Genomic DNA, 71,097 nt, shown 5'->3' with positions numbered 1-71,097 from the left:
TGCAACAAGCTCCCCTCCCCCTTGTCTCCTAAAACCAGAAGGGGCATGAAAAGTGCAGATTGGAGAAGAGAGATTGGTGATGCGCAGACGTAGCCTCCGTTTGCTTGGGGGGGGGGGAATCCTGGAGAGGAGAGAACTTAGGTAGCTGTGGGTAGGTGGGGATCTTCAGTCTCAGCAACTGCTTTATGAGAGCAAACCTGCCAGACATGAGTTGCTGCACTCATTAGACCTGGCACTCCTGTACAGATTGTGTTTTTTCTAATAAAGAGTTAACTCCAGCTTGCACAGTGTGACTTACTGCTGACTGACTCCTGAGACAACACCTGCGTAACCTATGGTTCCCCACCCTTGCTGTGGTTGCACACATATTATTAGACTGTACTGCTTCCCATTTGCAACTATGGCAGATGTTCGTGAAGAGTCAATATATTTGGGGGAGAAATCTAGAATTCAGCTTCCTCTTATGGTTTGCATATCACACCTTAGATCAGATAGTAAATTGCTAACTGATCCCCTTGAAGGAACAGGTGCCTAGTCTGGGATTTTTCCTGATTTTCAGTCTGCCACTGGAGACCTAATTGGAGTATTTACATTCAGCATAGACTAAGAGGAGGAGGAGGAGGTGGTGGTGGTGGGTTGTGGGGTTTTTTAGGGTCTTTGGGTGGGCACAAAAAACCCTTTTGCGGGGCTGGAGACATCATTCCCATTAGTTGTCCCTGCTTTAGTCTCATAAGGAGGGGCCCCTGTTGCAGTATCATTTTAGCTGCCCCTTTGTGCAACATAGGTTTTTAAAAGCATCACAACTCACACTAAAAAAACCACACAAAAAAACTCTACTAAAGAAATATTTTGTTTGTTTGTTTCAAGACCTTTGTGGGTGGAAGCATCCAATGGAGACACCCTCTTGACACCAACATTGCTTACACTTAGAGAATTGGGGAGGGCAGGCCAGCACACTGATGGCAGTGCTGGCTGGGTTCCACTGGTGTATTTGCAGAGCCCTGACCCCACTCCCACCCTGCACCATCCCAGAAAATGGCAGCAACACCAGTGTCCGGGGGGGGGCAGCTCCATGGCACCAACCCACCATGCCAGCTGCTCCAATGTCTGGACCATTTTTATTTTAAAATCTCCTCCTCCTCCCCATCTCTCCCACCAAACAACTGCACCATAGCTGTCAAGTTTTCCCTTTTCTCACGAGGAAGCCTATTCAGCATAAGGGAATTTCCCTTTTAAAAAGGGAGAACTTGACAGCTATGAACTGCACACATGTGCCAGCATGGTGCTCTGGCTTCGAGAGGGAAGGAGCAAAGCCAGCAAAACCTTTTCATGCTTCTGAGCCAGTGCACTGGCCTCTTTGGGGGGGGGGGGAATGATGCTACGTCTCTGTTCCCGAGAGATGGGGAAAGCGGTTGACCGCCTTTTCTCCTTGGTTCAGCATGCCGTGTGCTCTGTGCTAAGCCTTATAGCAAGCATCCCCAAACTTCGGCCCTCCAGATGTTTTGGACTACAATTCCCATCATCCACTGGTCCTGTTAGCTAGGGATGATGGGAGTTATAGGCCAAAACATCTGGAGGGCCACAGTTTGCGGATGCCTGCCTTATAGATTTAATAAATTACAGGTGAATCATACATTTTGTAACCAGGTAGGATGGTTTGAACGAGCTTCCCGTTTTGCTAATAATTTATTATGCTGCTTTTTATATTTTCACCTTAATTTGGTATTTATTTTTATTTTTGCATTAAGTGCTATTGCACGCCACCTCAATCTCCAAGCAGTGTGAAATTCCAGGGGTTCCAGTCACTTACTCAGGGTTCATGTTTCTTTTGGAATGAGGGGCAGCGGAGACTGTGGTGTCTTTAGGATATATGGTTTATTTACAACATGAGCCTATGATGGAGGGGTTTACAGATTCAACACTCCAAAAGGGTCTTGCTTCTTCCATAGCCACAGCCTTGGATTCAAACAGAAATCAAGCATTGCTCTGTCTCTCGTGCTTCCCAGATAGCTGCATTCAGCTTCTAGCTCACATAACTCAACTCTTCAGTTCTGGCTTTCGTCTTGCTAACTACCAGTGAGTTGAGGGAGGCCCACCCATTTGTTTTCTGGCACAGAGCCACTTCCTTTGTTACCTTAATGCCCCTATTCAGAAGGCCATGACCTCACCAGATAGCTAGCCTGGCTAGTCCAGGAATTGAATCTGTGCTGGATCCAGAAATTAGGAGGAGGTTTGGGCATACATCCTATGTCCCATGCCCCCACCTCATAACCGTTTGTATTTGCCTTATTTCGGTTCACCACTTTGTAACCTTAAGGCAGTGATGGCCAAACTTGGCCCTCCAGTTGTTTGGGACTACAATTCCCATCACCCCTGGCCACCGGTCCTGTTAGCTAGGGATGATGGGAGTTGTAGTCCAAGAACAGCTGGAGGGCCAAGTTTGGCCATCACTGCCTTAAAGTAAAGGGCAGTATGTAATGAAATAATAAAATAATGAAATAATAAAAAACCCTGTTGGTTGCATTACTGCAGAGAATTTGTTTGGTGGATATTGGCTACTACTTAAAACAGGGCATTTTGATGTGGAATATACCAAATCTGCTCTGTTGGTTCCTTTAAGGCAGTTTTTGAACACTTTCATTTTCTCCCAGGCATTTGCGCTTGTAAACTTCAGAGACCTATAATAACTTTCATTGACTTCCTTAATGGATTTGTTTCTGGGGAGAGTTCAGTCAAACAGCACATCAGAAATCTGAGACTGGTTGGCATCCGTCTTGTCTTGGGAGACAATGGAGGCATGCACCTTTTTAGGTGAAGTCAAACTTTCAAAAAGGTTACAGCTGCTGCTGCTGTAGAGACCAATATGGGAGACACAGGTTTCATTGCAACTGGGGCAGATGCAGGCACCCCGTTGTGCTGCTGCAGATAGATGCACCAATAAACAATGACTGGAGGTCTTACATTAAAACCACCTATATTTAGTCATGAAACACGTGCCTTGTGGTTAAACACTTGCATGCAGCTGTTAACAGAGAACACAACTAGTTTCCCCCATCTGCATTGCTTTCGTATTGGTTTCAGTATTATACTGATTATTTCACCAAACACCATGGAAAAATGCTCATAAGCCCCCTTTAATTCAGGATATATCTAGTGACCAGATTACTCTCTTGCTACAATTAACAATTAATTATTTTTACTTAATATATTTCTAGCCTCCCTTTCAGGGCAAGCCCTGATAATTAGACTGCAATTGACGTGGGCCTGTTTCTCAAAAGTGCCTGCTTATTTCTATGTGGGCTTCCAACTGGCTTCCATTTTACTTGAACCACCATTTCAAAGCAACCCTGGAGAGTTCCGCTTCCGCCTGCAGGAATGGCTGACCCTTGTTCCATCCCTCCGACCTTCATGAGGAATTCGGCGGTTGCCAGGGGAGTTAAAGGCAACCCCCTTACCTCTCCGGGGGTTACGGAGAGGGCCCGCGGGCCCGCGATGCCCCCAAACCCACTCCGACTGTTCAAGGAGGGGGGGGCCTGGGCTGAGAGCACTCATGAAATGTCGGATCTTCCGGACGCCAACTTGCAGAGCGGGATCTCCATGATTAAAGAAGATAATTAGGCGTATTCATGGACATGCTTCGGAAGGAGGGGAAGAAGCTCTGTTTACTGCCAAGGAATTTGTGCTGCTGAGGGTGAGAAGTCAAAGCTGTATTTTATCTGGAAGAAAGATTGATGGGGACGTAACGAGAAGGGAAGCGAACTTTTTTATTTTTTTCATATACTCTACGAGTTACTCCATACCTTCCCGGACGGGACGTCCTTGTTTGTTTGGAACAAATGAGAGATAAAGAATACCTGAGTGAGTAATGAATTATAAACTATTCTATTGAGCATATCCTTTGAAGTTGTAAAACTACTGAAGAGAGAGGCCCCCCTTTAACTGGACGGTCGGAGTCCCTGGAATGCGTTCGGTGGATTTATGGTTGTGACGCACTTTGAATTTGAACAGCGATCTGAAGCTAAGTTCAGCTACAGGGCAAGGAGAGCCACAAACTTATCAAGAGTCTATGCATAATGTGACTGCTGTTTCTTTGCCTGGAAAAGCTGTAAATTTTACAAAGATCGTTGGTTTAAAAAATAAAAAGCTTAAGAAAGCGAAAGGGATCTAAGCTTTTTAAGATGGCGCTGCTCTGTGTTGAAAGGCTGACGCAACAGGACATTCCAGACAGAAGATATATGGGGGGGGGGGCCAGGACGATTAAAACTCACACAGGAGAAAGAATATATGTGAACTCTCGTTTGATACTTATTTCAGCAGCTGTGAAAAAATCGGATGAAAGAAGAAAATATTTTAGTGACTGGTGGGGAAAGATCGGGATTATTTTGGATTTTGAGTGAAGATTTGGACTTTAGAAAAAGACGGCAGTAGACGGGTGCGAGGAATCCCCAAATTTTTGAAAATATTATATGATTTGGCATAATATTCGGTTTAATTGATATGTATTTGTATAATTTGAAATAATGAATGTGATATAATCGTGTTTTAATTGGAAAATTAATAAAAATAGATTATAAAAAAAAAATCAAAGCAACCCTGGGAGATCTGGTACACACTGCAGTATGAGGTTGAGTATTCCTGCAGCTAAACTGGACCTTGGTCCATGTTATCTTATTGAAGCAAAGTCACGTCTAGCCAAGCAAGCATGAAGGCTATATATAATGTGCAATGTCATAGAGTGTGGTGTTCACTCGTGCTGATTGCACTGTATTATTATAACTATTGCTTACCATTTTGTCAAACATGATTGGGAAAACTTGGAAGTATAATAAATAACTCTAAAATGCAGCATAAGATGAGAACTAAAAGAACGATTTTTCGATTGGCAAAGCACTGCTTTTTGGAACCTCTCCCCCCCCCCCCCCGCCCAGACATCAATTCCACCTCTGAAATTCTGGTAATGTCCGGGAAAATCTGGACATATGGCAGCCTTACGGTCTGTCGCATGGGACTGTGCCCTACAGAGTGGGGTGGGGAAGGCACTGGCAGAAATTAGCTTTTCTCCTGGAAAAGAGACTGAGAGGAGATGTGATAGCCCTTTAGATATTTGAAGGTGGCTATCAGGGGGAAGATGAAACAAGCTGGTTTTCTCCTGCTCCAGACGGCAGGACCCAAACCAATGAATTCAAGTTGTAAAAATAGAAATACTGACTAAACATTAGGAATAACTTTCTGACAGTAAGAGCTGTTCAATAATGGAGTGGACTCCCTCCAAAAATGGTGGACTTCATTGGAGGTTTTTTAAGTAATGGTTGGATGCATAGCTGCCAAGTTATCCCTTTTTTTAAGGGATTTTCCCTTATGCTGAATAGGCTTCCTCGTGAGAAAAGGGAAAACTTGGCAGCTATGGTTGGATGACCATCTGTCAGGGATGCTTTGGCTGAGATTCCTGCATTACAGGGAGCTGGACTAGATGGTCCTTGGATTCCCTACAATGCTACAATTCTATTGTTCTATAGACATAAATGCCTTCCACTCACACAAGTGGATTTTTTACACCCAGGCCAATGAATCAAGCAGCTTTGTCTTCCATCTATGGAATGCCACGTCCAAGTGAAATGTGGCTTCTCTACTATTACTAAAGGGCACATTTACATCTGTAGGAGATACAAACAGATACACAGCTCCTGAGATCAAGCCTTATTGAACTCATGAGTGGGATTGTACTGCGCAACCAAAACCTATTACCTGAATATCAGTCACAGGGCAATATCAAACTGTTTTACTCAGAGTTGGTCTACTGAAATTAATGAACATGGCAAAGTTGGGTCCATTCGTTTCAGCAGGTCTCCTCTATGTAAAATTAGTTGTGCAACTCAATTTTCCCAATAGATTAGCCCATGCCTTCCTCACAAAGAGTTATGTACCACAAGGAAAATGAAGCAAACAAAATAATTTCAGATTACTTTAGTAAAACTTATGTGCAAAGTGAGTAGTTATGATACTTCAAGACATACAACATTATTAAACATTTAAAATAGGTACAGAGAAAAAACATATAATACCGAGGTGACTGCAAGAACTTCTGCTGGGTAAGAAAATATTCTGGAATTATTTTTCCTTAGTCCAGTTATGGCAAGAACTTCAACCTGCTCTTTCAAGTACTGGCCAGCAGGTCTGCTCCCATGAAGGAGGCAATTGTTCTCAGGATGCTCAGAAATCACAAAGAACATTGCAAGGAAGGGTGTTCCTCTTTCCCACTGTGAAGGAATGAAACTGTTTAAACCATTTTGTGTCCTGTTTGGGGTTGTCAAAGAGTTTTAGTTTGTTCTGACAAGGAGGCTCAGAAAATCACAGAAGGGTCCATTGTTCAGTCCAAGAATCTGACGTTTAAGAGGAAAATAAAACCTAAACACTATTGTAGGAGGAGTCCCAAGAAGTTACATAAAAGAGAAACCGAAACAGAAGTCTCCTGCCTTTCTGACTGCCCAAAATGTTGGGAGGATACATTTAAAATAATGTGTGGAAATAAAGCTTGCAAAGAATGCTAAAATGAAGAAAAATGCTAACAGGCTGCTATCCATCCAGATTCCAGGAACAGAAGATGCCAAACACTGGCGTAGTTTAGGCTAGGTTTAGCTGGATGCTTTCCCCCATGTTGTTTTCATTTCCTGTAATGGCTACTGTTCAAGCTGTTTTAAAATAAGCCCTTCCTCTGCCTCTGCATGGAACATCTTTACAATAATTGTTTAGAGAGCTGCTATACAAATCCCTTGAGCAAAAGTTACATTTGTTTTGCTCTGTGTATGGCATGGCTCCATGCCTTCTTCCCTTATTTATAAAAATGATTTACCGTATATACCATTGTATCATTAAAAAAAATCACAGGAGTCTACAACAATATAAAAAAACCATACAGTAAAACAATAAAAAGTTAAAACCAAGGCAAAAAAACCCGGTAATTAAAAACAACCGTCGGTACAGCATTGTGGGGGATAGACTCTTCAATTAATTACCTGCATAGGCCTGGTGGAATAGAAAAGTTTTCAACAGGCATTTAAAAGTTGGCACTGAAGGAGCTCACTGAATCTCTCTTGGCAGAGTAGGACTGGGTTGATCACATTAAAGGCTCGCATTTCTGAGCCTACCACTAAGCTATACAGAAGTTGCCTGACCAGAAACAAGGCCAGTGGCTCCTGCCCACTTCAGGGACAATTTGGAGCGGACAAATGGTGATTAAACACATCTCTGCTCAAAATCCCTCTCACCCTGCACAGAGTAGCTGCAACATCCATTCCAGACCATTGCTACAATCAGATTCTCTAGAATGAGAAACTGATAAAAAATTATCCCACGACAGGCAGGAAGAGTTCAGGGACAATAGTATACCTTTTTGCCTCGTTTCTAACCACATCACTGGAGCCCTTGTCAAGCAAAGGATCACACAACCGGTTTAAAGCTTGCCAATAATATAAGGAAGGGTGAGAGTTACTTCATCCCCATAAAGAAAAACAGACATGGGTAACAAATAGGACCAGTGAAAAAAGACCACTGAAGTTCATGTCCAAGTGTAAGGTGACAGATATTAAATGTGATGGCAGTAAACATTCTGGTTCACAAAATAAACTGAGGTATAGATAAAGGGCTATGAACCTTGGGGGTCTGAAAGGTCACTGGCAGGAAAACAGGAGAAGAATTCTGGACCAATTACCAGCAAAGTGTTATATCATGCCTAAGAACACTTGATGATCAAGTGCAATGGTTGATCATTGTAACAAGACAGGCAAGGTTTCTGTTATTTTGGAAGATGACTAATCCATGCCTTGCCAAAAACCATTGAAGAGAAAGCCATATTAATGCTACGGGAATTCACAACAGCACTGCATTTTCATATGTTCCTGTACAATACTGATAGCATTAGACAGCAGATCCCACCCAGTCCCATGACATGAGAATACATTATTTTACTGGAAGCTGAAAAATGCTAACTTGAGCATTCATTGATTCATCTTTGATTCATCTCCTCATGTATTCACCAACATAGTCCGTTTCTGAATCCGATGACTCACTTTCTTCAGACCCATTAGAATTTTGCCAGGAACCTGAGAGGTTATGAATGTCAGAGTTCTGCATTTCTAGAGCATCAATGAAATGTTTTGGTTCAAATGCATCAGAAACACACAACTCTTTCGAGTCCGCTGCATCCTCTTCGAAAGGGCTTAATGTTGCAGAAATGTCCCTATTTTTCCCAGATATTCCTAGCACCACAGTATCTAAGTTTATGTTGGAACAGCTGCTGCACTCCAGGTCTGGCTCATTAGTGGAGTCCACTTCAGGAGAAGGGTGAAATAGTTGAAATGTTGGGCATTCTTCTTTGCTAATATCATTCTGAAGGTTGTCTGCTTCAGCATCTACAGGTTCAGGCATTTCACTTGTAGCAGATGAGCAGCCTATGAGCAGAAGGTTTTCTGTTTCATCATCCTGGGGGTCAGCTATTTTACTTGTAGCGGATGAGCAGTCTAAGGAGGGTGGCTCTGCATTGTCCTTTGAAGTCTGGCCCAAAAATACACGTGCAGCATATAAATCATCATTTCCAGCAGCAATGCTTTCACTGTCCTCTTCATCGGAATTGTATCCACATACTTTTTTTTTACTTTCTTGGGTGACCTGGACAGTGTGCACTTCTTCCGGTTCTGATTTAAAAAGGGAATAGTCTAATTTTGGTTTGATGCTCTGAAATGAAAAACAATTTTGAAATTTACAGGTGGAAAAAATAAAATAGATGCCTGCAAAAAAGATGGGGGTGTGATACATAGTTGAATATTAATATTAATAAATAAGAATTGGATGTCAAAAGTTTGGCCCTAATCCCGAAATCCTCCACAGATGTGAGAATCTTTTGGCTTTCATTGGGATTTGTTTCCATTTTCAATAAAGGGGGTTTTGTTGAAAAAGCCCTGAACAGTCTAGTTCCTTCATCATTTATTTATTACAGCTTTTTATGGTCTTGAGGCCAGATACCTGGGACACAAAGCTAAATGTATATAATGATGATGATGATGTGGTACTATCAATAATATTAATTAATTAGTTAGTTAGTTAGTTAGTTTGTTTATACATACATACCCCACCCATCTGACTGGGTTTCCCCAGCCACTCTGGGTGGCTCCCAACAGATTATTAAAACACAATAAAGCATCAAATATTAAAAGCTTCCCTAAGCAGGGCTGCCTTCAGATGTCTTCTAAAAGTCAGAGTGTTGTTTATTTCCTTGACATCTGAAGGGAGGCCATTCCACAGGGCAGGCGCAGCCACCGAGAAGGCCCTGTGCCCGGCTCCCTGTAACCTCACTTCTTGCAGTGAGGATCAAGTGTTAATAGGATAGAGAAATTGGTCAGATTATTTGTCCATCACTGACAGCAGCTCTCCAGGCAGAGAGGGCAAACTTTCATATCACCTGACCCTATATAACTGGCCTTGACCCTTAGGTCTTTTGTACAATGAAAATAAATAAAATTCTACATACATACATACATACATACATACATACATACATACATACATACATAAATACATACAGTATAGCTTATTAAGCTACTGTATTTATCTTAAAAGAAGAATCTGTCCAAGGCTACATACCAAGACGCTTGGCCATTTCCTCCATCTTAAGCAAATAAAACCCGTTTTATACAGGACAAATAGAGCGAGTACTACTACCAATGACATTAATATGCCAAACAATGCTGGAAATATAATATGACCTGTAAGATAAAAAGAACATGATTAAAGAACAGTGAATATGGGGGCCATTGTGAAACACTCTGATTTTATTGGGCATGCAGATTACCAGAATTCATAATATATTTTTAGACTACCAAAATTCATAATATTTTTTTTAAAACCCATTACTTGAAATAATAAAACCAATAATCTATTATTAGTTTTTTATTAAGAAAATGATAATTTTAAATTAATTCTCTGCAACCCTTCCCCACTGCTTAATTCATTATACCTGATATATTACTGGAGCTGAGCATAATGCATTTGGGGACAGACGGAGTGCACTGATGATTTAGACTTGTTTTCACATCAACAGCAATACAATAATTTTTATTGAAACTCAAATCTCCAATAACAGTGTGGAAACTCTCTTGTCTGGCTGTATTGACAACACGCTAGAAAAGAAGAAGAAAAAGATTGACAATTGAGTATATCATATAACGGGCAAATGCAAATATGAGGGCTGATGAAACACACTTGACTCTTACGTGGAAAGTCTCACCTTTCCATGAGGTCAATGCACAATCTTGCACACTCTTTTGCAGTCAAAGCCTAGGTCATGGGCTAATGTAAGGATACCTATGAAAATGTTTCCTAAAACTCTTGGAAAATACAAAAAGCTATATATAAGTAACATTATCATTTCTGTTCATCTGCTAAATATTTGCCTTGCCGGTTCTTCTTGCAGCAACAGTGTGAAGGCACAGCAATACCAACATAGCCTCCAGCCTTTGGACTCTGCAGGTTTAGCTGCTGCTATGCCCAGTCCTAACTACTGGCATGGGAAGTGGTCTACCTTATTAATCAAAAACATCTCAATCCAGCAATTCCTGCTGCCACTCCAACATATATACAGCCCATCTTGTCTATCTGAATGTCAACAGCCACTGAAAGGGCAAAACATGGGGAGCCGCCCTCTCCATTGAAGTGAATGGGTGAAACCCACCCAGATAGGAACTCTAGGCATGACTTGGATGATAGACAGGGCTATGGATCAGGGGGCAGTACCATTATGTTTGGATATACCTGGACTAGAAACAGAAATAGCAGCTTTCTTACAGATGAAGTGAATTAATTTTGATACTGTCTACCATTTCCCTTTTAATCATAAGCAACCGACCTTTTCCTTGACATTGTCTCTTATCACTGTGACCGTATAATCAAGCTCTTGGTATACTTGAAGTAACGAGGAGGAAAGTTTCACTGTCACATTTGCGCAGCGTGGACAAGCAGAAATCTCAAACTGGGGTAATGTTAGGCATGCTGTTGAAGAAAGAAAGGGAGAAAAGAAGGAATAAATGTGAATGGGAAGCTCTGCCCTAGAGAAATTAATGAAATTACAATCCAATGCACTCCTAACTTGGGCATAAGATCTTAAATGAAATGATACAACATTCTCCTGGGTATGCTTCTTTCAGATTTAAGGCTAAATATCTACGGTGGGGGTTCTACTGATTAGAAATTTTCCAAAACAGACCTTTAAGCCTTTTAACCTGTTGGCCTTCAACCTTCTTTGATCCTCACTTCTGCTCCCGAAAGCCTGCTCTGAATATGGCACCTAGTCCTGATCTTAGTGTGTGGTGTAATTCCATTGAAAAGCAAGAGGATGCCCACTGAGAGCTGAAGATAAAGCTTGTCAGGACCACGAGACCTCTTGGCACTTAAAGAACAGTGAACTAAATAACTGAAAATAATATACTGAAGAAGGAGCATGTCTTGGGGGTTTGGGGGGCTAGAACTGCATGAGGTTGCTGGTTACAGGGCTTGGCAGTATCAATTATAACAAGTAGGAGCAGGGTACGGCAGGGCTGTGGGGAGCACCGGGGGTGGCAAGCAGGCGGAGGCAGCGCTGGCGCATGTCCCGGGGGCGTGGCGCACTGGCTGCAGGGGCATGGTGCAGCCACAATGTTATCCCCCTCCCCCATGGTGCTGGGTGTGGTGTGCTCCCCCCGCTCCCTTCCTCCGCCCGTGGGGCAGGGCACTGACAGCTTTGGAGCCTGCTGGGAGCTGACCTAGTGAGGGTTGACAACTGGCATGTGCTTCAAACATAAAGAAGGAGCAAATTACTTACTGTCAAGATATGGAGTGAAATGAATAGCTGAGGAATCAACTCCACTTTCTGTGACCTTATCCACTACAATTATGTATAACTTGCAGGGATCTGTAAACTCTTTTGTCAAGTTACAGAATGAACGTGTGATATTGGAACACTCCGTGACAATCTTCATATTCAGTCTTGGATAACTGTAAATGGAAACAAGAAGGGGCCAATCAGTACTTCCCAACTGAATATAAAACAGAAATTCAAAAGCATCACATGAAAATTGTTCAGAATGCCGGAGTGCCAATCAAGCTGATATTCATTCACCCTCATCCCCTAATTTGATAAGTGTCCAATTCTGTGAGAAGGATGTCAGTGCAAAAGTATATTTGGTGGCTTTTCAAATATATGCTTATTTTTCTTGTGTAGTCTGTTTCTGAGATTCCCCCCTTTTTATTGTTGAGAATAACTAGTTTTTGTTAGCAAGTACACTACCATAATCTACCATGTTTCATTACTTTTTTAGTTCATGAGACAGAGTGAGGAGCCAAAGGAAGCAGGACGTAGGAGGAAATGCTTCCTTTGGACTCCTCTACTGCGGGTGGTGCTGTGGGTTAAACCACTGAGCCTAGGGCTTGCCGATCAGAAGGTCGGCGGTTCGAATCCCCCCGGTGGGGCTTAGTCATGCTGGCCACATGACCCCGAAGCTGTACGCCGGCTCCCTCGGCCAGTAAAGCGAGATGAGCACTGCAACCCCAGTCGTCCACGACTGGACCTAATGATCAGGGATCCCTTTACCTTTTACTGCCACCTCCAGTGATGAGAAAAGGGCAGAGGGCTGTATTTGTAGATGGGGAGAGTGAGAGAAATGGCTTTCAGGTCTGAGGGTATGCAGCACAGAAAAGGGCAACTCCTCTCTTAGCGAGCAGATGACTCAATATTTATCCAGGTTATGGGTGTGTCTTTTTCTCGTGCTGCACCACTGGGACTTTGGCTCCAGCCAAGACTGAACACTGTAGTTCTAGTTTGTCCTCTAGGCTGCAGTACTTCCTGAGTATTGTCAGCTGAACCCAAAGCGAACCCTTGTGTACCAGGCCACATCAAGGTATAGCCAAGGACAGAAGAATCTGGGGCCCTCCACATGCCATGGAATGTCAACTCCCATCAGCCCAAGCCCACACGGCTGATGATACAGAATGATGGGTGTTTGAGTTGAGCAAGATGTGGAGGCCTCAGGTTTCCTGCCCTTGCCCTAGCCTCAGAGTCTGTGTCTCAGTCCCTGCACATCTCCTCTTGTGTGAGGACTGTGCCTAGTTCCTACATGTTGCCTTGGATCTCAACATCTGCTTGCCTTTGAGTGCTTACCGGTTGTTGCCTGTTCTGGACCATGCACCAGCTGGACAAATAGCCAGCTCCCCAGATACTGGAGCCTCATTTTGCTGGGACCTGGCAAGAAGGAGAAGAGAGGGTGTCTGTCAGAAGCAAGTTCCCAGGGGGAGCAACCCCCAATCATAATTTCTTTTCCAGGACCAGCTATCAATTGCTCCCACAATTCAATTACTTGTACATCCATTCAGAAACATGTAAAGATTTTCCCTGGGAATTTGCCCCAAAGTTTGCCCTGATTGGGAAACGCCACAAGGACAAACATATACATATGAGTACTGACTACTAAAAGATGCCTTACTTACTTGGACTTACTGAAAGAAGAATCATGCACCTCCGCCGATTTTGATAGCCAAGGACAAATGGACCTTTCAAAGGGGAGAGAAGCGTATTGGAGGATTAATTTATTGTTATTTGTCTCCTATGAAGAACTCTGTAGGAAGATCAATCTGTGACTCTTCCCTTATGTAAGTTTATGTGCAAATCAGTTACTTCCTTAATTGACCAAACAGAGGGGTGTTTGCTTCCTACTAGTTAAATGCTGTCACCTCACCCAAGTCCAGGTCTCATCTCTCTTACCTTCCTGAGAACTATGAAGCAGACTTGAGTAACAGCTGCTTATTACAGCTGCATCAATAGGAAACACAAACCTGAAATGGCTGCTCTCCTAGGAGGCCTCAGCACAGCTTGATACCTAAATGTTAATGCAGCCTCATGAAAATGTCTGGTTCTGGATCTTTTCTATTTTTTTCCAAGCTGACCATTTCATGACTGCTGTCTTAAGACTGCAGTCAGATACATAGGTGCCAACTCCCATATTGAAAAATCCGGGATCGGCGCGGTGCAGCACCGCAAGTCGCGCGGCGGCCATTTTGGAACTGGGCAGAGAGGCACCAGAAGTCGCTTCTACGCATGCTCTGCCCATTTCCAAAATGGCTGCAGTGCCAGAAATCGCTTCTGCGCATGTCCAGAGACTCCAGACTTGCGCAGAAGGAGTCTCCCTGGGCCGGTAAGAATCCGGGGGATTTACGGGGTTTTTTAAATCCGGGCTGCCAGCGAGAAACGGCTGGAAAAACGGGGGTTTCCCGGGGAATACGGGAGACTTGGCAGCTATGGTCAGATACCCACTTGCCTGGGACTCTCATTTGATGAGACTGACTTCTGAGAAGACGTAGAATGAAAGGATAGCATTGCCTGTCTATTGAAGCAAGACCAACAAAGAGTCTTGTAACATTCTGGAAACTAAGTAAGTTACTACGGGGTAAATTTTCATGACTGAGAATCCACTTTACCAGAGGCATCAAGTGCCGGTCCAGCTACCAGTCAGATGTGGAAACAGGCCCAAACCAGCCCCACCTACTGTTCCAGACTGGAGTTGTCACAGCAACAAAACACTATATTTTCCTGCCCCTGAACCCACATTCCACCCTAGCTGGTGAAATCAATGGGACTCTGGATGTGGTGTGGCTTTGTCACTCTGCCAAGCCCCACTGCCATCCCACTGGGGTCTGGGATTGCACTCTTATTATTGTTAGCCCCCCACCCCCCCAAAAAAATTGCTGTTAGTTTGCATCCATCAAAGCTTCGCTTGACTTAGCAGGTATTGCACTTAAAGATCATGTGACCCCCACATGTGCAGGTTTCCCCCCTCTACAGCCATGTATATATGTATATATATCTTCTGAGGATAATAGTTCATGCCTCTGATAAAGTGGAACCCAGTCTGCAAAATCACATTGTTAGTCTTTAAGCTGCCAGAGAACTCTTGGTTTCTGTTCTTCATATGACAGGACCTTAACTAGATACACCCAAACCAATAATGATCTTGTACCATATATCATTCATTCATAATAATTTACAAAATGTGGGAATATATTTTAGGAAAAGCATAGCTACCTTCCCGCTTTATACATCACATTGTAGCATGTGGCTGTCCCTGTATTATTTCCAGCTTCCCATGTTAAAATATGCTCAAAATCCTGTGCCTTCATTTTCAACTTGAGTTCAGCGGATGTTTCTTGTGGGGCAAAATAGAACATACAAAGTTTACCGATCATACATGATGAAATAGCTGTGTATCTTGCTGCTCATTCCCAACAAAATACAATGTGAACCTGGCAGCAAATGTTAAGTAGATTAAAAATACTTACCAATTAAATTGCACAAAGCAGAAATCAGAGCACCGATGTACACTGTAAATTAAAACAATATATACATGAGAGGGGGGAATAAAATCTGTTCAATGTAGAAAACATACATAACACTGTTTGTATGCTGAGTGGAATAACACTGTCTGTATGCTGAGTGGAATGTACTTCAATTGTGTCAAAAGTATTTCAAGTTTCTATATATGCAGCTATCAATATAAATCATGCCAAGTAAGTACAAAGTAAATTAACATAATTTATTCTGCAGGTTCAAATTTCTGTTTGTGTGGACCATGGGGAGGTGGTTGTTGTTGCAATCAGAGCAGACAGATCCCACCCACAAAGAAGTAATATAGCTTCTGCATGGGGACCCCCATAGCTGGTTGGGGTGAGAACATGCGCAGCATCTGCTTAGATAGGGTGAAAAGTATACACCCAGCGTGGTGTAGTGGTTAAGAGAGGTGGACACGTAATCTGGTGAACAGGGTTCGATTCTCCGCTCCTCCACATGCAGCTGCTGGGTGACCTTGGGCTAGTCACTCTTCTCTCAAGTCTCTCAGCCTCACTCACCTCGCAAAGTGTTTGTTGTGGGGGAGGAAGGGGGAGGAGATTTGTTAGCTGCTTTGAGACTCCTTAAGGGGAGTGAAAGACAGGATCTTCATACATATCTATGAGCTGCTAGTGTTAAGTCAGAACCTTTAAAACAGGAATCCCCAAACTTTGGCCCTCCGGATGTTTTGGACTACAATTCCCATCTTCCCCGACCACTGGTCCTGTTAGCTAGGGATCATGGGAGTTGTAGCCCAAAACATCTGGAGGCCCGCAGTTTGCGGGTGCCTGCCTTAAAAGGTGGTGGCCTTTCTCCTTCCTCAACATCACACTTGTAACAGAAGACTTGCTAAATATTGGCCTTCTTGCTACTTTCCTGCAGCTTCATGCTGCCAGGTGGTTGTTAGGGGTCCTTCACCTTCACCAAAAGCCTTACCCATTTTACTGTTTCTATTTAGGCATATGGACCTACAACCCTTGATTTTGAAGAATTATCTCTGTCATCAATGCTTTAAAACAGGGTAGATGTGCTGCTTTCGAGAAAGTTGCTGAAAGGGGATACAATGGATGAGATACTCAAAGGATGGTCAAACAGTGTGGGGAAGAGGAATTTCAGTCTGACAGGGTGCAGATAAATATGGGTAGCGCTTCAGTGAAATGACCTTCATTTCTTACTATAGTATCTCTATATACAAAGTTTCCCGTTTATTATCTGTAGGATGGCACATATCACATTTAATTTATAGGATATTTTCATACCAGTTCTCCATTTGTTGGTATGTATTAAACAATATATTGATCCTCCAAGCAGTATTTTTTTGGAAATGACACACAAATCACCAAAAAAACAAAGATCCGGTGCAATGATTTGAACATACCCTTCCTTTTCCTCATTTTTTGGCAAAAAGAAACATCATAAACTAGTGTAAACAGCATTGGCTAAGTCAGGGCTATGTGAACCAGAAGCAGGACTGCAGACCTATTCAGATGGGACTGTTTACCGTTATACTACCAGTACTGGAGTCGATCTCAATCTGAAGTACACCTTTAACAGCAGCGTTAATTCTGCCAGTCCGCAGAATCAAAGGGCAATAAGTGCTGTGTCACCTCAGGGGCTGAGGCCACCATCCCACAAAGCCGTGTTGTGTTTGCTTAAAGAGGAGAACTGTGCATATAGCTGAAGACGCCAGTCCACATCCTGGTCGATGTACTACATACAAAAATGAGCAGGGAAACTAGCTGGGCAGTTCAGCTGTGAAAGTAGGTGCATTAAAATCACAAAATACACCTTCAAAAAAGAGGTGCAGCCACCTTATTATGCCACTCATCTGTAAGATTGCAACATAATTAATTGAAACTAGAGAGGAAGGTCATTCGCTCTGATTAGTCACACGGAGAATGCTTTGGCCTAACATAGCTCATAATGCAATAAAATTACTTAGTCTCTCTTATTTTATTTTAACAAGAGAAAGTCCAAAAACTGACAAAGAATGGCTAAAGGGCCTTTCAAATCAGGAATGCTATTGTTGCAGGACTCCTGAAACTATGATGTTACAGGTGTTTCCTTCTGGTTTTAAGCAAAACCCACAAATTTAGTGAAACTTGCTTCTGAGTAAACATGAACAGGATGAGGCTGCACATTCCTTAGGTGTATCTCATTGATCTAAATGGAATTTTTAAATGCTTGGCTTTGGCTTCATGATTCCATCTCTTTTAGTGACTGAACACAAGTACATTTCCCCCTTATGTCAAGAGACTCAGGCAGTCTCTCTTTTTTAAAAAATAGGTTTTTTTTAAAAAAAACTTTATTGAGATTTTAATTAAAACATATCAAATCATAACAGAACAAATTAAAATAAATCAACTTACAATATAAAAATTCATACAGATATCATACTTCCAAATTTACATCTGAAAAGTAATTGATATCTAATACATAATTCGACTAAACCTTCCTGTCTAGTCTTTTCCTCTATCACATCCAAATAAAAAACATACACTTAATATTTCTCTTAAACATATCTAACAGATAAATTTTCCTCTTTTTCCATATACTTCCTCTTGCCTTGATCTTGGTCTCTTTAAACTTTTGATTGATTACTGCTTCCCTCACCCAACGTTTCGCCGAGACTCAGGCAGTCTCAATGTATTTTCACTTCTTGGTAAAAGTTTTCTTCACTCCAAACTGAGCCATCTATGATTAAAAGGTAAAGGGACCCCTGACATTTAGGTCCAGTCACGGATGACTCTGGGGTTGTGGCACTCATCTCGCTTTACTGGCTGAGGGAGCCGGTGTACAGCTTCCAAGTCATGTGCCCAGCATGACTAAGACGCTTCTGGCGAACCAGAGCAGCGCACGGAAACGCCTTTACCTTCCCGCCGGAGCAGTACCTATTTATCTACTTGTACTTTGATGTGCTTTTGAACTGCTAGGTTGGCAGGAGTAGGGACCGAGCAACAGGAGCTCACCCCGTTGCAGGGATTCGAACCAACGACCTTCTGATCAGCAAGCCCTAGGCTCAGTGGTTTAGACCACAGGGATTAGCAGAAGTTAATAATCAAATTTATTTGGCAAAGAAAAAGAACCTGTAGCTGAGACAAGAAAAGAGGGTTGGGATCCCAAACTATTACATTATTTCTAGATTGAACTCACCAAATTTGTAGAAATGTAGTGGTCCCATGAAAAATGCCATCATAGTTTAAAACTGCATCCTAGAAGGAGGAAGAGCACAAACAAACAGGATGCAGATGCATTTTTAAGATCAATGAGGGGCAGTACAAAGCTTAGAATACAAAGATGATCTTCAAATTATAAAAACAGGCATTCTGGCAGGCAGTAAAACAAGCTTTCTGCTCTGTACAAGACAGAGTTTTTTTTCTGCTTACAATGGGAAACAGCTTTTTTAATGAATTCTGAGAGTACACTAAAGGATCCTCTTTCTTCTATTCATAGTCTAGTGTATTAGCAAATCACAAGTACAGTTCCCTAAAAGAGCTTATACAATATCTGCAGAATAAATGTGTGGCGCAACCATGGTTGTAGAGTCAGCAAGTTCAATGGTTTGCTTTCCAAACTTACGGCAATTCTTAGGATATGGGGGCAAAGTCTCCAACCTTATCTCCTTTTGGGAGATTACCCTTACGTAGCTTTCACTTAATATTCACCTTCAGCCATGTTTGGGAGGGCCAAAAGGTAAACCTAACCCAATGGCAGCAGAATCACCACCAAATATCAGAATGGTGTGGAGGCAGGTAGAGGTCAGGGTTGTGCAGGAGCCCTGCCAGAAGAATCTTATTGTTTCCATTTGCGTACCTCCACAGCCGTAGCCTTGCTACTCCCCTGCTCTGCCCTAATACCAGGCAGTGCTGCTGCTGCTGCTGCTGCTGCTGCTGCTGCTGCTGCTGCTGCTGCTGCTGCTGCTGCTGCTGGGAGGCCAGGCCCACAATAGCTCACCTCCAGGCTGGCCACTCCTGGATTCAACTGAGCAGATTTGTTATTGGGAAAATGGGAAAAGTTCTTAATCATATTTATTTGGCAAAGAAGCGGCAGGAGCCTCTGAAGGCAGCTCAAACAAGAAGCAAATGAAGTGATGGGGGCCCAAAGAGCTAAATTCTTTCTAGGTTTAACTCACCAAGTTTGCAGAAATGCAGTGGTCCCATGGAAAGTGCCATCATAGTTTAAAATCACATCCTGCTGAGTGGTCCCTACTGCTGACATAACTCCTACATCTGCAATCCAATGAAACTGTTTTCAGATAAAAACAATGTTCAACCTGAACGGTTAACACTAAAATACAGCGCAACCTCTTTAGTCTGACTTCTCAGGAGGCAAAGTTACTGTCAGGCTTGGAGTATTCTTGAACGCACAATACAGTTTGGGATTTTCCTTAAACAGGTACTCCTTTGTCAAATGGGAAATCAACCTTGTGCCTATTCCCTTCATAGGTCTCAGGAACAGCTTGAAACACAGCATGTAAAAATAACCAACGAAACTGGACAACAGGTAAACACAACCACATTCAGAAAGAATATTAAGTCATTAACTATGGTTAAGCAAATGGTCCCGTACATGAGATGTCGTATGTGCTGGCACTCAAAGGCTCAGCTCTCCTGCTTTACTCCTCACTCAGTCGAGTGAGAATACAAACTATGGTGTTACTGGCTTTGTGTTACTTTTGAACCAGCACTTGTGGTTTAGTTCTCTCCAAACCATGATCTGACACTAAGCGTTGTTCTTGCTTCTGAATGATGATTTGCTTGTGATAAATAATAAGCCTGGGACCTGTCCTTGTTGTCGGCGGCAGGGGGGCAGGAACGGAGGAGAAAGCGCTGTTTTCTCCTGCTCCGTTCCTCTCCCCCAGCCGCCGAGAGGAAGGAGACATCCCGGGGTTCGGAGAAGCGCTTGCGCAGCGCTTCTCCGAAGCCTGGGACCTGTCCTTGTTGTCGGCGGCAGGGGGGCAGGAACGGAGGAGGAGAAAGCGCTGCTTTCTCCTCCTCCGTTCCTGCCCCCCAGCCGCCGACAGGAAGGACGGGGGACACAAATGCCTACCTCGCCGCCGCTCCTCTTACGGGCCAGGGAGGGTTGTGAGGAGGAGGCCTCCGTCGGCCTCCACCCTCGCTTCCCTGACGTGCCCTGCAGTGAGGCGGTGTCCGGCCGGGAGCGGCGATTGGAGGAGGCGGGGGGGAAGAGAGCGCGTGCAGTCTCTGCTGTCCAATCCCTGTGTCCCTGGGGCCCATGCACAGTGACCCAGGGACACACGGGAAAACTTGGACGCAGGGACACTTGGACTTTATTATATAGGATAGTCAATGGCTTAGCTGCATGACATCTAAATGCAGCCCATATGATAAACAAGTGATCTATTACTCTAGTTTAAGACAAATATTTTGTAAATGCCTTCACAGTAGGCCAGTGATATGGTTCCTTGCGATGTCCCTGACAAGCAGACACACAGCAAGCTGCTACTGCAGCACAGCTGATAACTGCAGCTACACCATCATGCAATTCCTGGAAAAGACTGAAGTGGCAAAATAAATGTTTTTCTCTCTCTCCCCTGAACTGTTCCTAGCTAGCAGCATAGCCCAGTTTTAAGTTAGCTGTACATGTGCATAGATTCCTTTGACAACCCAAGTGTGTGCAGAAAAGTTTTCTCTCTTTCTGTGAAGATGTGAGAAGGGAGAACTCCCACACTCCTCCATTCTTTCATCAGTGCTGCTAGACTTGGTTCCAGGCTCCCTCCTGCCACTGCAAATCCCTTCCCTAATCTGAGACTAAACCAAGTGTGTGGGCGGATATCTACCACATGATTGTATTCTGACCCTTAACTTGCTTTGCCGTCTGCTGGTATGCTAGTAGATATGGTGAGGGAGACTCTCTGTTGTGCTTTTTTTTTCTTTTACTACTTGACTTTTTTAATAATCTGAGTGCCCTGGACTGTGTAAACACCATTTTAAATATCATTTGTGTATGCACCTTGACAAAAGCTTTACCCCTTAAATCAGCCAGTCCCATTTTCTTTATAAATCTGATCAGTGAGTGACCCCCACATTAAGAGAAGTTAGTAATTGCAGCATAAACTACACCTGCTCATATTTTGATGTCTGCAGAAGCATATTATGAAAGGAATGCAGGGTATGTCTAATCTCTGCTTCAGATGTCAGAGGGGAAAAAAGGCAGGGAGATTTCTCTCTCCATCGACTTTCCCCCATTCAAACTTCTTCAGCCTTAATACAAGATGAGCTGCATCTCAACACTTCCAGCATAAGATACTTCTGCAGATATCCCTTCTACTACAAAATGAGCCCTGTCCTCTGAGACTACACTTAAGAAGGCATCAAATTAATTAAACACCATGTTTACCTTTAAAAACTTTCACATGAGGTGCTTGGTTGGTATAAGGTTAAAAGCATCAGGAAAATACCCTGGTTTCTGGTGAAACTCACACATCTAAAGACAATAATAATTCAGCAATCACCATTTCCCTTTCACAAGAAGAGACGTAACAGGAAGTGGGTGGCACTGAAAGGACAGGGCCTCAGTTTTGAGTAAACACATTTAAAATTGCACTGCATGTATTCCTTTCACAGGACAAGCCAACAGCCCTTTGAGACAAAAGGAATTGTGGTCCCTTCCAACTCTATAATTCTATGATTTTGTGAATATCGAGATTGAACGAAGAAAGCTGTGTATTTCAAAAATGCTCTGTAATGACTTTTAGGATTAAATTAAGCATGACGGTAGCTGCCATGTTTGCTCATTCACATAAAGCAGAGATAGGGATCCAGGCAATGGCCACTCTGCCAGGAGGGCAGGGCCATAATGTCAGGTGAGATAATTTCTTTACACAATGGCCTGAATTAAAACCAGCCCCCAAAACAAAAATTCAGCCATGCGGGAAAGATGCTGAATACAAGACTCACTTCCCAAGGAACAATCCAGTGCTCACTTAAAGCATCTCAATTTGTAATGACAACTTTGCCTGTGCAACATCTGACAGCCTATATGACATTAAGTGTGGGGAAGGTGACCATGGCTTAAGGAAAACAGCTTCCTAAACTGTAAGGCACAAAGGCCAGAGGATCTACACTGTTAACATAAAATTCACACAACATTCACTGACGTTTTCACATTAGGGCAGGTCCATAGGTAAGCAGCATGATACACAAAAACCAATAAGGTCCTTCCCAGCCTTTTAGCATAGCTATCCATCCCCCGGATTTTTAATGCCTTCTCAACTATCAGTGAAGGGGGAAACGGGAGCAGCCCCCAAAACCAAAGGAAGAAAGAGAGAGAGAAATGTGGTACTGTACTGAAAAATCCATCTTATTCAAATAATAGCCCTTCCAAAACAATTAAAATGCTTCACACATTTGGTTGATGGCACAGATTAAGGTTACCATGACAAGCTAACATGTTTAGCTGCCTTCAGGCATTTGGGGCAAACATATGCGGGAGGTCTTGGGAAGCACATGCAAACCTTGTCTCCAAATCTCTGCATGTACCCACAGCCCTTCAGACCAGGGATCAGCAACCTTTTTCACCCGTCCCTCAGACCATGTGGTGGGCCAGACTATATTTTTTTTGGGGGGGGGAGAGATGAACGAATTCCTATGCCCCACAAATAACCCAGAGATGCATTTTAAATAAAAGCACACATTCTACTCATGTAAAAACACCAGGCAGGCCCCACAAATAACCCAGAGATGCATTTTAAATAAAAGGACACATTCTACTCATGTAAAAAACATGCTGATTCCCGGACCGTCTGTGGGCCGGATTGAGAAGGTGATTGGGCCACATCAGGCCCACGGGCCTTAGGTTGCCTACCCCTGCTTCAGACCCTCCCGTGTTGCAAAGAGAGGTCTGAAGGGGGTTCTAAGAATGTTTGAACCCTGATAAGGCAGAGTTTGCCAAGATGATTCTAAGCATCTTCATCTGAACATATGAGGATGTTTAGGGAATGGTTTGTGTGTGTGTGTGTGACCTGTTCCTTCCTCACTATCTGCCCATGAGGAAATACCAGACTAGAATTTCTGTTGTCAGCAGAACCTTAATCTTATACCCCTGAAGAAGGCTGTCAACAAGCAAAAGGCCTTGGACATGATTATTGCTTGATAAAGATTCATTTTTCAGTACTGTTTCCAGGCTTCTTTTTCTTCTTTTGGATTGCTGGCATGGCCAGAATTTGCCTAGAAGCTAAGCCACACTTGCTGATAGAATAAGATATTTCTTTAATACCAAATTTATGAGCCATCTTGTTGTTTCATCCTAGCAGTGAGGTCCAATGCACTTACTAGCACTTCTGCATTTCAAACTTAAGCTCACTGAAACCCACTGAAATCAGTGGGCTTAAAAACAACAAATAACCTTTTAGGAATAATTGTTTCTTTGTTTGTTTCTTATACAGATTTTACACCTTGCCCTTCCCTCATTATAAGTCAGGGCAGCTCACAAAACAAAACAGAATACAATACAAAATCCAGAGAGACTTTAAACACAAGCCAGCAGCCATAAATAACCAGCATCTGGATGGATCATCACCATTAAGGCTTCAGCTCAGGAGATCAGCCCGTTTATTCCAGCCGCCCTTTCCTTCGGAAACCGGTCTCCCCACGGAGTTCAAGCCGAGTCCTGCGTGGGGCGCCCATCTCGTTTGGTCCCGCGAGGCGGCGCTGGACGACGCATGAGCGCAGCCATCCCTTGCTCACTTCCTTCCCTCCTTCCCATTCCTTGCCAGCCTGCAAGGCCCGATCTCGGCGAGGGTCGGCGGAGAAGCTCCAGGCCGAGGCGCAGCCCCAACCCCACCCCACCAGCCTCGCTTTCCCCGCGGACACTCTGGCCCTTATCCGCGCCTGCCGCCCGGCGCGCCCCTCCTTCGAAAGCAGGCAGGCAGGGGCAGCGCTCCTGCCCCACCTGCAGCTCACCTGGCCGCGCCCGAGCGCCCGGCCGCCGCTCTCATCCCCGCCGCCTGCGCCGCTGAGTACTTGAGGCTCTCCTCCAGGCGGACGCCATGTCGCTCGCTCGGCAGCCGAGGCGCCTCCGCCGGATCCGAAAGCGAAAACAAAGGGGTCGGGGGGGGCGGGCCTTGTCTGCTCTGCTTGCGAGTGGGGGGTGGGGTGCTGACTGGGGCCTGGTTGGAAGGAAGGGTGGTGGTTGTTTTTTTATTCCTCCTCCTGTGTTTACCCCCTGGTAAAAGCCAGCTTAGTTTAGCGGTCAGGTTTGTAAGAGGTTGAGCGACAGTTTTTAATGCTTGCAAGTAACGTTTGAACGAGGTGGTGTGTGTGTCGCGCTCCTGTCCCCTAGCATCGCTGTCCCGTGGCTGCTAAACCCGGCTGAGTTCAGGGGGACTTGCAACCTCATAGCTGTCAAGTTTTCCCTTTTCTCGCGAGGAAGCCTATTCAGCATGAGGGAATTTCTCTTTTAAAAAGGGAGAACTTGACAGCTATGAATCGGGTGGGTGATAGGGTTGCAGCCTAATGCCGGGATGTAAGCCTTGTCGTGCGGGTCTTACTTTCATTTATTTACCGATTATTAAATTTGAGCCCAGGGCAGCAAGCAACAAGCGAGGAAAGGATAACAATGGCTTAAAAGCAATTCTAATACAGAGGCAGACTGGGGAGGAGCTCAGGTTAAAAGACTGGTTAAAAGTGGAAAGTCATCAATAGGCACCGCAAAAAGCACCAGAGGCAGCATCTTATATTCAAGGGAGAAAATTCAAGGTCTTGATGCCATAACGTTAAAGACCTGATTCAGTGAGCTTCATGCCTGAGTGGGGATTTGAACCCTAGTCTCCCAGGTTCTAGTCTAGTCATACACTCTAAGCACTACCCCACAATATGGTATCTGTGATTAAATTATTATTTTTAACTTTTATTAAATTTACATGCCTTCCTTCATTTGAAGATTACAGGGCGGTTTACAGCATAAAAATACAAAATAAAAACACAAATTATTATAATAACCAACAAAAACCAGTAACCCCCTCCCACAAATACATTTTAAAAGCCATAGATTGTTTAATCAGCCAGACGGCTGGCTATAGAGGAAAAATTCTTGCCTAGCGCCTGCAATCCATCCTATGTGGTATTCACTATCGTAAACCACTTCCACATGGACTGCCACCACACAGAAGCATTTTTAAATAGCGCTCACTGCAGTGTTTTAATCTGCCTTGAGTCAAAGTTCCTGCACTTGCTTTCTCAAAGTGCAGCAAAATCACACACTGGTAAAGGTAAAGGTATCCCTGACCATTAGGTCCAGTCGTGGACAACTCTGGGGTTGCGGCGCTCATCTCGCTTTACTGGCTGAGGGAGCCGTCATTTGTCCGCAGACAGCTTCCGGGTCACGTGGCCAGCATGACTAAGCCACTTCTGGCAAAACCAGAGCAGTGCGCAAAAACGCTGTCTTACCTTCCCGCTGCAGCGGTACCTATTTATCTACTTACAGTTTTTGGAGTGCTTTTGAACTGCTAGGTTGGCAGGAGCAGAGACCAAACAACAGGAACTCACCCCATCATGGGGATTTGAACTGCCAACCTTCCAATCGGCAAGCCCTAGGCTCTGTGGTTTACATACAACTTCCTTTTAGATGCCCTCCTTGGGCAGTTGTCAGTCACACCCAACACCCTGGCAGGGCCCACTGCTGATGTCTCCCCTGCGAAAATTTTTGTCCTAGCATTCCAAAAAGCAACCATTTGAATTGCCGACAATGCCACTGGCCTAGCATCATCCTGTGCTGCCACTGCTGCAAGAGCCCACTGAAAGGAAGGGCCCACCAGAAGGCACTTTTCCCTGCCCCCCCTTCAAACCTAGACAAAGCCCTGCCTCCTGGGTTTCCATCCATCAATTAATTAATTAAATAAATTTGTATACTGCTCTTCAGCTGAAGATCACAGGGTGGTTCAAATGGAAGATGTCAGCCAACAGGAAATTGGAGTGGAAAACATGGAACTGGGTGTGAATTAACAGATATACAGTACAATAAATAAATATGAATACTGTGAGGCCACCTGAACCTCAAGCAACAGCCATGGATCCAGAAGTACCTGTAAGCTGAGTACCCGCCTCTTCAGAGGAAGTGAAACTCCAGCAAAAGCAGGCAACCTTCCATCCATGTGGTTTGCAGAACTAACAGTGCCTCAGTCTCATCTGAATTGAGCTTCAGAAATATAATAGGAGGTAGAGAGGTGAGGCAATCAGATGATTTTTGGGGGGGGGGGGAATAGTGCAATAAGGTAACCCACAGATATTGCTAGGAACTTTATGAACCACAGTAACCCACAGATATTGCTAGGAACTTTATGAAACTCATACTTCATTTGTGTGTATAACGGAAATTTTAAATATTTGTATACTTGTACTTTTGCCTGTTTGTTTCATGTTTAGTGGATTAACTGTAAATAATGCAAATAACATAAGTACCAGTTGCTTGGCTGATACCGTATTTTCTATTTTCATGCCCTGATTGTGGTCTTCCTAGAACCAGATTGCCCATTGTGAGAAAGAGGATATCTGACAACATGGTACTTTATTCTGACCCAGCTGCTCTCCCCTTATACCGTATTCTATCCCTGGAATTGGATATTCTATCACTGTAGAGGGATTATTAATTTCATTACTCTGCCTAATATGGCAGGAGGGACTTCTATTGGCAGTGCTTTAGGCAGAAGGAGCTTTCCATGGGTGGACAAAGGAAAATGTCTCAAGAATGGCTTGGCAGGCTGGGCAGATAGTTTTGAACACCACTTCTGGAGTGAGTCCCCCTAGGGCCTTTCTAAAGCATCCTGTAATTCTAAACTTTAAGAAATCACTGAAACTGAATGTTAACTGACAATCTTAGGTCTTTGAGAGCGGGATTCTTTTTCATCAAAACTGTAAGAACACTGATTCTTGGTGAGAATATTTGTATTTGCATCTTGTGGGGTTTTTTTTCTAATCTACTGCAATGCAAGTTATTGTGTTGCCTGAGTTTCTTTTTCAACAGAGCAGGTGGTTTTCTTTTCCTTTTTTTAAAAAAATGTGTACTGAGAAGAAGTTAGATACCCATCTGTCTCACTACCTCCTCAAGGAAGTGCAGCATTAAGTTCTCATATAATGCTAAGCCAAAGCAAAGATTAGCGTGTGAGCATGCTTGTGTGCAGGTTTCTGGAAAGGAGATAGTGGACGTTGCATTTCTCCCTCAGTCCTCCTGCTGCCACACTACCTAGGCTAAGCCATGGTTTGACTTAACATGTCATTCAAACAATGGTAGCGGAGCAGCAGCAGGACCAAGTGAAGAGCGCAGTGGCTGTAGTCTTCTGTCTGTGTTTGTGCTAAGTCATGGTTTGGCTTAATGTTGTGTACAAACCAAGTCGATATCAAGGCAAAGCAGAATGAATTTTCTCCATGCCTGCTACCCTGTTTGTAATGGCACAGATCTTCTGTTCTACAAAAAAAAATGACAACCCTCAAGGACAGTAGTGCTGTTCCTCAAATTAGGACTCTCAGAAGAAATTCTCTGCACAAATTCAGATTGCATTTGTCCATCTCAATTTCCCCCCTTCAAGTATAAAGCATGCAACACATACACTCTGCCTTAGATTTGTTAGGCTCAAATTTGGTTACAGTGGTGAAGACTGTTGTTTGGAATGATGAGTGTTGGAAAAGATGCAGTAGAAAAGGTTTAATAATAGGATCCATGGAGGGGAGGTGGGAAGTCCAGAGATTTGGAGGAATCTGTAAATGTGGGTGTGAATGGTTGTATTGTTATAATTTTATTATATACAGTACTTGTAAAATCAAATAAAAACTATTAAAAAAAGGACTGTTGAACTAGGACTAGAGAGACCCAAGTTTAAATGCTTATCATCCACCATGAAACTCAATGGGCAACTTTAGCCTGATCATTCTTTCTGACAAATCTACCTCACAGGGCTGTTGTGAGGAGGAAATCAGGGAGCAGAACAATGAGCTCCTTGGAGTAGGGATGGACTAAAATGGAAATAAATACAAGTAAGCATGTGGAGTTCTTTGCTTACATCAGAAGGCATATGAGGCAACCACCTTGCTGAAGCAAAGAAGATCTGGGTCTGGCCACTGTCTGTATGGGGTGATATGTACACTACCTTCAGCCACATGATGGGGGGAAAAGGTAGCATATCAATGCAAGATAATCAGGTAAATGAAAGAGTGAAAACAGACAGTTGCAGCAAAGTTACCCAGCCTGTGGCTGAATGTACCAAGTGCAATATGCCAGCCAAATCAGCTTTTTATCTATTTATTTTGTATACACAGAGAGAGCAGCAGCAGCAGCATCAAGTACCGGTAATCAAGGGCACATATACTTAGCTGCGGCTAGACAAGTTATCTCTCTGGATGAGAACAAATCAGTGAGAGGGTGATATATTTTTCTGGGTTGTTGGTGGTGTGGCTATTTTCCCTGCTGAGTGGTCATAGTACCCGTGGATCAGTAGAATATGGCTCTGAACACCATTCACTGAGAATCACAAGCGGCCAAAGCATGGCTGCAGTCGGGTCCTGTTTGTGAGCAGCTCATTAGACTTCTGGCTGAGCAATGTGAGAACAGATGCTGGACTAGATGGTCCCTTGGGCCTGATCCAGCAGGTCTCTTATTATGTTCTTGATTGTGGACGAATTGCTTTTAATAAATTCAGTGTTGTTTCATACCTGTCGGTTTGTTCACGCGGGAATATCTAATTATGAGGGGCTTGTGATGAGTTGGCTATGAAGAACAGTCCCCTATCTTATTTTGGTCGCTGCGTTCAGAGAATGTGATGGCTTGAGGCAAGAGAGGCAGATGGGAATGATTCCTCTTTACGACTCCTGGGTGCCGCAACACTTCCTGAGCGGGCTCCGTAGCCGTGGACACGCAGCAGCAACAGCACCTGCGACGTTCGCTCGGCGCTGTTGGCTCGCCAGAGGCGCTGAGGGCGCAGCTGTGCTGCTAGGAGACGAGCCCGGGCATCGCCTCCCGCCTCCCAGGGCAGCGTCGGGAGGCGGGAGTTCCCGCCCGCGTGTTTCGTCCGGGGAGCGAGGTTCACCTGGGCTGCTTCCAGACAGCCAGCGCGAGGAAGTGGCCCCACTGGGCTGAGGCGACGCGGTTTTGGCGCTATGAGGGGAGCCAAGCGCAGAAAGGAGAAGGGAAAGGTCGGAGGAGGAGGCGCCCGGACGTGACTGAGCCGCGCCGAGAGAGCCGTGCGGGCGCCTTACGGAGGAGTCCGCCCAGGCAGGGGCCGGGGGGGGCACCGACGGCCCCCTCGGGAAGCGAGCCCGGAGTGGGCGAGAGATGGACCTACGAGGCTGGCCCTACCTCATTTGCAGCTGCCTCTTCTGGTCAGGTAAGGAAAGGAAAGGGCAGCTCCTCTTGTCATAGCTGCCAAGTTATCCCTTTTTTAAAGGGATTTTCCCTTATGCTGAATAGGCTTCCTCGCGAGAAAAGGGAAAACTTGGCAGCTATGCCTCTTGTCCAGGGCTTCCCGGGGTTACTTCTGGGAGCGGCAGGCCAGAAGCTGCTGTTTTTCCTCGGAATTGGGGCGAGATTTCTCTGCGCCTCCCGACGGCCTCCCGCTCACGTGTCCGGCTGCCGCCCTCCATCCAGGGTTGCCATATTTCAAAAAGCAACATTCCTGACACCCGCAAAATTGTTGAGCTTTTTTTCGGAAACCACCACGAACATTGTTTGAGAATAACACAGATTTTAAGCTACTAGATCTGTTTCGCCACCGGGGATTTTCCGGACCTTTGGCAATGCCGGAGTCATCAGAAGGCGGGGCGAGGGAACCAGTGAGATTTATAAAATATTAATAGAAGTGGAGGATCAAGAAGATCAATTAAAAGAGATCTGGGAAAAGGCGAGGGCAGGGCAGATAGATGGTCAAAGCTGGAGGAAAATATGGGTGAAACCTAAGTTGAAAATGTTGTCTATAGGAACAGGGCCGGCCCTACGGCCAGGCTGGGTGGCGCAGGGTGCCAGGGCGCCCGCCCGCCAGGGGGGCGCTGCACAGCTGCGCCCACCCGCCCACTGCGGAGCTGTGCCCGCCCGCCCGCCTGGCCACGCAGCTCCGGCCGCCTGCTACGCTGGGAAACGGGACGGGGGCGCCGGAGGGATCCGTCACACCAGGGCGCCAAATATACTTAAGACAGCCCTGTATAGGAATAAAAGAAAGTTATCATAAATTAGTTTGGAGAAGGTATTTAACACTGGTAAAATTAAATCAAATAAACAAGGAGTATTCGATGTTATGTTGGAGGGGGTGCCAGGAAACTGGGAATTATGTTCACATGTGGTGGGGGTGTACATACGTACATTTTGGGGAGCAAAGGGTGTTTAAGGAGATAACAGAAATCACTGGGTTAAAAGTGACCAAAAGTCCAGAGGTAGGATTACTTATGATGGGGTGGAAGGTTCGCAGATTATGAAGCACTTGCTCACAAATTTATTGACAGCTGCATGAAGTGGAAGGGGCAAGCAGAATATAAAATGGAATACAGTAGTACCTCGCATTGCGTAACCCTCTGGTTATGTAAACTTCAGGATGCGAATGCGGTAAACCCAGAAGTATTTTTCCGGGTTTCACCGAGTGCGCATGCGCAGAAGCGGTCCTCAGGTTGCGGAAACCTTGGGATACAACTGGACCTCCATAATGGATCCCGTCTGCAACCAGAGGTGCCACTGTAATGCTACAAAGAGGTGTGGGGTATAGTTATTAATGATAAATTAACATGTGCCATTAAGGTAAGATGGGGAATATGCAGGAGAAATGATTCTGAGGAGATATGGAAGGTGTTTGTAGAATTTGTACTGTTAAAACGGAAAAAGGTGGGTGGGGTGAGATCAAAGGCAGATTGGAGGCTCTCAGGCAATGGTTTGTTGTCGTAGCCTGCTGTGCACACATGCTGATACACACGCTGAGGGTGTGTATACACAGAGCCTCAGAAACACACAGGGGTGTTTTTGCACAGGGTGCTTCTTCTGTGGGTCTTGCTGCTGCTGAGAACTAAGCCATAGTCTGGCAGAGTGTTGCACCTGAACTCAGGTTCTGGTTTGTTTCTTTACCATGAACTATAACCAAGGTTTGTTCTTGACTCCTTGTTGTTTTTTAAACAATGAGCCTGGATTTGGAAGCAATGCTAACTTAGACCGCAACTTGTTTCCTGGAAGCTCATCAGGAGCAGGAGAGGAGTGAAGCACCAGCAGTTTGCACAAATACGTACGCAGTGCATTCACATTTAAACCATAGTGTAGTTTAACTATGATTTAAGTTCATTCAAACCAGTCCTCCGAAGCAAAAGTCATAGGATCTGGTTGAAATAATGAAACAAAAGTGTAATAATGATCTTTTTTCACTTTTGCGTTGGTTGCTATAAGTGACCAGGCATTTCATGCAGGCAAGTGGACTTGCTGGGCAGGTTGTTCTGTTCCTCCTTTCCTTTGTGCTTGGCAAATAAACTAAATTGACAGCTGGAGGAGGGAGTTCTCTTCCATGCCCAGCATAGGAATGCAGTTTTATTTTTATGACCTGCCAGCTCTCAACAAGGTAGCTCATTAGTTTGCACGTCAGTAACTTTTGTTGGCTTTTTTACAAGCAGCTGTGAATTAACATGGTTTAGAAGTCAGATTGGCACCGTTGTTTAGGAAACATATAAAGAAGTATCAATGGGAAACTGGTTTAAATCTGTCTCCCTCCTCTCCCCCCCCTTAGAGATCTAAATAATTGATCTAAATTGATCTAAATCAACCCACTTGGCTTACAGGGTGACCAGACACACCCTATAGCCAGAACTCCTATGCTTGTCATAGTTGAGTAGAACAGCTGTAGCTTTCGTGAAACTTAAATCCATTTTTTAGGTCACACTGTGCCTTACATTAAACACAGTTTTAAAGAAACATGTTTAACACTGTCACTGTACATTTGAAGAAAAAGGAGTTCACCAGCAGTTGTTGCTGGTGCAGTCAGGCAGTAAATATGACTCTCTCCTCACTTCCTTTCACCTGCACTGGAAGCTAGTATGATGCAGGTGGGGGGAAACACCTTCACACACAGCCATGAAGCCCCCTGGAGTACACACTCATCCTCCCAGTTTTTTTTTTCCTTTGAGCTGTGCCGCTTGGTAGGGAAGGAAGTTAGCAAACAAGACAAGTTACTACTCAATCCCATCTCTCGCTCATCCTCTTTGGACACAGCAGCAGTGAGGATGAGGTGCATGGAGCTGCCTAAATAGAGTGCAAATAGCTACCTCTGCCTTTTGCTTGCCCCCCTCTCAGCAGTGCAGCATAGCAAGTTGGTTGTGGAAATCTCATCTTTGCTGGCTTCCCTGTGCTCTCCATGTTATGGTGTAAGAACAGGCACTGAGCCTAAGGAGCCCAATCCTCTTCTCCATTCTTTCGTTGCCCAGTGAGAGAGAGGGCAGGTGATCAAGTAATCCTCTTTTCTGGAATAGCTGCTGCCTCCACCTATTTGTTCAGCGTTCCTCTTTCACTTGCAGTCGACACTTCCTCTGATGCCTTACCTATTCTTTCCTACTGGAAGTTTCTTCCTGATCACACATCCTCTTTGGGTAACACAGCAGGAAGGATTGAGCTCAACGGTGTCATTCACAGTGAGCAAGCAAAGCGAAAGAGTTAGTGACTGCTCTGCTCCTCAGCAAAGTGCTGCCTCATTGCCTTACTCACCCATGCTTCATCTGTTATTGGATGGCATTGGGTTCATCATGCCTCTGGATGTCAGCTCCTGGGGATTACAGGTGGGCTGAGTGCTGTTGTACTCATGTCCTACTACTTGCAGGCTTCCCACACATCTGGTTGGCTGCTGTGGGAACAGGATGCTGGATTAGATAGTCTGACTCAGCAGATTCATCTTAAATTCTTAGGGAAATACAGATACTGAGAATTCCCTTTTGCTGAAGTGGCATACCACCATTTAATGCAGGTCTGGACCCAAGCCATAGTCCAGTGTATCTGATAAAACTAGAAGGAAACACACTAAAATATGTGAAAGAACACCAAGACCTTAAGCAATAGAAAGCTGTGATTGATACTTTCATAGAAATGATACTAAAACAAAGTGTCTTTTTTATTACCAATATAACTGTAGGTGCACAGCTCACAACTGAACAGCAGTGTCAGTAATTAGATTAGAACGTATTTTCTCATTGCACTATTTGGGACAATACAGTCATATAGAAGTTTTGAAGAACATGTGAGATTGCACCCAGTACTGACTTCTTTTATACAATCAAGATTCAGGTAGCATATGGGTTTGGTACCTCAGGTTTTAATTCGATTAATTTTTGGTTTCTCCCCATCTTTTATGCATGCATGTGCATGAACCCACACTTCCTTTCTTTGCCATAGTCTGGATGAAGAGTTCTAGAAAATCTGAACGCTGGCACACTATCTTGTGATAGTTTGATTGGCTTAATAAAAATGCTGCCCTAGTATGGATTTTGGAATTTTTCTAATGGGCTACACAGCCATCTGTATTTTTTTTTTTAAATCTTAGGGTTTGTTAGTTCTGATGCAACCATCCATTTCTCATAGATAACAAACTTTGACTACACACTCCCTGATTGACAGTTGTGAAATTTTCCTTTAATAGGCGGATAGATGCTGTTTACAAAGTGATTAAACAAATTCACGGAGAACAAATCCAGTCATGGTTCTTCTCAATGAAGTCAGCTGAATGGAATGCCTGTGTTCAGATACAGTACAGCGTACACCTGATTGCAAGGTGCTGAAAGGAATGAAAAAGGATTGATACTTCCATTGTGCTCTGATTATAAGGTTCTCAGACGCATCTGGTTGTCCACAGCTGGAGACGGAATGATCACTTCCCTGTCTGTTCCAAGAAGACAGTTTTTATGTTAACAAATCAAAGGCCGAAGTGAGATTAGGACTGTTTATTTTTTCATAGCCCAGTGTGTAAACTGGCAAGCACCTAACTATTCATTATAGACGCATACTACTGAAAGTCATGTTGAAAACATTGCTGGCTCCAGGGTTTCATAGGTTTTTTTTTAAGGGAGACGGGGGTTACTGGTTTGTTTTGTTTATGTTTATATTATGTATTTTGTATTTTTATCCTGTGTTTTTATGCTGTGAAACGCCCTGAGATCTTAGGATGAAGAGTGGTATACAGATTTAATAAATAGTGGCATTTGGGCAAGATGCCCTTCCAGAAATGGGCATACCTCCTTCTTGCCACTGCTCAGACATCTGTTGTCTTCCTCTGTGTCCATCCAGTCAGTCCAACCAGTCAGCCCAGTGGAAGAGTGAAAGATGAATGGAGGCAGCGGTTTCTTCTCATTCAGTCAGTGCTTGGGGAGGGCATGAGGATAGGCAGCAACAGCAAGGAAGAGAACCAGCAGGATAGGGAGACTGTGATGCTTGACAAGGGGCCCTCTGCTAGAGTGTGAGCCTCCGCAGGTGCCAGACAATGCTGACTCCTGTTTCCATTCCCACTAATCTCTTTATTCAGTGCAGATAGTGGCATAGAATAGTCTGTTCTGTATCTTGCATTCTTGTAGAAAGTTCTTTCATATGGAAACTTCTAGAGCCAAACTTCTAGAGCCAAACACCTTTGAATCCCACATTCTCAAATCCAGCTTGTGTACATTACCAAGAATACATTGCAATTGCTTTTACTCAGTAATTAAACCGCTGTGAACAAAAATATTATATAATGTTCTGTATTGTTAATTCACAGTAATTACAGTGGTACCTCAGGTTACAGACGCTTCAGGTTACAGACGCTACTAACCCAGAAATAGTACCTCGGGTTAAAAACTTTGTGTCAGGATGAGAACAGAAATCGGGTGGTGGCGGCGCGGCGGCAGCAGGAGGTGCTTCAGGTTAAGAACAGTTTCAGGTTAAGAACGGACCTCCGGAACGAATTAAGTTCTTAACCCTAGGTACCACTGTAGTACTGTACAAAGAAAGAATTCACATTCATTGCTGGGTTCCCTTTGCTTCTGGCCCTGCACACCAATGGCATGTGGCCCCTGGGAGGTTGCCCAGAAGGGGAGTGTGACCCTCAGACTTTAAAAAGATACCCCAGCCCTGGTTTATGCCACACTTAATGGTACTGATCAGAAAGATATAAGGAAGAAAGTGAAATTGCCTCATAAGATCAGGGTAGTAGATATATTTCTTTTGCTATATTCATATTGTAATGACCTGCAGTTGTTATGGGCAACAAATCCGAACTGAGAGCTGAAATACCGGTAATGATATCAACATTAAAATACCTCTTGAAGATCATTTTTATCCACTGTGAAAATAATGGAACATTTTCTGGTTTCAGTTTTGTAGCAACTAAGATAAGTTGAAAAACATACAAAGAACAGGGAAGGACAGCCATGCACCCTGAACAAACGGATGGTGTAATATGATTCATTCTTGAGTCATGGCACTTGAACAATCATGGTATTTTACACGATTGAGTAAACTGATACTCAATGAAAATTCACTGCTGATCAAATGCATTTTCAGACTGCAGTTGAACTACTGTATTTCACAACATATTTTACCATATATTCTTGTATTTTACTTTAAAAAACCCCTCTGTTTTCTGCCTTCTAGTTAAGAAACAAAAGTTTCAGCAAGTATTGACAGAAATCAGCTCATAAATCATAAAAGGGAGTTACAAGTCACCCTTCAGCCATCAATGCAGCCCTTGACTCTAAGAAAAATGCTAAAGTTTCACAAAGAGATGTTTGTTCAGCCCATTCTGGATAAGCTCCGTTCCCCACCTCAGCCGCATGACATCACGACACCCCTCTCTCTGGTCCCCCCGCCGTGTGACATCATCTTCCTCCCACGTGACATCACCCGACACCCCGACCCCTCCCTCTCTCCCCCTCACATACCCCATGCATATCTTGGGGAGGGCCTGGCTGCTTCCCCCAGCGGGTGAGGGGGCAGGTGGCTCAGCTGCAGCTGCTTCTCCAAGGCGGACATTGTGAGGGCAGCGGGGAGAGGTGAGGCGGCGAAGGGGCAGGATCTGGCCCCCGCCCTCCCAGAAGGAGTCACTGGCCAGCCGCTCCCAGCAGCCACTGCGCGCTCCCGCCAGAAGGACGCCACCCCACGCCCCAAGGCGTCCTGGGAGTAAAAAATTACTATACCGTGTGTTGCTTTGACATCCAACAGATGGTGCTGTTTTTCCAAAAAAGCATGTTTTTACCTATTACAGGTGTGACATCTATATAATATAGGTATATAAAAACATGTGCATATTCGAATGCAATGTTCTGTCAAAATTTCAAAGCAATCAGTGAAGAACTTTTGGGGATTTAAGATTTTGAACAAACGAACATTTACATTTTTATTTATATAGAGGTGGCAAACGTTTGTTGAATACATAAATTGTGTTCAGACTGTGGCAGGAATTCACCCAGCACTCATGGGAAAATGTGGTGTGATCTCTTAGAGTAATCAAATGAAACTTTAACACATGACATGATAAAAGTCTGTAATTTTATCAGTTTACTGTTGTAACAATTGTTTTCTCAAAATTTATCTTCTGTAACATGAAAATAAATAAAAACAGTATTTTTAAAAAAGCATAGGAGGAAAGAATTAACCACATTTATATCCTTAATTGTTTAAATGCATTTTCCCAACCAGTGAAAGATATATTTAAACAGTATATCATGTTTGTATTTACTGTACAGTGCATGGGATGGTACCAGAACCTCAGAATGTAAGACTTCATTCAGTTATGTTCGACACTGTTCTCCAGTGGGATCCACCTAATTTTCACAAAGGAAGCATGAATTACACAGTTCAGTATAAAGTGTATGTATGGATGAAATGGCTTATAATTTTGATTTTAAGGGCACAATCATATGATCTATGGAAGGGCATCCCAGAGGCCATTCTTTGTTGATAGCTAGCTCTGCTCCCCACCCCACCCCCGAGACCCCCTTCTTATGGTTGGGGAGACGTCCACAGCCACCCGTCCCCCTGTCATGGATATTTTGGTGTAAGGGAGGGAAAAAGCAATGTGCCAGGGTCAGCTCCAGGTTTCCTGTGTTGGGCACCTTTCTCTATCAGTGGTCCCTGGTGACTGCTGTAGAGGCAGCGCTTTAAAAAGTGTGGTATAGCTAGGTCTAGGCACCCTATTAATTTCTCACTATGTCCCAGAGTGATGCTGGGGCAGGGGGATAAAGGGGTAGCTTGATGCAACCACTCAGCACTGATCAGGGGGTGGTGCCTGGGGGTGGGGGGGATAAGGGCCTCCAGAGCAGTCATCGCTATTGGGCTCTGCAAGGGCACTAGGAGCTACCCAAGGATACCAGATGATAGATGTTTCAAATGATGCATTGATTATACAAGAATAAGAATGGAAAATTAATTGTTGCCTGAAATGAGAGAAAACGCCATTCTTTCCTCGATAAAACATTGATTTTTCTTTCCATTTTTACAGATATGGAAATGGGTTCACTGATTTATGCCAAAGAACTGACGTCACAGAGTGCAATATTTCAAGTATCCCTCTACATGGTAATTACATGGTAAGAGTTAGAACTGAAGTTGAGGAGGAACGATCAAACTGGGTAAACATCACCTTCACACCATTCCAAGACAGTAAGTCAAGATTCAAGTTCACTGGAATATTATTTTTAAAGGTTGTGTTGTCTGGCTTAACAATATGGTTTCTTTAGAGCAACATCATAGTGATGGGTTAGTTAAGACCAGGGGTAGGAAACCTAAGACCCGGGGGCCAGATGTGGCCCAATTGCCTTCTCAATCCTGGCCGCGGATGGTCTGGGAATCAGCGTGTTTTTACATGAGTAGAATGTGTCCTTTTATTTAAAATGCATCTCTGGGTTATTTGTGGGGCATAGGAATTCATTCATATATATTTTTTCACAATATAGTCTGGCCCACCACATGGTCTGAGGGACAGTGGACCGGCCCCCTGCTGAAAAAGGTTGCTGACCCCTGGTTAAGACCAGTTATAGCAAAGAAAAAGGCACAGGGTGATATCTACCTAAGTATGCTCAGTGGACTAAGCTTATGCTGGATATTGTGCATAAGTTCCAAGATCATGTTCAACTTAGTAAAATGTCTGTGTTTTTCATAGACTATGAGAGTTTCCCATGGACAACCTTTGCTCTGATTTGTCACACTCCTAGGATTCCGCTCCTTTGCTTGTACAGCTTCTGTGGGCCTCTTTGGCTTGTTGTGCCCTTTGGAATAGTTTCACTTTTCATTTTAGTTTCCATTTATCTGATTTAACTGGATTACCTCATCCAAAGTACTCTTTCAGCAGCTAGTTTATAAGCTCACAACCACAGGTTTCCAATCGGTGTTCCCAAAGGATTTATAATTTGATCCCATTTATTTGTCCACTTACACAGTTGTAGGCTATCTGCAACCTTTCTCTATAGATCTTACTGTGAAGGCACTCCCTACACCCCTGCTCTAAATAAAAAAGCAGGGTATTTCCTTGCTGTGTTTCAACAATGCACTGAGAAAGGCTTGTGAAAGCTAAGTCAAAATAGCTATGTCAAAATACTGGAGGGTGGGGATGGGGGCATGGCCCCACAGTCATTTTCACATTCTCTCTCTCAAGCTAGTGTTACTACCGTAATTGTAGTTTCGGAATATTATGATGGTTGGCTTGTTGGTGTGCATACATGCGTTCATAAAATGTGACAGGCATTTGGACCTTTTTATAACCAAAACAAATACTTCTGAAACCATTCAAATGTTATTGGAGCCAGAGAATAAGTGGGCCTGTATATATTTTATGTTTTATTTCTTCATTTCGGAACCCAAAAAGTAGTTGCGGGCATTATTTCTTGGTAATTGATTCGCAAGGCATCCATTAAGAAACAGCTAGAGATAGCTGCGGTGCTGTGAGGGGAAGTGCAGATCATTTATGATATACAGTAATGAGAAAGATGATGTGCCTGATTATACTCTGTCATAAAACTTCAAAAGACATATGCAGACTGTGATCCTGGACCTTTCCTGGGCAAATGCACAGGAAACCTGTTCTCAGTTATGGACAAAGAAATTTGGTTCAGTTGCCATAGCAATGAAGCTGCTTATAACCAGAGAGGCATTTTGGTAGAGCACAGTCAATTAATGCATACACTATCAGTCCCTCAGAATTAAAAATCATTCTTATGCATGTTTAACAAACTGAACCTGCATCCATCTGTTCAACATGGAACATATGTAACCTCAAAAGAAGTTGAAAAGATGAGGCAATGAAAACATTCCATATTCCTGCTTTTGTTCTTAGCAAAAGCAGAAATAACATAGTGTTCTTGTGGTGCCAGAACTATTCAGGTGCCACTTCCTGCCCTCATCCTTGGTCTTCCCCAGTGTTTCATTCCATATAAAATGCTTTCTCATGCTTTCTCATTTGGGAAAAAAACAAACTTCTTATATGCTGTGCTGTATATTTAAATGGATCTAAGGGCAAAGTAAAAACAAATAAATTTGTTAACTTTTGTTTTTCCTCCATTTCATTTAGCAATCATTGGACCACCTGCTGTACAAGCTGAAGCCACAATACCCGGGGTCTTGAATGTACAAATCACAGACCCACTTGTTCCTAGAGATGGTGGCAAATATTCCATAAAACATTTTTATGGCCAGGATTCCATGGCTTACAAGATGCAAATTTGGAAGAAAGATTATGATGGTGAACAGGTAGTGTGACTCTGTTATCGTGATTAAATATGTTGCTACATAAACAAGTACTGTACAGGAAAGCTTTAGTGAGTTCTGTGTCTCAAAAACTTACCTGTAAACTTGATTATTAGATAGCACTGACAGGGTCAACCAGGCTATATTAGTTGGTTTAATGTATTTTTAATCTCTTGTGGGAAGCCACCCAGAGTGGCTGGGGAAACCCAGCCAGATAGGCGAGGTATAAATAATTTGTTGTTGTTGTTGTTTTGTTGTTGTTGTTGTTGTTGTTGTTGTTGTTGTTGTTGTTGTTGTTGTTGTTGTTGTAAGTTTTCCAGTAGGAGTATATTATTTTCTGCTAGCATTCTATTACTGGTATAGAAGTGTGCTGCTGGTAGTGATTTGTAATGAGTGATTTGTAGGGCAGGAGGATGGGACAATCAGGTCTCTCTAAGATAAGGATTTAGCACCTTATTCCTGCATCACTGGGAAGGGTTGAAAAGGGACAGCACCCTTTGCCATATGTTTTTTACGCACAGAAACCTTAAGCTGTGGCACAAAACAAGTAAGAGGTTTCATAGGAAGTGGGTCAGAGCCAGTTGGCTCCAGCTAGCTTTCCAAGCATAGCCTTATGATTTAAAGTAAAGGGCAGGACCTAGAAAGGAGGATAGGACTGTGCTGTTAATATTCTCATTTGTCAATTTCCTACTTTCATACTAGGTTAGATATGTGAATATAACAGACTCTTCTAAAACATTACCTGATCTGGATCCTGGGACAACATATTGCCTTCGGGCTCAAGTATTTATTGTTGACTTAAATAAAAATGGAGACTGGAGTAACACTTTATGTATCACTACAACTGACAATGGTAATATTTAATGGATTGAATACCTATTCATAAAAGACATTTTAAAAGTCTGAACTCTTTCTCCACCCCACACCCCACTTATTGATTGGATTAAAGTGAAACCTCACTGATTTGTGCTTAGATTTATATAAAACATCTAGGCTAGTGCTATGCATGGTCACTCACAAATACATAAATCCTTCTGCATTTCATGTCATTTACACTCAAGTACCGGTAAGTGAGCATGAGATAAGAATCTTGCTTTTGATACAGTACTTCAGTTTTGTGCACCTTGGTATTGTTAAGCACATCCAAATTAGGAAGAACTAGGGCTTCTTCCTGTCGAAGCAAAAGCAAAGGTCTGATTTGGGCCATAGGGTCAGCACTTGCCAATGTGAGATTTTGACCAAGTCATGTTTGAATACACTTAATGGCTACTAGACGCAGTGGCTATGTTCTTTCTCCACAGTCTCTGAATGCCAGTTGCTGGGGATCAAAAGTGGGAAGAGTGCTGTTGGGCTCATGTCCTGCTTTCAGGCTTCCCATAGGCATCTGGTTAGCCATTATGAGAACAGGATACAGGACTAGATGCCCACTGAGCTGATCTAGACTCTTGTGTTCTTAATGCATATGCCAGTGGAATGTTGACATGCAGGTGTCCTCATGCTGTCAGCAGTTGAATGGACCACCCAACACACTTGGTAAGTGCATTTAAGTGTGTCCAGGTGCACAGGAAAAGCTTACATGCATAAGGACTTTCCCCTTGGTCCGTGTCCTATAATACGTCATGCCTTTCGGACTTTGACTTATATAGAACAGAAGAACTCTACATCTGAAAATGGCTGGCTAAAACAAGACAAGCTTACAACAGACCAAATTTTATTTTCATTTCTTCTGTGCCTCTAGCAACAAATATAAATATTGTCTTACAGTAGTTGTAATTTTTTTATTGTGGAATGTCTTATGAAGTATTTAAATTTTCAAACAGTAAAGTGAGGGGGTGGAGAATACATACCTCTATGATATACTCCAAAAGGAATTAACAGTTTCTTTCTCTCCCCCCCCCTTCCTCATGTAGGTATAAATACAGTGCAGCTGTCTATTATCCTGCTATCAGTGTTGCCTTTGTTACCTTTATGTTACTTTATGATTTTACATGTTTATCGACGGGCCAAAAACATCTTCTTACCTTCATATTATTTACCACAACATTTCATAGAGGTTTGTTCATTTGTACTTTACAGTTTACTTAAAAATATGTTGCTAAAACTAATTCAAAACTCAACCCATCCTTTAACCAATTATTCTCCATGGAGATCCAAGATAAGTAAATATAACTAGAACCCTCTATAGTTTTTGTTTGTTTAAGCCCAATTAAAAAAACAAAATTCATGGGAAAGCTCCAATCATGTGGTCTTTTTTCCTCCATTGGTGTACTGTATCATGAAATCCTGTCTTCTGAATGTCCCATCAGATTGTGACACTCACTGAAGTTCTCTACAGTGTCAAAACATACCATTGTCTCACCAAATTGCTCTTTGTGAGGCACAATGATGCTGCTCATTTCAGATATGACTGAACAGTGCACTTTGACTATATGCATACGGCTGGGGGCCAGTGAGGGAATGGAACTCCAATGGCTCCATTGAGCCCTATGCAGATCCTCTTCCATATATGAATGAATAATACCTATTTATTTGCCCACTGTACTTCAGTTTAAGAATTTATTCCATGATACTGACACCTCAAAAATATAGTTTATAGTTTACTGTAGCTTGAGGGTAATAAAAAGCATTGAGATTTTGAGATTCTTAGAATTGTAATGGACAGTTAGTCACCTGGATTAACGTTTTAGTCTTTCATGACAGCCAGAAAATAGGAGATTTGTATGCCTGGTTTAAAGCATCTCTTAAAAGCAGCAGGAATGATTAGAAAAAATCAAGTTCCTTCATCTTTCTTCTTCTTTTTTCCCTCCCAGTTTTTAAGCAAGCCTTTTTACAGTTCTCAGTTTCTTGCATCTCAGTCACAAGGAGAAGAACAGGCCTATGACAAGATAATTGTCCTTTCAGAGGAGTCAAAAAACGATAATGAATCCGAGGAACAAATGAGAAATGAAAAGCAGCTGCTCCAAGGTTCTCATGAAGAAATCCTTAGGCCAAAAGAAGTTTCAGATTTCACGCCTCTGGTACACTCTTAAAAGTGGAAGGGAAAAAAGTGGAAAGTGTGTTTTGAGGACAGTTGGTGGCACTTTCAAAGAAGCAACATACACCTTGCACATTACAGATTTAAAACTGTTAACTTTGTGAACATTATCTTTCAAAACTATATTTATTCTGTTATAATATATTTTTAAAGAATCTTGTAAATACAAATTACTGTATCTATTTTAAAGATTTATTTTTATATATACTGTATTGAAGCCTTAATTTTAGAACAAACTATCAATGAAGTATTAGTTAAGCAAGTTCACTCATATCAAAATTGTGAAGTTCCAAATCTTTTATTAGAGTGGATTTGTGCATTGTATAGAATAGTTCAAATGCATTATGAGAAACATACTGGGATTTATAAAATGTTGATGCTCCCATTGTATTATGTTTTCTGATCCATATTTGCTTTAAACTGTGTATTCAAGAACTCCATCATACATAGGATCTAGGTAAGAACATCTGTCCTTGTCAGCAAACTCCTATGTGCATCTCACTTGCTGGATTGGGTATAAATCTGATGTACATCTTGTATGGCTGGCATCTATCTATACGGCATTGTTTTCAATGCAAATTGCATTGCAAGATGCTTTCCCAACCTCATTCTGTAAATCCAATTGCATCTTTTAAAGGCACAAATAGCGTTGGGTTGGGATTGCAGTCTTCACACCATGATCCAGCTAGATACGTATGTTCACAGTAGCATGTTTCCATATGTTCTGAATGTTAGCTATATAATGAACAACAATTGCACTAATTTTGCATGTTTTAGTGTTGTGCATGCAAAGCCAGGGCCTGAGAGGAGTGAAGGCTGAAGCCACTGTCCACTGTCCTGTCTCACTATGACCCTGAACAAGATGATTTTTTACTATTGCTGAGTCCTGGAAACATAGCTCCTGGGCTTGACTTTTCAACCTGGGGATACCTGTGCAATGGCTCAGTTTCTCGTATGTGTAGCTGGATTTTTTTTGCCAAGACATGCCTAAATCCCTCTTCAGTAGAACCTAGGGCTCATTCACACTTCCGCTTGTCCCACCAGTTTCCCGCTGTTTACTACTGAATCGGAGCAAATTGGGTTTTCTCTGGATTGACATTTATTCCGATCTAGCACAAAAGAGCAGGGTTTTCAGAGAAAAGCAATGGGGCAGAGGCAAAATCACTTGGATCCATGCCTAGAAAGCACAGGACAAGTGGAAACCCACTCAGACACATGCTTTCTATACACGGGAGAAGTGGAGGTGTGGACGAGTCCTTAGTCATTACGAACTTCCATTGGATTCTTTCCAATACATGGAAGTAATCTCCATTTATTTAGACTGTAGTACTATGCACCTGGGAGTAAGCCCCACTGAACTTTGCAGAATTTACTTCTGAGTGGTTGTGTAGGAGTGCACTTTATATGGCATAGCTGCTTGATCTTGTTTTTTTTTACTGTTTTAAATAGTTGTTTTTAGCCTTTTTACTGATAATTTTATTGTTTTATTCCTTTTGTAAATAACTTCAAGGTTTTATTACACCACTTATATGCATCTAAGTGTTCTGAAATAAATGCACACTGCTTCAGAGACAAAGCAATGTTTTACAAATGTGCACAAGAGGACATTTATTTATTTTAAAATATTTGGCATGTATTTCAATTAATAATGGTGGTACCTGACCTCCTATTTTGATTGAATAAATGTATAGAAGCCTTTCAGAAGTTCTCTCTCAATCCTTCCTGAAGTTGATTAATAGTTACATTTGGGATGCAATGCTCAAATCTAACAAATTTAACAATTCATACCCTTACTCATACTGTATTAATGATTAAAGTACAATCAACATAGTGCTCTGATCTAGCAGGAAGATTTAACCGTCTACTTATATTTGTACGTATTGCTATTGACCTTTGAATTTAAATCAGCTACTTGCTATGCCTGTATTGGAGACTAATTTGAGAAACCTGCAGATGACATTTATTTTCCAATTGTACTTTCATCACGGGAATAGACGGGCAAAGATAACTGGTGCAAGAAAACTTATTGGGAAAATACTTTGAAACTCCCCAGAAAATGTTTCAGATGTCTGTGTTGTTCCCCATGGGAAGCAGAATTATATGTAATTTTAATTATTATTTAAATTTGTATAGTGCTTTTCCATGTAAATATATGGAACATTATAGAAGGAGCTCAAAGCTCCCGCTACCTGGAACACTTGTGCATTAGTTATGTAGCTGCTATTTTTGTAGCCCCAGTACTTGGTGGCTGGAACAAAGTTTCTTCCTCAAACCAGTATCGGTCACACAATGCAATGAGTTCTTTTCCAAAAATGCTAACACAGGCTTCCTTTGCCCCTCGACTTCTCGCTCATTACGGGTGCCTTCGTCCGAAAGGGACCAGCATAGAACTTTCAAATGTATTCCAACTGAATGAGGACGTTGGTTTATACAGTTCTCGTGGTGTTTCTGAAGGATTTTTGGCTAAAACGTCATTTAAATTCGAGCCCCGCTCACTTTCTGCGAAGGTAATCCCCATCTCATACGAAGCGCGCCTTTGCTGCGTCAAAGGCCGTTCACCTAATTATATCCCCGCCCTTCTCCCCCACCTGCACCCTTCCAAAAGCCCCCAAACCAGCTTTCGTCTAACCAACAAAAAAGAGGAGGGATCTGCTCTACAAGGTTTTATCTCTACGAGCTCAAAGGGTCTTGCGCATGCTCCGCGCGGGGGCGATCTCGCTTGTTGTTGCCCATGTCACGATCACGTGGTGGGGGCCGGCGTTGGGCAAGCGGCGGCAGCGGAAACGTCTCACGGCAGTTGGAACCTCACGCTCGCCCCGGACTCGCCATGAAGGCGGCGCGCGCTCTGCTTGTAGCCGTAGCAACGCTGGGAGCGGCGCCTTTCTGCACAGGTGCGGTTGCAGGGCCTTCCTCTGTGCGCCGCCGAGCCCGCCTCTTCTCGGGACTGAGGACGGGGCGGCGGGACGCCTGTGTGTGTGTGTCTCCTCCTCAGCAAGAAGAACTGAGGGTGGGCACGGGCGCGCGGGCGTTCACCTGGGCTCCCCATTGCTCGTGGGCGACCTTCTTCCTCATCCCTGGGACGGGCGAGGGTCGGCAGCGAAACAGAGGGCGCGCGGAGTGGCAGAGGGTTTTCGCTTTGGTGCAGAGCAGCCTCGCGAGCCGGATCGGAAGACGCGCTTCCAGGAAAGGCGGCGCGAGTTCTCTCTGCTCCGAGCGCTGGCACGCGCTGATAAGGCAGGGCTTCCAGGAATTGGGCTCGCTTTCTGCTTCAAGTTGCGCTCATAGATTTGCCTGCTGCGGTGGCTTTTGTGGGAAGGGCTGTGGCCCGGTGGAAGAGCACTTGCTTGGCATGCAGAAGGTTTCCCCCACCCCAACTCCGCTCCCGGAATCTCCAGGCAGGGCCGGGAGAAAACCCTGCCCGAAACCTTGGGAGAGCTGACCTGCGTGGCAGGTCAGTGTAGTAGACAATATCAGATGAACCAATGGCAGTTGCTTGGTGGGATCGTACTGGGGGCACCGTTTAAGTAGTTTGGGTGGGTAAGTTAAGAGGTGTGTTTCATGGAGTAGCTTAAAACGCACAATAATAGCAAAATAAAATAGGTGCTGAAAATATGGGCATACCCTGCTTTATGTTAAACTGGTTGTTTCCCTTTGCTGTAGTTATCAGGGTTTTGACCTTTACCACAAGCACAAAATGTGAAGGCTTGCAAGCAGTGCTTTTTTTTCTTTAAAAAAATGTTTAGGGGTTCTCTCGTTTTCCTACTCATATTGAAATACTGCCCCTCAATGAGGACAAACTGAGATTCACAAAATGTTTAGGGGTATGTGTATCCCAGCGTCCACCCAGGAAAAAAAGCGCTGCTTGTAAGTAGTATAGAATCATAGAGTTGGAAGAGACCACAAGGGCCATCCAGTCCAACCCCCTGCCGAGCAGGAAACACCATCAAAGCATTATTGACATATGCCTGTCAAGCCTCTGCTTAAAGACCTCCAAAGAAGGAGACTCCACTACACTCCTTGGCATGGGCGTAGGCAGGGGGGCAGGAGGGGGCAGCTGCCCCCCCTAGAAGCAAAAAAAATAATGTATTTTACAGACCATAACCAGCACTTTTCCCCTCCAAAAACTGAAGTGGAAAGGGCTTTCCTTTAGCAAGAGCAGCTAAGTCTCCACTTGCTGGGGGGGGGGGGGCGGACACAGCAGTAACAAAAACACATCAAATAAATAAGTGGCTACCAGTAGTTAAGCAGTTAAGACAATGGAGCATATATCTATATCCCCAGGCAAGATTCGATAGCTGACCATTTCACCCTATTGTTCTTAAGTGGCAGTTGTTAATGAGCATTCAGGAGCATTAAGAGTTCTATTGGCGATTTAATGAGGGTGCAGACTCAGAGGATTCAATTTGAATAAGGTGGCTCTGCAAGGCTAAAAAGAAGTGAATAAGAAAGGGGGGGGCTGTAGCTTTGACAGACACAGTGATGTTTATAAAAAGCATTGGTGTTCTAGTCTGCCCCTCCTCCTGCATCTGTATACTGTAAATCAGGGGTGGCCACCTCCCAAGAGACTCTGATCTACTCAGAGTTTAAAACTGGGGGTGATCTACCCCCTTTTGGGGGGTTCAGGTCAAAGCTATTGAGTTTTTTTTTAAAGGAAGGGAAGCCCTGTTTTTTGGGGTTTAGGTCAAACTTGTTGAGCTTCTTTTAGGAGGGAGGCCCATTTTTGTTTAGGGCTTCAGGTCATAGTTCAACTTTTTTGAGGGAGGAGGAAAAATTTGGGTGAGCTTTTTTTAGGGGTGCCAGTGACCTACCAGTGATCTACCACAGACATCCAGTGATCTACTGGTAGATCACAATCTACCTGTTGGACGTGCCTGCTGTAAATCAAGCAGAGCGAAAGCTGCTTACAAGACTCCTGTACATGCAGAGTTCCAGCATCACAGCGTCACCCAGAGGCACCCACAAATATGAGTTATCCCTCTCTCTATTTCTTCCTTCCTTCCCTCCCTCTTCCATCCTTAATAAAATACGGGGGGGGGGCAGATAAGCCCCACATAGAAAGCCCATCAACATGGGGGGATGACTCTTTCAAATACGGTATTTACCAGTAATTGGGGGGGGGGGAGAATCATAGAATTGTTAGAATCATAGAATTGTTAGAATCATTGTTAGAATCATTGTTAGAATCATAGAATTGTTGGCTGCTATGCCTAGGAGTAGGACAATTCAAGAAAGCAGAACGATGCATATGGTATGGTAATATATCAATAGAATCGTAGAATTGTAGTCGGAAGGGACCACAAGGGTCATCTAGTCCAACCCGCTGCAATGCAGGATTTTTTTCCTAAGGTGGGGCTTGAACCATTGTTGAAATATTATGCTGATATGCAGCAACGCCTCGGAGCCGTCGTGGCTGCGGCCATGCCTTGCCTCGCCCTCGCCCGCCCTGCCACCCCCTCTCGCCTGCCCGACCCTCCCGTCCTCTTGCTGCAGAGTTCCAGCATCACAGCGTCATCCAGAGAAACCCACAAATATGAGTTATCTCTCTCTCTATTTCTTCCTTCCTTCCCTCCCTCTTCCATCCTTAATAAAATACGGGGGGAGGCAGATAAGCCCCACATAGAAAGCCCATCAACATGGGGGGATGACTCTTCCAAATACGGTATTTACCAGTAATTGGGGGGGGGGGAGAGGCACCTAGGCCTCTAGGAGTTGACTGCTATGCCTAGGAGTAGGACAATTCAAGAAAGCAGATTGATGCATATGCTATGGTAATATATCAATAGAATCATAGAATTGTAGTCGGAAGGGACCACAAGGGTCATCTAGTCCAACCCCCTGCAATGCAGGATTTTTTCCCTAAGGTGGGGCTTGAACCATGGTTGAAATATTATGCTGATATGCAGCAACGCCTCGGAGCCGTCGTGGCTGCGGCCATGTCTTGCCTCGCCCGCCCTGCCACCCCCTCTCGCCTGCCCGACCCTCCCGTCCTCTCCAGCCAAGCAGGGTAGCCGCCAACGCTACCAGCCCCAGAAGCACAAGGTGGCCGCTGCTGCCACCGCCACGATGTCATCAGGCCCGTTGGCCCTTTAGCCCCGCCCACTTTGTGGGCCCTCCCCTTCTGTGCCTTGGCCCCGCCCCTGAACGACCATGGCTTGCCCCCCCCTAGTTTTGATCCTGGCTATGCCCCTGCTCCTTGGTAGCAAATTCCACTGTCGAACAGTAACATGCATGAAGGAAACAGCACTCTATAGTCCTAGAACTTTATCCTCGTGTGTGTTTTTGTGAATAGATATTGCACCCTGTTATGAGTACATAAGAAAAGCCTTGCTGGATAAGACCCAAGGCCTATTTAGTGCAGCATCTTACTTGCCACTGTGGCAAATTCGATGTCTATGGGATGCTTCCAGGCAGAACACCTCCCTCTTTGGTGTTCTCCAGTGACTAGTGTGCTGCCTCTGATCTTGGAAGCAGTATGGACCCATAATGTAAAACATGCAGACTTTGAATCCTGCTTTTTAAAAACATGTGTAATATCTTGTTGTATAGATACTTGTGTTCTATAGATACTATAGCACTTGAGTACCTGCCCCTCCCTAAATATCTGTGATACTACCTGTTCCCTTCAATGCTGTTCTCAAAACCCACACAGCCTTTGCTATATTCACGTAATCCTAACTGTAGAATTGTACAATAATGTCCTCATCTGTGGTATCCATCTGTGGTATAATTGTCAAGGGAAGCTTGACAATTAGGAGCAATACAGCTTTTAAACAGTACTTTGGGTTGCTACCTTAAATACAGTAAAAGAATGTCAGTCTGTCTCTTATAACCATCACTGAAGGGCTCTTCAGGTCAGTGATATGCAGCAAACAATTTTCCAGTGCTTTATTTTTACACACACACACCGTTTTATAAACTCTTTAGTAACAATGAATGGATGCCAATTGAAAATGTAATAAGGAGACTTGGCAGTTTCAATACTTTGGGCATTGTTTACTAATTGCAAGTTAAATAAATATGCTAGATTATATCACTCTCTAATTTCCCAGTGCAAATTATCCTATTAAGATGGCCCTAATTGGAATTGGAAATGTTTCCAAGAAATTCACATCACAGCTGTAGGTGCTCAGGTTGACTGTATGAAGAAGCAAACGGATGCAAAAGGGGTAAACCACAGATACTGTGTATTCCAGCCACAGTATTCAACCAATGCATGATCAGTATTAGTCTGAAGGAGGCTGCACGGTGTTCCCAGAGGAAACAAGGATTGCCCTGCCTGTTCCTGCTTGTGCCTTAGCACGTTTAGAAGGGAGGACTAAAGAGGATTCAGTTTCAATAAACTGGAGAGGGTACAGATGTATTTCAGGGTATGGTGTGGCTGTAGTAGTAAATTGCATATTGCAGAGATGATTAGCGGTAGCTGCTGGCTGGAAGCAGGAAACAGTTTTAGAACGTTATGGGGAAAGGCTTGGAATATAATAGGCATCCCCAAACTGCGGCCCTCCAGATGTTTTGGCCTACAACTCCCATGATCCCTAGCTAAGAGGACCAGTGGTCAGGGATGATGGGAATTGTAGTCCAAAACATCTGAAGAGCCGCAGTTTGGGGATGCCTGGAATGTAACAATAGAAGAGCATTCGGTATCTGTGGGATAAATTCCTGTATAGATCAACCTCAGCCTTGTTCAGAGAAACATCCCTCCAAATGGTTCAAAAATTCTATTTAACATTTTTGAGGCTATCATGTATATCTAAAACCTCCTCAGCAATGTGTCGGAGACCATGTGGCAAAGTGGAGTTGTTCACCCATATGTGGGAAGACTGTAAAAAAGTTTCAAGATACTGTATTGAGATTTAATATTTTGGGAGAGGTCAGAAATAATTGGAACACCATTATAAAAGACACTAGAACTTGCTTTTTGAAATGTGTTCACTGGGAAAAATCAAGATGCTGTGAGAAACTGGTCAGGTTTTTATTAGTGGCAGCAAGAACTCAGATTGCTAAATACTGGAAAGATTTACAAGGACTTCCCTTAGTGAAGTTTACCTCTTATGTAAAAGCTGACACAGCAGTTACAGATCACAAGAGGTCACAGGAAGAAAAGTTCTTTTTCAGTCTATATATATAAAAATGTTCCCACTGCGTGCACGGAGGTTACTGCCTTGCTCTGTAACCGCTGAACCAAATTGCATCAAATTAGGACAAACCGTACCTTGCCCATCAAGGAGGGATCTGGCATAATTTCCCCCCAAAAAAACCACACCTTTCACACCTAAAATAATGATTAAACACAAAAAGTGGTGCCCAAATTAGACATCACCAGCAGAAGGTCTGAAGACTCCAGCAGCATTGAGTAGAAAGACAGATCGCACGCTGCTGCCTCCAAAGCCGCGCCACCAGATGACATCACAAAATTCCACAGCAACCAACTGAAAACAGGCCTTTTGCAGCAACAAGGCCCAACATTGCCCAGCAGACTGAATAGGCCACAGCAGACTAGGCCGCTTCCGAGACTAGGCCAAGTGGAGGTAGGGGCCTGCCTGGGTGGGGGATGGGGGGTGAATAGGGGGCAGGGATAGGTAATGGGTCAGAACAGGGTGGGGGGAGACACAGGGATGAAACCTGCCCTCTCCACAGTATCTCGCCTCGGCTTTGCAGACTAGGCCACTTTCCAGACTAGGCCAAGTGGAGGTAGGGGCCTGCCTGGGGGGGGATGGGGGGTAATAGGTCATAGGTTGGGACAGGGTGGGCCCAATCACAGGGATGAACCATGGGATGGAGGGAGGAGGGACAGAACAGGGTGGGGGGGAGACACAGGGATGTGCCTATGTAAACATAACACATGAAAAACGGGGACTCTGAAGGTGAGGGAAGTCTGAAGTGGGACTCTGAGCCTCCATTTAACAAACTGAGCCACCACAACGTGTGTATTAATATAACTTTGTAACAGCAGAATCACACAGCTATTAAAGGTGCAGAAACCCTGTCCCCTTTTACATCTGGGTATTCTACTTCCAGCAAGAATTGTAAAGCTAGATGGCATTGTTAGGGTTTGAAACCTAAGCCGCTGGCAAATTAGCAAGGTCACGTGATTTAAGTTGTTAAGATCGTTAAGGCGTTAAGTTAAGGTGCTCAGTATCTATAGAGCGCTTGTTTTGTTTGCCTGTGGGGTGTGGAGCAGCCATGTCTGAAAGCTCTGGAGGAGTTTCTGTTATCTGTCTGCAATAAAACTGTCTTCAAAAGTTGGGCTTCTATGGGTCCTTACTGGCAAAGCTACAAGGCTTTTACCGCAACAAGAATCCAGCCGCTGTGCTTGATTAATGCTCTGCAAAGAGAACTGTTTCTGGTCTGTGCAGCAGAAGCGTTTTACTGGACCAGTGCAGAAAAAAACTCTTAGGCATTGGTCCCCTTTTAGGCCTACAGTATTCTTTGATTTTTTTTTCTTTTAAATACATGTATATTGGGTGTTGTTGTTTTTTTAAAAAATGTGGACTTCACTTATTTATGAATTCCATTTATTTATGAAGTCCAATGTTTCATTAGATCCTTTGTGTATTTCCCCTTTAATAGCATTAAATTGCTAATGCATTCAAAGTCTTATTTTCTTATCTGGAATTAGGGATGAACAGTAAGGTGATCAAGTTTGCTGATGACATCCAATGATTTAGGATGGTTGAAACAAAAAGGTGTATAGCAAAGAGCTCCAAAAAGATCTCTCCAGTCTGGATGAATGGGAATTAAAATGGCAAATGCAGTTCAGTGTAAACAGTGTATATTAGGACAAGAAAAAAAAGATCCAACTTCACAGATATACTGATGAGACCTGGCCAGTGACTGACCAGGACAAATGGATGTTGTGGGTTGTGGTGGATAATGTGATAGCAATGCTGATTCAATGTACAGCTGCTGTGAAAAAGGTGAGCTTCATGTTAGAGACAATTAGGAAAGAGTCAGAAAACAAACACTGTAAAATCTCTTGGAATAAGGTATGCCAGGATTGTGGAATTTTGTGTGTGAGCTAAAGTCTACTTTCTGTAGGCATCAGCTTCAAGACCTAGTTTCCCAAGCTGTACATGTAATAATAATACTCTTCAAATTGCACAATACTGTTGAAAAAGCAAGTGCACATTTGCATTGGTGTGCTTTAAACTGTTCTGATGACATTTGCTGGAGCAAACATTAAAAACTGACTACTTCCTCAGAAGGCTTGACGCACCTTGTCTAGAAAACATAAGAATCAGAAATGTTGTCAATATTATACCACCTCAACACTGGGTTACTCTTTTTCCAACTAGAAAAAACAGTTTAAATCAAATTAGTCAAATTTTGACTTTTCACTTCCTTTTCTGCAGATATTTATGATCTGCTTACTTGCATTTCATGTCTGTTTCCTGTTGCTCTCTTACTAAGTTCTTCAGTAAAGTGCAGAAGGTGGTTAATGGCACACTGCATGCAGTTGTGTCTGTTATAGCCTTGACATCATTCTTTTCATTTTTCAAAAATATCCATAGGGTTGTCATGTTTGGAACCGCCTCAGAACGTTACAGTTTTCATTGTTGATACGAATATCACTCTGAAATGGCTCTGGAATAATCCATGTGGCCTCAATGGGACCTTTTCAGCTCAGTACCAAAGGTAAGTTCTCAGATGTACTGTGACTCTCATCAACGACTTATAACACACTTTTGAAATGTTGCTGGAACTTTTCTTCAGTATGTGAGTTCCGTCCTAGTCCATGAGTTGATGTATCTGCCAAAGAAAATGTTTAAAAGACACCAGATAGACAGAACAGTCAGTGGTGCCTGTTGGAGGGGTAAAACTGCAAATGCTATGATGTAGCATATATTCTGGACCTATCCCAAAATTAGAAAATTCTAGAAAGACATAGTAATGGAAATTGAAGCAATAGCTGGCTTTACTCACAGATCCTCTAATTTTGCTATTTGGATATCTTAAAGAAATTGTACTAATAGAAAACATGGGATTAATACAACATCTCTTAACTACTGCCAAAATGATTATTTGTTAAAATAGGCAGGGGCGAGGGACGGACAGAATGAGAAAACCATCCGTGAATGAGTGGACTATGTCTATATTGAGAAAAACGCAGCAAAAAGACTGATACTGATGAATTGGAAAAATAAAAATGTGGCTCCCTTTTTTTTGCTGCGGATCAAAATTGAAATGAATTTTACACAAAGATAGTAAGGAATGCTTACTGATACATAATGTCTGAGGACTGCTTTGCTTTTTTCTTTCAGAGAATCAGACAGTGAAGAGGGCAATGCTGAAAGCTGGTCACTTATTCCTGAGTGTCAGGCTGTAAGAATCACAGAATGTGACCTTTCATCAGCAATAACAGACTATTTGCAGCTTTATAATGTGAGCATAAGAGCAGACACAGGAGAAGAGCACTCTTCCTGGGCTTATTTCGTATTTTCTCCTTATACAGAAGGTATGAATGTGTGCCTAGTTTATTCAAGTTAAGCTCTATGCAGTTGTTAAAAATGGGACAGGTAACCATTTGCAAATGCCAAGTTACTTTATTATCTGGCTTCCAGATACCAAACTATGACTAGCCACCCTTTTAATTCTCTACGATGCCCCAGAGTGATGCTAGGTCAAGTGTATTGTGGGAATTTAAAAAGCTAGATGCAGCCACCACCTGACGCTGCTCAGTCTTGGGGCCTTGACAGCTGCCCAAGAATGCTAGACGCTGGTACTAATTCTGCTCCCACTCTCCTTTCCTGCCTGTTGTTGTGGGTGGAGGGGTGGGTTTAGAAGGCTGCAGGAGGTAGGAGGGAAGTGAGCAAGGGGGCTGCTTCTTGCCTCAGTAACTCAGAGCATTCAAAGATACAGGCACTGTCCCCAAGCAAGGGCCTTGCAGCCCTAATTGATGAGTGGATTACCTCTACAAAAGTTGTTTTAATAATGTTGGTTTGCTGTAGAGGCCAAATGCCATTTATGCATGAGTTTGTTGCTTCTTTGCCTCCTGCAAAGGTGAGGTAGAGTGCATCCGTGGCACACAGGGAGGGTACTTACTCTTTGACCCTGCCGTGGTCCCTGTTAGAACGAGACACAGCTACCTCACACCTGCTGTTCACAATGGAAGGAAAATTCTCATTGTGTATAACCTGCAAGGAGGGGCCCAGTTTCAACTGGGACTGGCAGGGGCAAAAGTTAAAGCCCCTCTCTCTTCCTGCCGCTGCCACGGTCTAGTTTTTCTATCCCCTCTGCACCAGCTATTTATTTTTTTAGGTAAAACAGCTTTGCAAGAGTGAACTTTGTGGGAAACATCACATGTAGTTGGGAGCAGAGTCACCATAATTGGAATGTATGCTGCTTCATCAGACGCACTATGAATATGAATAGTACAAACTTTTAAGTGTATTTAAGTTATGTTTTTATCTTGGTCTGCAGCCCAAGTCGGTCCCCCAAGAGTTCAGTTAGAATCAATATATGGAGGAGATGTGAAAATCATCATTTTCAGTCCGGAAGCAAACCAGCAAAGAAAAATGTGGGACTTGTCTCTAAGCTACAAGCTAACTATCTGGAAAAACTCATCCTATCAGGTGCTAAATTTCTCTACACTTAAGATTTTCTTTATTTGCAGAAATATTCCTTCACTTTTAAATCATGTGTTACATGTATTCATTTCCAGAACAAAAATGCTAAACATTTAAAACTGCACTCCTATAACCATTTATTTAGAAATCCCATGGAACTCTATAGTGCTTTCGCTAGCCTACAAAAAGGTATGGTAGTGGTTCAGTTTGTGTTGATAGCTCTTTGCCAGTATCTCAGGTTACTTGTGTAACCTGAATACATGAGATGCTTAGTTGCTTGCTTGCAGCTTTAGAGGTGCCACGAAGTAGTCTACAGGCTCAAATCCAGACATGTGAACAGCTCCCCTTCAGGATCTAGATCTGTTTACGTCTGGCAAGGAATTAAACCTTATATCAAAATGCATGAACAGAATTCCATAGAATAAATGACACTGGAAATAACAAGGATATGCATTTTATGTGCATATCCTATTGCATGTTATGTTTAAACCAATATTATTATTACTATTTATTAAATTTATATACCACAGGGTAGTTTACAGTATAAAAACACACAATATAATAACAAACGAAACAATAACACCCCCAAAAAACACCCACTCACCTACTTACTTTAAAAGGCTATAGATTGTTTAATTAGCCAAAAGCCTGGGGAAAATGTTTTTTCCTGGTGCCTAAAGATACGTAATAAAGGCGCCAGGCAAGCCTCCCTAAGGAGAGCATTCCACAAACCGGGAGCCACTGCAAGGTATTGCCACCCTCCAGACCTGATCACAGGGTTTGTGTCAGTTCATATGGAGAGAAGTGGTCCTCAAGGTATTGTGATCCTGAACTGTTTAAGGCTTTATAGGTCAAAACCGGAACTTCAAATTGGACCGAGAAGCTAATTGACAGTCTGCAGTTGGGCAGTCTGCAGTTGTTATATGCTCAGACCATTTTGCCCTGATGAGCCTTTGTTGTACAGATTATCTTCCTGATAGTAATATTTTTAATGCAATACTGTATAGTGATTGATTTCACTGCAGAAACAGAAAAACTGAAAAAGAAGCTCTGTCTTACGCACAATGGTGCCGTTTTTATGTTGTGGATAAAATTTGACCTAAGCAGATATTCACTTTGCAGAGTACAGTAAAACAGAGGTGGCAGACCAACATGTTGTAAGCTGGATCTCTCTGCATCCCAAGTCCTTTAACTGGCATTGAATAATTGAGCATGTTTTTAAAATGTTCAAATAGAAACTACATAATAAAATACACTTTGTTCATTCAAGCTATATGTGTCATATATCTGTCCTTCTGAAATAATGATACCAATATTACTATTGTTGACCCAATAAAAGATTACATTATCTTAGCTTTCCCCCCCTGGATTCACATAAAAATAACTGCCCATGGAAGTAATCAACTATTGTAATATGTTATATGCAACTGTCTGTTTCTGCAGGAAAATATCCAGGATATTTTTCCAGGACAAACCATTCATGACCTTGAGCCAGAGACTGCTTACTGTATGAAGGTTAAAGTACATATGGTTCATCACGATGCTTTCAATAGTCCAGACACCTGTATACAGACACCAAAAGGTATTTATTTTCTATTGATTTTAACAATTCAAATCTATTCTAGTGTTCTGGGTTGGAGTGGGTGGGGAATAAAACCCCTTGAAGTGGGTATTCTGTGGTCAGAATTGAGCAGGGTGTTTCTTGTGCTTTCACAAGCACCTTCTCTCCCTGCTTTTTGTTTGTAAATAACATGTCTTGGATAATATTAGAGGCCATTTGTAAAATACCGTTAAGCCCTGGGCGTGGTTTGTTGAGCAACTCCTGAGGTTCTGGTTTCAGAAGCTTCGTGACCTTTTGGTTCTGGCCTGTTTATAGGATTGAAGTTTCAAACTATTAATATGTAACATTGTCCATGGACCTAACTGGATGGATTGTTTGTAAATTTTCCTTTCCTCCTTTTTATAGCTTGGGCTGGTCTGCCTCGTCCTGAAAAGCTTCAGGTTGACGCACTGAATACAAACTTCGTTTTGCATTGGGATAACATGTATGATGGAAATGTGAGCTTCATTGTACAGTTCCTAAAGTAAGAATCCTTGCCATGCCTGTCTTCAGTCTTAGCTTTTTACATTCCATCTAATTCATGCTTAAAAAGCAAGCCTGATGGGTAACTTAAGGAAGTTGTGAAGCTTTGAGCAGGAGCACTTGAGAAAACGAGCAATCTGCTTGGACCAGTTTGTAAACTGTGTGAGGAGCTTACTCCTGCTTGGACTGTATCTCCCCCCATCCCCAAGGGCCACTTTTTCACAGGTATGTGGGCCACATGAGGCTCAGTGGAGCTAACATTCAAGTAAACATCAACAGAGTTGGGAACTGTCTGCTGATACATGTATTGTGCTTACTTAATCAACCTTCTGTTGTTCTAATAGAGGTTTTGAAGCACAGGCGTCTCATGATATCTCAAAAAACTGGCGTAGTGTATCTGGATGTGAACACATTACAACCAAATACTGTGATTTATCACGTTCCGTCGACTTCATTGGAATTTACTACTTCCAAGTACAGGCTGTGAATAGCCATAGTAAATCACCTTGGTCTAAAATGCTAAAATTTGAGCCTATAGAAGACAGTAAGTGTCACCTTCTTTTGATATGCGTTATCATTTATAGGTGCTGCTTTTTATGTCTATATTTGTTAATTTTTGCAATCTTGTACAGCAGCCTATACATTATCACATTGTTACATTTTCTTCTTGTGTGGTTAGAAAAAATTAAGACCTTCACAACTTATAGCTCACAACAGTTTGAAAGTTCAGCAAGCTCTACTGCTGTGCAACCTCTTGTGTACAACAATGGCACCAGCACCATTGAAATGAACTGGAGTTACCTATCACTAGTTCCTAGTGGCTGCTTGCTAAAGTACCCAGATGTCCTCAAAAATACAGTGGTACCTTGCAAGACGAATGCCTCGCGCAACGAAAAACTCGCAAGATCTTTTTGTTGACTCGCAAGATGAATTTTTCTATGGCCGTGCTTCGCAAGATGAAATTTTTGCTTCCCCCCCCCTTTGATTTGTTTAAATTGGAAAACCGCAAGACGAAATTTTCACAATACAAAACGACTCGCGGAACGAAGTAATTTTGTCTTGCGAGGCACCACTGTATGTGTTTAGATTTAGAACTTGCCCCCAGAACCAATAGCAGCAGCAGCAGCAGCAGCAGCAACAGCAACAACAACAACAGTGTGTATATATGTTGCAAGTTAACATACCACAGTATTACAATTTCCATCAGTTGATTCATTTTACATTCTACTGAAGCAGAGATTTTGTCTTTTGCTTGAGCTTTAGTAACAACATTGTATTGCAACATGTTTTGTTGAATTCAAATGTTTAACACATTGTATAACATTGTTTTTAAGCTAAGCTGGGCCCACCAAGTGTCAAGATTAATGCCAGTGAAAATTCCCTTAACATTTTCATTGCTGCTCCGGGAGAATCTGAAAAAAATCCAATGAGTAAACACTATAAGAAGTTGATTTACCAAGGTTGGTACTGGGCAGACTCTTTACCACAAGACAAGGTAATGTATTTTGTTTGTTTTTTAAAAAAACATAGACAAAAGCATGTATTAAAATGGACTCATAATGTAGCCCTCCTGTTCTTTCTCTAGGCCATCTATAACCCCTTCAGGTTTATGCTGAATATGGTTTCTCTGGCTAGCTAATTCCATGTCAAATGTACCTGTATGTACCGGTAGTGAAGTGCTCCAGCATCAAACAAAATACTAGACACACACTTTCCCAAATGGACTGAGGGGTGCCCATCTCACACAGATAGCTAATCTCTGACTAATCCTACAGGTGTTTGAGGTTGGAAGAATTCATAGCTCAGCAACATACAACAACTAGGCCTACTGCAACTGGTTGGAGTAGTCACAGGCACTACTGTTCTAAGGATCAGTGCCCCACAGGAATCTGTCAGTTGTTGCCAAGCCCTAGGCTGTATGTTTTCTTGACCCCCAGTACAGTATACCTGGAATTTGCAGAGCCTATAGTACAGCCATTACAACTTGCACCCAAAGTCAGAATGTCAGTCTTCAAGCTTTATCTTCAATAAGTGTCTGCTCTGGTTTACATGGTTATGTATTTTTTTGTTGTTGTACAGAAGAAACTGGAAAATAAATCTTCACAATTTATAATCCCAGACTTGAGCTCTTCTACTTTATACTGCCTAAAAGTACAAGCATTTGCTCCAGCATATAATAAAAGTAGTGAGTTTAGCAGTGAGACATGCACTAAAACTGCCAAAGGTATGAAATACTTATTTTTAGTGTTTGATTTTTTTAAAATGATACATTGCTTTTTATTTTTAAAAAAATCCAAAGTGATGTGTTTTCCTGAAATTCTATGTTGTACAACAAAACAACAGTTCCGTATAAAACCATAAAACAAGAGTATGTATATAATCCAATCTATTGGTTGTATATGCAGGCAACATCACCAATTTTTAACATTTGGTATAGAATATATTAACCTTGGCTCATATTTGATTATTAGTGGTATTATTACCACTAGCAGTAAGATTTATACCCTGCCCTTATTACATTATCAATACAGATTATGTATATAACTTTATATGAAGAATAGAACACAAATTTGTAAGCTTAGTTCAAGTAACTGAACAGAAGTTAATTGTAAACTAAGACTGGCACATTGGGATAATTATGAAAAATACCCCCAAAGCATGCACTTGTTATTTAACATGGAATGTTTACAAAGAAAGATTGACAAAGAAAGGTATCTTATATGGAAATTTGTCAATTATTAGCGTGCATAAAACCATTTTTACTTTTACTGGAACCAATTTAATTTCTGAGGTTTTGTATAGGGAAGAGTGAGCAAGCACACTATATCTCCATCTCTCCCCCCTTCACAAAAAAATTTCTCGCCACAACAACTTTCCAAGTGCCATAAGTTTTAAGTTGCTGGCTTTAAAAATAAGCTTAAGAAAGTGGTTATTGCAGAAGTTTTTTCAATATATAACTCATTTTAATTCCTTTTTCTTTGTAGGAAAATCTTTATATCCAGTCATTTTTAAAGTCTTTGGAATTACTCTTGTTTCAATAGCGGTCTTAGTTGGTGTTATATATTATATATGCAAGCAGATCAAATATGCATTCTTTCCATCATGCCATCCTCCATTGATCATAGAGGTATGTATATATGGCTTTTATTACTTTGTTATTTGCAGCAGTAAAATTATAGGACAAGTATTCTAGAAATCACATCATGGGTGCTTATTATGTATGCAGTGCTTACGATAAGCGTACATTTGCCATTTACACAGAGAGAAAGAGAATGTGTGCGCGAACTGAGATATTCCCAGTGCTCTACTTAACAGATAGGCTCAAAAATGTCATGCATGTACCTGGAGTTCCCCTTTATGCAAGGAGCTCTGGGCTGGGGTGTATATATACTGTATTTTTCTGTGTATAAGATGCCTCCATGTATAATACACCCCCTATTCTTAGGTACTCCAAGTTAAGAAAACACCCCTCAGCACTGCCTGTGTATAAGACGAGCCCCAATTTTAAACATAATTTTTTGATGGGAAAAAAACCCTAGTCTTATACACGGAAAAATATGGTACATTGCATTACCCTTGAATATATTGTGCAGTGAATCTGCCTGACATATTACTTGGGACATCCTATAGATCTAATATTGGCATAGAAATGGCATTTTTATTCTATCTTGCTGTAGTGTATAATATCCAATAGCAGCTGGCGTGGCTGTGCTGCTTTCCCATCTCCCGAATGTGAAAGTTGACTTGCCCTTACTGAGACAGAGAGGAGCAAGGCAGCAGGAGTGTGGCGCAGGCCCAGTGCAGACACAGCAGCAGAAGCATCGGATGGGTTCCACTGCAGCAGCACCACTGCACAGGGATCCTGCTGCCTTGCTTTTCTCCCTCTATTGGCTACAGTGGGTCTACTCTATGAATAACATTGGATATAACACCATGCACTCAGCAATGTATTTACAGCACAAGTGCAGAATTCCGGCCCATGGGTGTTTTCATGATTTAAATGTACATGCCGACCTTCTAAAGTAGCCTGGGGCAAAAACACACAATGATAAAACACTCCAGACAGATCATATGGAAAAACTTTTCACGTAGTTGTCTCTGAAAAACTTGCTTCTCATCTAAAGTTTTGAGTAGCGGTGCTGAGCCTGAGGACTTTGCTGCTATGTAGTGGCCCTTTTTCTTGTATAGGAAATAAATAGACCCATTATTCTTGACAAATAGGATATTTTTTTGGGGGGGGGGAATACTTCAGACATTTTGTTAATGCACTTACCCATCTTGTATATCACCATCTCTCCTGGATTTAGACTCTTTCATTATTTGAGTTTTTCCTCTTTTGTTTAATGTATAATAACAATAGCTAATAATAAATAAATAATAAACAATAATTGGCCTAATTACTGGCATAGGTGCCAGTTTTGCCTGCAGGTATAACATACCTCATACTTGAAATCTTAATGCAATATCAGGTGAGGGGCAGGTGGAAATGTGGCTGTCAGTGCATAATCATAGAATCTTAGAGCTAGAAGGGGCCCCAAGGGTCATCTAGTCCAACCCCTTGCAGTGCATCAATGCTAAAGCATCAATGACAGATGGCCATCCAACCTCTGCTTAAAAACCTCCAAGGAAGGGGAGTCCACCACCTCCTGAGGGAGCCTTAAAGGGTACTTCCAGTTGCACATCAGGATTGAAAGTACTGTAAACCTCTCTTGCCAGTCAGCTGATAGGCACTGATCTCAAGCTCTCTGGGAATAGCTACACCAATCTTTGAAAAGGCTTGCAAAAGAGCCTTGCTCAGCGCAACAGCCAATTACCTTCTGTCACTGTGACTTTGGGTGATTGACAGGTGGGCACCCCTACCCACCTGTCAGATTCGGCCCATAAGGGGTAAGAGAGATAAGGATCAGGCCCACTGGCCAGATCAATTTCCCACCTAATTTACAGAACTAACAGTTTACTTATATAAGAACAGTTTTCCAGAAATAATAAATCAGATACTTTTGTTGTACTGTACAGATTATTATTATTTAATCTACACCACAGAATTTTAGGTGCTCTTTGATTGCAAACTAGGACTGGGGCCGTGTATTAAATGTTGGTTGTTTGTACGTCAGAAGGCTTTTCCAAGGAGTAATAATGCATCTGGCTGTTGCCAATTTAGTCAATGGGCTACAAGCTGAAACCAGATTCATCCTTTACCACATAGCAGTCAGCATGTACAGTCTTGTAGTCTGAGCATAACTCTTTCCTGTACTAATTCCTTTTGCCTCCCATGTGTCTCTTTACCACTACTTTCTCTCTTGTCAAATTCCCCCAAAGTGCCATTGAAAGAAGCAGCTGTTACCAGAAACAAGCTGCACAGTTAACTTCCCCATCGCCCACTAAGACATCTAGGAGAGCTTAACTTGTATACTGATGTTACAATATTCTGTGTATCACTTTCCTGTGTCTAATTGATTGTCCACATCTCTACTTGTGTCATATCAGTGACTGGAGGGGTATGGGGAAGTGTCAAATGTTGTGATATCAGGGCACAAGTTAGGAGCCATTATGGATGGGGAAGCAGAAGCTAAATATGTGGGTACAAACTTTAGTGTGAGCAGCCATGCATTAGAACATAATGTGTACCGTGGTTCTAAATCGCTTGTTCCTAGATCTCAGTCTGTATTCTAGTGACTGGTGTTGCCTGTTTAATGCTTCAGAGCAGGGGTTTTATTATCTTTTTCAGTGTTTTATATGCCAACCATACCCTCATCCTTAATAAATATTAATAGTACATTATTCTAACCCAGGGGTCAGCAAACTTTTTCAGCAGGGGGCCGGTCCACTGTCCCTCAGACCTTGTGGGGGGCCGGACTATATTTTGAAAAAAAATATGAACGAATTCCTATGCCCCACAAATAACCCAGAGATGCATTTTTTTTTAAAAAAAGGACACATCCTACTCATGTAAAAACACCAGGCAGGCCCCACAAATAACCCAGAGATGCATTTTAAATAAAAGGACACATTCTACTCATGTAAAAACATGCCAATTCCTGGACCATCCGCGGGCCGGATTTAGAAGGTGGTTGGGCCACATCCGGCCCCCGGGCCTTAGTTTGGGGACCCCTGTTCTAACCAAACACAATAGCTTTACCAGTATATAGTGCCCTGTATGTAGACATCAGTAATTCTCATTACTTTCTGTGTACTTTCCCACCTGCAGAACATTGAAGGAAAAGATTTGCGCAGTTCCTACTTGCTAACTTCAGAAGAGCCAACAGAAAACTGTGTTGTCATAGCTGACAGTAACATTCTAAATGAAGTTGATCTGACCGACTTTAAAGACCAGAAAGAGTTGGAAGAGATCAGCCAAGACTCAGGAAACTATTCCAATGATGATGGTATCTCTAGGACTAAAGACTCCCATTTAATCCAAGAACAGGAAGCAGAATAACTCTGTAAAATAATGGGTAGAAGCCATTATTATGGGTAGATGAGGGGGTGCATAAATAGCAACTTGCAATTTATGCACCTTGCTGTTAGCTTCCAAGAAAGACTTTGTGCCAAGACATGACTTTACAACTGGTTCTTCTTGCACCATAGATTTTGAGTTTTGCGTATTGCTATTGGCACAAAGGCTCAGGTGTGGAGAACACTTGATTTCACTACCAAAATGTTGACTTCATTTTGACAGGAAGCTGGTGCTTAAATGGAAGTTTACAAACATGTAATATATGTCTCTGTGTGTGTGTATGTTAAATACAAAAAAACACCCTAAGACAATCCTAAAGCTAGACTTCACCACTGTGGATGCTGTGTTGGTTGATAAAGTATAAATATCTGTGAGGATTACAGATCAGCTATAGGCTACAGTGGAGTAACACAGACTAAAGCAGTTTCCAAATGTACTGACAGGATGGCCTCTCCAGCTTTTCACGGGGAAATTTTTTTTGCTATAACCAAACACATGCAAATATTGTTAGTGCTTTCCTTACCATGTTGATGACTTTAGGTGACTGACAGAGCAGTCTTAACACAATGCCTTCTCTGTGTTGTATTTCATTGTTTATGTGACCTTATTCAAGATCACATACTGTATGGTTTAGCCAGTATTAGTTTATACCAAGTATTCATAACAGATAAAGGGTTTCAGCCACGTGGATACTTTGGAGAGTAAGTGTAAAATGTCTTTCTCTCAATGGCGGTCGCACTTACTATATTCCTTCAGAATTTAGACATTTGCCACCTACATTTTTTGTTTGGCGTATGTTAAAAACATGTTGCCTGACCATTAGTGCATTTCAGTTTTAATGCAAATAAAGCAAACTCCTTTTAAGAAAGGTTTTTAAGAAAAAAAAGAAAAAGTCTTACTTACAATTTAGTTGTAATAAAAAGTACAAAAAATCTTAGAAACTAAGTCTCGGAGAATCAAAAAAGTCAAATGGTAATTAGGGGATCACCAATAATTACTTGATTTGGGGCAAGGAAATCACTAGCCAGCTCTCAAAAAGATAAGACTTTTTTTTTTAGAAAGAGCAGAGACATCCCTAATTAAATTACTTTCTGGGAACTAGTGTAGTTTACTGTGATTTCTTCATTTTGTCCTTGCCAACCAGGGAAACAAACTGCAACTACTGACCAGGCCTTCAGTATTTTTCAGAACATATTTAACTTTCTAATGTGTTTCCTTTTTATAGGATGATGAAAATTAATATATACTTGGGGGGGAAATGGGAACACAACATTTGTGTACAAGATGGATTTAATCTGATAACTACTAATCTCACTAGCATCCTCCAATAGCAATGTAAGAAATGAAAGCACTTTCACTCGCATTAAGAGTGTGCCCAAATTTAGTTTGTCTGTATAAGTGTCTAGCAAGCTAATGCTTATGAGAACGTGTGACTGCAATTATAGCAATCCATTGCTACTGTTATTTCAATTAGTTTGTGCAGTTCAGTTTCACAATTCATTATCCTGTTTAGAAGTGTCCAAATGGTAGCAAAGTGTTGTTTATTCAGTGTTAACACCAGTGTACTTAGCCCCATCAGTGAATACCTGTTTTTGCTGAAATGTGGGTTCCTAAGGCACAGTTATACAGGTGTCATCTGGCTGATCTTCTGAGTAGGTGGCTAGTTGATGTGGGAAGTAGAGAAAATGTTTACAAAGCACAATCTCCATTTACCAGTAAAGCGGGACAAAATGGGGTCCGCACAATGCTTAGGTGCAGGCCCTCATTTAGCTTTATGTTTGATTTTGTTTGGGGATGTGTGTACAAGCAGCATTGCAACAGGTCACCTACCCCAGCATATTATCACCCAACTGCCTTGGTAAAAACAAACAAACAAAAATGCCTTTGTGTAAATAGTTTGGTTTTTTAAGTAAGTGTGTATGATTATTTTATTGCAGTATTTACTTAATGGAAACTAAATTAGATGACCTTGGAAGGTCAGAGTGCAAGTGTGTGCGTGTGTGTGTGTGTGAGAGAGAGAGAGAGAGAGAGAATTTGGCACGCTGCACCATCTGTTTTCAGGTAGATGCCTCCTTTCCACATATTATTTGGTTTAATGTGGAGACAGGCTTGATATGTTTTCTAGAATGTATGAAGGGCTGGGGAAGCAAATATATGCTTACATATGTTTTTATGTGAAATTGTGTTCTGAGTATGGGTGTCAGGTAATTCCAACAGAAGCGGGAGTGGAAATTGCCAGTTTGCTTTTTTGTCCCCTGTCCAGAACAGAAATCAATCCAGCAATCAGTGTTTGCTGTTGTTACTGTTTCAGTCCACAAATAATATATACTTGATTACCGTTTTTCCCATTTGCATAGCATTTCCTTTACAGTGAACTGAATAGTGTGGAATAACATAATAAGATCAGAATTATGTAAAATTGCACCAGAGCAGACAGCAAAACAAGTAACAGCGGAATGAATGTATGAATCTTTATTTGCATCAGCCACCAGCCATAGGAATAAAACAAACGAAATGCAGGGTACATAGGATAAAGGTAAAAAAATCAGTTATATTAACATTTTGGGGGGATTTGTTTCAATAGTCAAATAGTGGATCTTATTCTAATTGAACCTTGCAAGAAGGGACGCGGGTGGTGCTGTGATCTGAGCCACAGAGCCTAGGGCTTGCCAATTAGAAGGTTGGCAGTTCGAATCCCAGTGACGGGGTGAGCTCCCGTTGCTCTGTCCCAGCTCCTGCCAACCTAGCAGTTCAAAAGCACGTCAAAGTGCAAGTAGATAAACAGGTACCACTCCCGTGGGAAGGTAAAGGGCGTTTCTGTGCGCTGCTCTGGTTCGCCAGAAGCGGCTTTGTCATGCTGGCCACATGACCTGGAAGCTGTCTGCAGACAAACGCCGGCTCCCTCGGCCTATAGAGCTGTCTGCGGACAAACGACGGCTCCCTCAACCAGTAAAGCGAGATGAGCACCGCAACCCCAGAGTCGTCCATGACTGGACCTAATGGTCAGGGGTACCTTACCTTTACTTTAAGAACCTTGCAACCTTTGCTGTCACTTGCTCCTCTTGGTCTGCTAAGAGAAAGGACACTGTGGCAGTGGTTGGGAGACCCGGAATGGATAATAATAGAGGGGTGATAACCTCACTCCTCAAATCAAGTAACAGCAGAAGCCTAACTGCAGCACTGCATGTGATGAACAAGTTCTGAAGGGAACATTCTGAAATGTTACTGTCAAAAGTAAGGATGTAAGGAGTCAGTCATTTCCATCCTGTCTTCAGTTCATTGAAATCAATGCTTTTCCCATTCTGCTACATTTCAGCTTTTGCTAAAACCTATCTTCATCTCGCTAACCACTATGGCCTAAACTAATGTAATTAATTAGGTAATTGATTATGTAATCAATTTCAGTGGAAGGAAAAGGTCAAAAACAATTCAGAAAATAACATATTTACATAATGTTTGCAGATTAAGAAAAGAACAATAGCAAATATAACTCATATTCACATTTCTGTTACTGACCAAAACTGTGCAACTTGCAGCAATTTCTGCTTCCACTTCCGTTTCTGTTGAAATCCTCAGACAACTCTAGTGTAAAGGGCTCACTTGTGTTCTGGCATGTATGTCAACAGGATCTTACTTCTGTTGTGTTACTAGGGTTGCACTATCAACCAAGAAACTATAATGCCTAAACCAAGTTTCCCATGCTTAATTTAATCCTAAAGATGCTGATATATAGTGCCTTTTAAAGTTATTTAGCCTAATACAGTATTAGATAAAAAATCATGAGAACTTCATCTGAAAAAGTGTGAAGTCCTTCAATCCTGATTTGTATGGTACTCTAGTCTTTGTTTAATCTACTCCATCATAGCACAAAATATTTATTCATACTTCCTCATATTGAACTCAAAAGGACTTGAGTCTGAGAAGGCATTTGTAACGCTGTGCTGTATTCCCCCCCCCCCCTTTACTTGTTGGGTTTGTAGTTATCTCGGAACTTAAAACAGGGAATACATCAGATTTTAAACCAACTTGCTGTAATAACGAAACCCACATGATGCATGACTCATACTCTCACCTATCCATAGATGCTGTTATGACAAGCAGCAATCAATGTTATTCCTCTGCACACATAACTGATTGTTTTTTTATGTTTCCATGTTTTGGTACTTTGTGGACATTGTATTGACTTTAGATGTGGAGTGGGACTCCTCTGCAGTGGCCTTAAGTTCAGTGAGCAATTGTATCCGATTGTGAGGATAAAGGGATCTAAAGATGTACTGTACTGTACTGTAAAAATCTATAAATATAACATATTAGACACTGGTGTTTTGTTTTTTTACCTCATTGGAATTTTTATCCTGTTACAATGTACTCCACTTTTTTATTACTTAAGATGTCAACTTTGTAACAGTTTTATTTATAAGGAAATTTGTGTTGATAAATAAATAATGCCAGAGACAACCGATTTTGCTCTGATCTTTGTTCCAGGCAACCTGGCCGTTTAAACTTGATCAACATATGTGACACAATCTCTCACAGTTGAAATTTAAAATCAGCCTGTACTAGGAAATGAGGCTTTTTAGGGGCAAATTGCAGCCCTGCAGGCCTCTCTTTATTTGGTGGTTGGGACCCTCCCCAGACCACCCCACTTCTTCACCTGTTTTGCCGCCTCCTTGAGTGTGCTTGCCTGGCTAGAATGTATCCTGGGACACTGATTATGCTTCTTGTTTGCCTGGATGGAGAATAGAGAGGGATGTGCAAGTATGTTTACACCAGCTCCATCCACTTTTGGTCCTCACCTGGCGCACCACTGGCCTAGAAGGTTGTCTATAAGAGAATGTAGCATTTGGACTGAGAGCCGTTCCCCACCCCCTGGTCTATACCTATAGTACGGACATATAATGCAACTAAGTAGAGAATGACATAATCTGAATTCTTTTGGAGAGAAAAAATCAGTAGGGGATTATGCTTTGATTCTTTTACTATTTTTCAAAAAAAGCACCACCACAAATATTCCTGCTTCTAGAAAAAAATAGGTTGAGGAAAAGGCTACCCTAGAACCATTCTCTAGGCTAGTTTGGAGAAGCAAACACACCCTGCCCTGCTTGTAGTCTGGGGCTTCTCAACAATCCCAGAAAAGTGTTATCACATGTTTCTACTGTATATGTAGCCTGAAACTGCCGACAGTGAGAGTGATGATCTTGTAGCACAGCAAAACAACTTGGATTTTTAGCTCCTCAGGGTGGACAAATGCATTGTGGCAGAATCTGACATAGCACATAGGGTGAGACATAGGAAAATGTTACACAAAGCATGAGCAACATCCATGTCAACATGACCATAACCATCACCTTGCACTAGGGCAATAACTAAAGCGTTACAGTGGAATACAAATATTAAAAACCTACACCAAGTAGACAAAACCAGGCTGTCTTGTAGAATATGTGTTACAGTGACACAAAAAGGGAAAGAGAATGGAAAACCTTGAAACAGAAGCTGGGGTCAGGAGGATGGGGCGAACACCTGAAATGAAAGAGGATGGGGGCAAGAGACAGGACTCCTTTCAGTTCCTATCCTCAAGTAAACCTCCGTTTCTATATAATAAAATGATAATTTGCAAGGTCCATCTCCTGCTCACTCCTGAATGTTCTGTGTCCAAGAGAAATAGGTTCCTCTGCTGGGCTCACCTCTCCAGGCTCACCCCACTCTAGTACTTTAGTAGAGAGGGCCCCCCCCCCGCCATTTCTGATGACAGTCCCTGCAACAGCTGTGGGGTGCTTGAAGATAAGTCTTGGGTTGGCCATCTTCCACATCCAGCTCTATACTCTGTTTTAAGTAGAGATGCACAGATAATGATGCCAGTCCCCCTGCCGTGGAAGAGCGTGTCAGTGGCCTACGCAGGTCACCGAACAGACTGAGGGAGAAGGTAGGAAAATCTGGAAGCTATTGGAAGCGTCTCTAGGAATTTAGAACCAGCTAGTGCAGGTGTGAGGAACCTTTGGCCTTTCAGGTACTACTGAACTACAACTCCCACCATCCCAGGCTATTGGCCATGCTTGCTGGGGCTGATCTAAGTTGGGTTTCGCAACAGTTGGAACACCAAAGTTGGAGCTAGTGCAAGGGTTTCTCACACCAACCACATGTTGTTTGTGCTGTGTAAAATCCACACCACACATGTGGTTGCAGACCACTTTCACTTTCTCTAGTCTCCAAATGATTTGACTCATGCAGTGAACTAAAGATATGAGCAAGTTCTCAGAGTTTCTTAATAGTCACAGGTATTGCTAGAGGGTAGGGAACAAGAGTGTGGCATCTGAATCATCATGACCTAGCCCTACATGGAAATACCCAACAGAATATTAATCCAAAATATCCAGTTCAGCATCCTGTTCCCAGGGTGGCCAACCAGATGCCTGTGAGAAGCACACAATCAGCACCTGCGCACAACAGCAGTTGCCCTTCCTGCAGTTTCCAGCAACTGGTATTTAGATGCCTACTGCCTAGCCATCATGGTTGGTTTGTAGCCACTGATAGCCTTTGCTTCCATGAATTTGTCTAAGCCTCTTTTAAAGTTACCCAAGTTGTTGGTCATCTCTGCCTCTGGTGGGAGGAAGAGAAACAATGGGAAGGAGGGAGCAGAACAGATGGACCAAGGGAAAGGGAAAGATCCCAGGGCTGCTGCTGGGACTTTTAGCACCATGCTTCACATGTCTGCATGCGCACACACTCACCCCCTAGTCCTCCTGTCTGCCTGGCTTGCTACCAAGTCAATAAGTGTCTTCTCCCTCCTCTGGCGGACAAGGGCCAGAGGGGCTGTTGAAGGAAATAAAATGTTAATATTTTTAAATGTAATATTAATAAACTGGAAAAAGAGAATTAGAAGTTGGTGGCACTGTG

General features: G+C 42.7%; 4 protein-coding genes across 5 annotated transcripts in view; 3 read left to right on the top strand and 1 right to left on the bottom strand.

Annotated features, from left to right (window-relative positions):
* LOC118085774 (interferon alpha/beta receptor 2-like) overlaps window positions 1–278 on the top strand; it is an 8,734-nt gene extending 8,456 nt beyond the window's left edge. For both annotated transcript variants that reach the window (XM_060273595.1, XM_060273596.1), the window contains exon 9: window positions 1–278. This exon is cut by the window's left edge and continues 1,243 nt beyond it. The gene's annotated coding sequence lies outside the window, so the exon portion shown is untranslated.
* A 5,671-nt stretch (window positions 279–5,949) lies between these two features.
* IFNAR2 (interferon alpha and beta receptor subunit 2) lies at window positions 5,950–24,449 on the bottom strand. Its single transcript, XM_035115917.2, has 12 exons — window positions 24,325–24,449; window positions 19,533–19,629; window positions 18,554–18,612; window positions 15,355–15,396; window positions 15,101–15,221; window positions 13,510–13,572; window positions 13,184–13,264; window positions 11,849–12,021; window positions 10,898–11,040; window positions 10,010–10,172; window positions 9,637–9,758; window positions 5,950–8,730 (listed from the first exon to the last, which is right to left on the bottom strand). Exons 3-12 carry the CDS (start codon window positions 18,594–18,596, stop codon window positions 8,014–8,016), a joined length of 1,668 nt encoding a protein of 555 aa, XP_034971808.2. The 5' UTR covers window positions 18,597–18,612; window positions 19,533–19,629; window positions 24,325–24,449; the 3' UTR covers window positions 5,950–8,013.
* Window positions 24,450–29,345: 4,896 nt separating this feature from the next.
* IL10RB (interleukin 10 receptor subunit beta) lies at window positions 29,346–44,795 on the top strand. Its single transcript, XM_035115174.2, has 7 exons — window positions 29,346–29,735; window positions 37,069–37,192; window positions 37,824–37,984; window positions 39,888–40,066; window positions 40,766–40,916; window positions 41,974–42,116; window positions 42,874–44,795. The coding sequence occupies exons 1-7, from the start codon at window positions 29,684–29,686 to the stop codon at window positions 43,090–43,092; spliced, it is 1,029 nt and encodes a 342-aa protein (XP_034971065.1). The 5' UTR covers window positions 29,346–29,683; the 3' UTR covers window positions 43,093–44,795.
* Window positions 44,796–45,179: 384 nt separating this feature from the next.
* On the top strand, window positions 45,180–68,661 carry IFNAR1 (interferon alpha and beta receptor subunit 1). The gene is made up of 11 exons (XM_035115173.2): window positions 45,180–45,988; window positions 53,609–53,732; window positions 54,359–54,552; window positions 55,518–55,669; window positions 57,107–57,245; window positions 57,630–57,747; window positions 58,091–58,290; window positions 59,081–59,241; window positions 59,826–59,970; window positions 60,731–60,873; window positions 63,955–68,661. Exons 1-11 carry the CDS (start codon window positions 45,829–45,831, stop codon window positions 64,183–64,185), a joined length of 1,767 nt encoding a protein of 588 aa, XP_034971064.2. The 5' UTR covers window positions 45,180–45,828; the 3' UTR covers window positions 64,186–68,661.
* The last annotated feature ends 2,436 nt before the right edge of the window (window positions 68,662–71,097 follow it).

This window comes from Zootoca vivipara, chromosome 4 (assembly GCF_963506605.1).
Source record: "Zootoca vivipara chromosome 4, rZooViv1.1, whole genome shotgun sequence".
Lineage (NCBI taxonomy): Eukaryota > Metazoa > Chordata > Lepidosauria > Squamata > Lacertidae > Zootoca > Zootoca vivipara.
The sequence above is the reverse complement of the archived record's forward strand: the minus strand, read 5'-3'. Positions and strand labels throughout refer to the sequence as shown.

What these genes read in the sequence shown, in the direction of transcription:
- IFNAR2 (XM_035115917.2), bottom strand. Translation starts at nt 18,596, where the DNA reads ATGATGGCATTTTTCATGGGACCACTACATTTCTACAAATTTG. An exon ending in CAGCTCCAGTAATATATCAG is followed by an intron (nt 9,759 to 10,009) that starts GTATAATGAATT and finishes TTTATCTTACAG; the next exon opens with GTCATATTATATTTCCAGCA. An exon ending in GGAAATGGCCAAGCGTCTTG is followed by an intron (nt 8,731 to 9,636) that starts GTATGTAGCCTT and finishes TTTTCATTTCAG; the next exon opens with AGCATCAAACCAAAATTAGA.
- IL10RB (XM_035115174.2), top strand. Translation starts at nt 29,684, where the DNA reads ATGGACCTACGAGGCTGGCCCTACCTCATTTGCAGCTGCCTCTTCTGG. An exon ending in TACACAGTTCAGTATAAAGT is followed by an intron (nt 37,193 to 37,823) that starts GTATGTATGGAT and finishes CCATTTTTACAG; the next exon opens with ATATGGAAATGGGTTCACTG. An exon ending in TATCACTACAACTGACAATG is followed by an intron (nt 40,917 to 41,973) that starts GTAATATTTAAT and finishes TTCCTCATGTAG; the next exon opens with GTATAAATACAGTGCAGCTG.
- IFNAR1 (XM_035115173.2), top strand. Translation starts at nt 45,829, where the DNA reads ATGTCACGATCACGTGGTGGGGGCCGGCGTTGGGCAAGCGGCGGCAGC. An exon ending in AGCGGCGCCTTTCTGCACAG is followed by an intron (nt 45,989 to 53,608) that starts GTGCGGTTGCAG and finishes AAATATCCATAG; the next exon opens with GGTTGTCATGTTTGGAACCG. An exon ending in TTTTCAGCTCAGTACCAAAG is followed by an intron (nt 53,733 to 54,358) that starts GTAAGTTCTCAG and finishes TTTTTCTTTCAG; the next exon opens with AGAATCAGACAGTGAAGAGG.